Source organism: Theropithecus gelada, chromosome 16 (genome assembly GCF_003255815.1).
Source record: "Theropithecus gelada isolate Dixy chromosome 16, Tgel_1.0, whole genome shotgun sequence".
In the NCBI taxonomy this organism is placed as follows: Eukaryota; Metazoa; Chordata; class Mammalia; order Primates; family Cercopithecidae; genus Theropithecus; species Theropithecus gelada.
The window spans coordinates 40,370,180-40,441,947 of record NC_037684.1 but is presented as its reverse complement, the minus strand read 5'-3'; the positions used below and the strand labels follow the sequence as shown (position 1 = coordinate 40,441,947).

Here is a 71,768-nt window from a genome sequence, read left to right as displayed (position 1 = left end):
AGTCAGGCACTTGGGAAAGGAAGGGTGGGAGGGGCGATGGGCAGGGGGAGGTGCCCGGCTGCAGAGCAGGCCCCACTCCTAGGGTGCACTGGAGGCAGACCAGCCCTTCAGAGTTATCCTGAGTCACCTGAGATCACCAGGCCTTTGTTCCCAGCCCACTGGTCCCTAGATGTGGGCTGCCCAGGGCAGGGCATGACCAAGGGTGAGGTGGTGCTCTGCAGCTGAGGCAGCTCCCAGGGTAAGGGCTGACGGCTGAGGGTCGCCTGAGGACAGGCCTCCCAGTAGCCCAGAGTGCCACAGCCTTGACTGCAGGGACATCCGGGTGGGCTCACGGCGTCTACCACATGGTGATCACGGGAGTCATCAGGGGCAGCATCACGGCTTCTCTGCTCGCTGGACAGCTTCTTGAGGACAAAGGGGCAAGACCTGGGCTTGACTGCTGTCTCCACACCCAGCTGCAGCCCAGAGTGTGGCTCCTGGGAAGGCCCTTTATGGCTGTATCCCCAGTGATATCCCTAATGGGCACCTGTCACATGCATCCTTTGCATAACGTGTGACGTTTATAGCCTGACACAGAGGCAGGCATCATGTGGAGATGGAGGCTCAGAGAGGGGGACTGATCCGCCTGTCAAAGCGAGAAGCGGGCTGCTACCAGGACTGGCCCCGTTTGCTGCAGGACACAGGCTCCCGCAATCATGTGCGCAGCCTGGCTGGAGAGATGTTCAGATCTGTGCTTGGGGCACCCCCTTCCCAGGTCTCTCACCTCCCCCATGACCTTGTGTCCTCACGCCAACTTGCCAGGAAGCCGGCCTCTGCTGGCACATCACCCCTCCTCGATCCCCACTGTTCTGCTCTCCTGCAAGGAACCCTGGCCCAAACCTGGCCCTGGGCACTGGCCACCCTGAGCAGGGAGATACGGAGCTCCACGGAACACAGCGGCTTTCAAAAGCCATGGTGCCATGGCCAGGTACTTTGAGGTGAAGCGTCTCTAGAGAGACAGAGGAAGATACTGGGGAGAGGAACATTTGGAGCAGCAAGTCAAAGAGTAAAGGGCAAAGGTCACAGGTTGCTCAAGCCCAGGCGTTCATATCCTCAAGCCCAGTGATTGCAAGGCAAGTTACATGGCCTCTCTTGGACTCAGCTTGCTAATCTGTCTAATGGGAACAACAGCATTTCCTTCAATAGGTTGTAAATCGAGTTCCATATGGGCCTGGCACTTAGGTATTGAAGAAATCTTAGCTCCCGTGATTTTATCATTTCCCAAGGAAACAAAGAGGTTCTGGGAGCTTACTCAAGGCCTCTTTGCTCTGCAGCATCTTGGAGAGAAGGGAGGAGGAAGGACCACAGGAGCAGTGACAGCCCTGTGTTCAGGGGGTGGGGGGTGAACAAAAACACCCTGAAAGTTCCAGATTGAGCTACTGTATGGGAATAATTATGGCTGCTATTTTTGTGCATTTGTTTAATAACGTTAATTTGCCGACAGCCTGATATTATAACATCCTCTCCCACACAGAGGTGGCTTGGGTTCTCTATTCACCAGAATCCATTTGCATTTCTTCTCTGGGGTTTGGGGCTCAGGGGCTGGTGACTCACAGCTGGCGGGGGCCTCCAGGAAAGGCCCCTTTCCACATGGGAGCAGAAGTGGGGGTGTTAGCTCCCAGCAACATCACCCTGTGCCAGGGCAAACTTGAGACCCTCCCAGCTTCCCTGGGAATGGCCTCCAGGCTTGCCCTGGGCCTCTCCAAAACCTAGCAAAGAAGTGGCCATTCTTGAGACATTGAATCAGGGCAGACTTCTTAGGGGAGACATCTCGACGTGGTTGTTTCATGGCCTTGAAGCAGAAGAAAAACACAGGAGCCAGAAAGGATAAGGACACAAACATTCACAACTCAGAGATTTGTGAAAAATGAAGATGAGAGTGGCTTCTGGGGGTGGGAGGGCAGGCAGAATGTTACAGGTGGACGTTGTTGCTGGAAACCATCCCCATGTCCATGCACTGGGGCCTGGGTGCATCTGTAGGGCAGTTGTGTGCAGCCACAGAGTGGCATGAGGACCGAGACACAGAAACTCAAGAGCGGTTGAAGGGAGGTTTCTCTGAACAGCAGTACTCCAGCTCGTAATGAAGAAAGAAGGGTGTTAGAACATCACCTCTGTGCAGCCACTAACAGTAATGAACCTAGGCCGTGACTATCAATGACTGCTAACTTCCCGGAAGAAAGACAGCCATGGTGGAGCGTGGTGGCCTATAATCTCAGCACATTGGGAGACTGAGGCAGGAGGATCATTTGAGGTCAGGAGTTTGAGACCAGCCTGTCCAACATGGTGAAACCCTGTCTCTACTAAAAATACAAAAATTAGCTGGGTGTTGTGGTGGGCATCTGTAATCCCAGCTACTTAGGAGGCTGAGGCAGGAGAATCGCTTGAACCCTGGAGGCGGAGGTTGCAGTGAGCCGAGATGGCGCCACTGCACTCCAGCCTGGGTGACAGACCAAGATTCTGTCTAAAAAAAAAAAAAAAAATACAGCCAGATGGCCAGGTGTCACATGCCTCCTGAAGGAGTTTCATTGTCAACAGGTCAGACCTGTATCCAATCAAGCTTCTAGATCCGTCTACCAAATCACAGGAAATGCAATGGAAAGAAACATTCACCAAGCCCAGGATGATACAGTCAGAACATTCTGGGCTATGTGATACTGTATGGGCCAACTGATCATCGGTAAGGAGGAGAAACTCATGGATGAAATGTAAGAGACCTGAAAACAATTGCAAGGCCAGGGTATTATATGGGTCTTGATAAACAGTAAAGCACCGACACATATGCATGTTTTAGATAATAAGGAAAATTGGCTGGGCGCAGTGGTTCACACCCATAATCCTAGCACTTTGGGAGGCCGAGGTGGGTGGATCATGAAGTCAGGAGTTCAAGACCAGCCTGGCCAATATGGTGAAACCTCGTCTCTACTAAAAATACAAAAATTAGCCGGGTATAGTGGCAGGTGCCTGTAGTCCCAGCTACTTGGGAGGCTGAGGCAGGAGAATGGCTTGAACCCAGGAGGTGGAAGTTGCAGTGAGCCAAGATCATGCCACTGCACTCCAGCCTGGGCAACAGAGTGAGACTCCATCTCAAAAATTAAAAAATGGGAAAATCGGCCGGGCGCGGTGGCTCAAGCCTGTAATCCCAGCACTTTGGGAGGCCGAGACGGGCGGATCACGAGGTCAGGAGATCGAGACCATCCTGGCTGACACGGTGAAACCCCGTCTCTACTAAAAAATACAGAAAACTAGCCGGGCGAGGTGGCGGGCGCCTGTAGTCCCAGCTACTCGGGAGGCTGAGGCAGGAGAATGGCGTGAACCCGGGAGGCGGAGCTTGCAGTGAGCTGAGATCCGGCCACTGCACTCCAGCCTGGGTGGCAGAGCGAGACTCCGTCTCAAAAAAAAAAAAAAAAAGGAAAATCTGAACACTGAACTGGACATTTGATGACATCAAGGAATTATTAATGTTTTAAGTGTATTGTTGGCACTGTGATTTTAAAAGAATCCTGATTTTTTGCTGATACAGCAGGAAATCATTGCAGAAGTGATCCAATGTTTGGGATTTGCCTCTAAAGAATCTGGGGTCAGACATGAGTTGGTCCTCATGGAATCTGAGTGATGGGTATCAGGGAGTTCAGCGTACCATCTTCTCCTGGCCGGGTAATAACCAGGCCTGACCCTGCCTCACTTCTGAGATCAGGTGTTTTGAGGGTAGTTTGGCTGTAGGATTGCTGGGAATGTAGGGGGGAACCCACTAGACTGGCAAAAAGGCGAAAGCTAGGGAAGCCTAAGTAGCTCACAGCTGGAGACAGTTTTCCACTCAGGGGACATCTGGAGATTTTGGTTGCCACAAGCAGAGGATACAGATACTACTGGCATCCTGTGTGTAGGGGCTAGAGATGCTGCTGAACTTCCTGCAGTGCAAGGATCAGCACCCACAACAAAGAATGTTCTGGCTGAAAATGTCAATAGTGTTGAGATTGAGGAATGCTGGGCTGTTTTAGCGGGGATAGGGGACATGGGGTGTATGAACTGGAGCATCTGTGCTGGAGAACAATGAGAACGTGTTGATTAAATTAAGTGCACACATAGCCTGTGATGCGTTACATCCACCCCTCGGTATAGCCCCAAGAAATGGTTGCCAGGCCTGTAAGAGGAGACAGCTGTATTTTCAGCAGTGCTGTTTGGTGCGTGTGTTGTGGGGGAGTTGGAAGCAACATTACCCAAGAGAAGTGCTGGGGGAATTGGTGTCAGATCCTAAACATGAGTCATGTCAGACTCTGGCCTCCAAATCCCACTTTCCTGGTGTTAATTACTGGGATTTTCACTGGGGTTTAGGTAAAAAGCAAAGGCTGTGGAATACTTGGGGCAGCAGTTAGAAGCAATGAACTATATGTTCATGGAGGAAAGCAGAATGTTGTAAAAGCAGTGCTGGATGAAAAAGAGATGCATATATAATGCAGTACCCTTTATTTAAATTAAAATACACATGCCAGAAAACAATATGCACTTAAGGAGCACACAGAAACAAAAATGTATATATTAACCACATCTGAATGGTTGCTCATGGGGTAGAGGGGCAAGGAAAAAAAAGAATGAATGAATAAAAAATCAAGAGCCAGGCCTTGTGTGAACCAATAATGGCTGTACATCATGAACTGGAGAGGGTAACTAACTCAGATTCTGCACTAGGATTCAAAGCAAATAAAGAAAATGAAATCGCACTGGATAAACAGCCCAGGACAGAAGCTGTTATGTAATAGGTGCTAAAGAAATAGTAGCAATAACCAAAATAATAGTACCAATTTGTTAGTAATAGGATCACAGGGTAAATTATTATGAGTCCTTCATTTTCCCCATCTCTTTTTCTTCCCCCAATCCAGGCAAAAAAAGCCCACCATTGAGTTTCTAAGGACCCACTGAGGAAGGATGTGCAGGACCCTCCCAAGGGGGTGGCAGATTGGAAGGAGTCCTTGGAGGAGGTCGGGGAGAGCAGTCAACCCGTGGGGACAGTTCCCACACTTGGAAGGAAATGAGTGAGGAGGTGCAATTGATGGGTTCCTAGAGCAGCAGAGACCAGAGTCCTTGGCAGGGTCTGAGAGGGGTGGCAGGATGGTGTTTGCGAGGACACGGGATACCAGGTGTCAAGAACCCTGGCACCTACACCACTGGACTTTGGATTTCCAGCCTGGCAGCCACTGCCATCCCCTCCCCATTGGATTCCCATGCAACCCTGGGGAATACTGAATTTCTCACCACCCAGGTGAACAGGGGCTCAGACAGATTTGATTTAGCACAACAAGGTGATACTTCTTGCATCTAAGTAAAATTCATTCTCACTACGCTTTTTTTTTTCTTTGCACCTCACACAGCCATCAACCCAGGAGCTCACACTTCCGGTGCTTCAGGAAACATCCTGAACAAACGAAAACACCTCTTCCTCCTCTCCAGCTGATGGGTTTCTGAATGCTGGGGGGGGGGTCTCACCTACCTTGGCACACCCACTGGCCATTTGCTCCATGGTGCCCTGGGAGTCAGCCAGGAAAATGGATTCTGGAGGCCAGAGTCTGACATGAGCTCATCTCCAGGATCTGAGCCCAGTTCCTCCAGCACTTTCCTTGGGGTTACGTTGGTAGGATGCACCAGATGACCCCTAACCACACACTCCAAACGTGTGCCATGGCCAAACCTGTGTCATGAGTCCTTCTCCAGTTGCTCCAGTTTCTCCAGAACAAGAGTGTGGTGAGGTTCCACCACTGGCTGACCACAGTTAGGAAAATCCAGAGTTTTTCTGGAGCCATTTCCATTACTCATGATGCCATTGGTTGGCATCATGAGTAGAGATGGGAGTGAAGAAATCAGGATTTATGTGTAGAGGCTTTCAGGAAATGATACATCACTGTTGTTTGCATTTAGACCTTTCCTTCTCCCATTTATCTTTGGATGGGAACCTGGATTATTTCTCTGATTATAGAAGAGGATACATTTACCATGCTGAACATTTAGGGCTGTAGGTGCCAGGCTCTTGGGGGTGCACTTGAAACAGGACTTGTAGGGCAGAGCAGTGCAAATATTACCAGCTGTGTGGTCATGAGCAAGTCCCTAAACTTTTTTAGGTCTCAGTATTCTACGTACTGGATGGAAAGGTTTACGTGAGATAATGCTTGCAAAATACCTATTATGTGCCAAGGACTCTGATAAAGACTTTAGATGCATGTTGGTGGTGAGGATGTTGGTGATGACCTGCTGGGTTCGAAGCTAAAGTCATAGTATCTAAATCAACAGTCGCAAGAGACTGTGTCTGGGTTGAAGATGGTGAATCCATTCTTGGGTGAATCCCAAGCCTGTGAACTGACCTTGTAGGATGCTCTCCAGAATTGATCATTTAGGACACTGAGAATTGCTACGACTTGAATAGCTGCTACTCACCTTATGCGGTTTATTTAATTTAGTCTCTTCACCATTTTGTTAACGAAAATAACTTAATCCAAGGAGGACTTTACAGTTTACATGGTGTTTTCACACACATTGTTGTATCTGAAATAGGGTGGGAGGTGTATGAGTGTAGGTGGATTTAAAGTAAAAATTGACCCAAGTTAGTCAGCTGGGAACGCTGTGATACGTGGTTCTTTTATTGCCTAATCAGAAACCTCTAAAGCCTTCGAGCCTTGTTCTTTTTTACAACTGCTGAGCACAAAATGAATTATTCAAAGACCAGTGATGAAGATTGACCTGAACTTGATAGTCAGAGCCCGAGACCAAGAGATCATTTCTGAGGATTTATCATCCCTGCTTACAGCCCGAAGTCCATCCTTGGCCCTGACAGTGGGCTGGAGGGCATGTTGGCTCCAGAATGCTGACCTCTACTATCCTCTTTCCAGGGGCAGGCTCTAGCTGCATACCAGTGAATACCAGCTCCTTGAGGAAAGGGCTCAGGAGCAGAGAGGCTGGGCATGAGCCTATGAAGTTGGCATCTTGCCCCAGGCACAGCCTTGTCGAAGGAGGTGGGGCCTGTGCAGGCTGAGACAGAGCAAGGGGGGTCCCTGGGGCTTCCACCTCCTCAGGGGTCCACCCAGCACCATTCTCCCTTCTTTTCCTGCATTTTGTTTGGGATGCTACTCCCCAGCCAGACTCAGGAGAAGGTGGCCTTATCCCCAGCTACAGTGATAAATCCCAGTAGATCTAAGCCAGTGGTTCTCAACCCTGGTTTCATATTAGAACCATCTGGAGAGCTTTAAAAAAATTCAGAGATCTGGAACTAAACCCCGAGAGCCTAGAGCCTATCATGGCCTTGACATCGCCTGGAAGCTTGTTAGAGAAACAGACCCTCAGGGCCCACCCCACAGTAACTTCAGAATCTCTAGGCTGGGAGAATAACTCACTGGTCAAAGCCAATCATGGTGCTTGAGATTGTATTTCTCAAAGATGGTTGCTACCATAGATCCCATCTCTCATGCGCTCCTCACAATGGAACTCTGACACTCCTTACATCTGAGATGGTGGGATCTATGTTCTCTTCTCTATAAATCTGGGTAGTCTGGGGATTATGATGGAAATGACATGAGGTAATTTCAAAGGCTGCTTCCAGAAAGGCAATGAAGCTTCTTCCTGTCTCTTGGGACCCTTACTCTTAAAACCAAGCTGTCACCCTCTGAGGAGGACCAGGCCTTAAGAAGAGACTGTGCATAGGTGTTCTAGTGACAACCTTAGCTGAAGTCCCAGTGGACACCAATTGCCAGACCAATGTGCAGGGAAGCCTTTGAAATGACAGCCACTGTCTGACTCCAACTGCCTTGCTGAGCCCAGCCAACCCCTAAAGCTGTCAGAAATAATCATGATATGGGCTGGGCGCAGTGGCTCATGCCTGTAATCCCAGCACTTTGGGAGGCCGAGGAGGGTCGATCATGAGGTCAGGAGATCGAGACCATCCTGGCTAACACAGTGAAACCCCGTCTCTACTAAAAATACCAAAAAAAAACAAAAAAACAAAAAAACAAAACCAAACAAATGAGCTGGGCATGATGGCTGGCACCTGTAGTCCCAGCTACTCGGAAGGCTGAGGCAGGAGAATGGCATGAACTCGGGAGGCAGAGGTTGCAGTGAGCCGAGGTCACATCACTGCACTCCAGCCTGGGCAACAGAGCGAGACTCTGTCTCAAAAAAAAAAAAAAAAAAAAAATGATTGTTGCTGTCTTAACCTAGTAAGTTTTGGGGCAATTACTTGTATATTAATAAATAATTGGAGCACATGGCCACCCTGTTCCCCTTGCCAGATGGTGGTTTAGGAATGGGCACGTGACTTGGTTTTGGCCAACAAGACATGACATGAAGTCTGCTGGGGTTGCTTCTGGGAAAGTTGTCTTTGTTCCTTGGAAAAACGTAGAGAAAAAGACCACCCTTCTCTTCCTTCTGATGCTGTTGCATCTTGATGGGATGTTTGGAATCACTGTTGCCATCTTGCTACCAACTCATGAATAAAGGCAGCAGAATTCTGCCTTCCTCCCTCTCAACTGTCTCCCCACTGCTACTGCCTGCCATGTGCACTCTGTTATGCATAAATCTTATTCTTCCTTGTGGTGCCGCGAGTATCTGATCTCTTAGCTAAATTCCACATTCTTTGGGGTGTTGTCATCTGGGTGCCTCCATCAGGAGGCAGGCGCTGGGAGGAGTCTACTACTTGAGCTTGGTTGCATTTTGCTTGTAAAACTTACGGCCTCTAGAGTTGGGGATAGAGTCTGAGGACAGAGCCTGATGAGGTGATTTTACCTATACCCCACCATTATAGGAATGAAAAGACAGAAGTCTGGAGGGCTGCTGGTAACACACAGAGGGCTCAGCAGCACCCGATAGAACTCAGGCCTCTGAACCAGCAGGACAGGGAGCCCGTGCATGCAAACCTTCAAGGACAGGGCCACCCAGGCAGAAAATCTTAGCCTTACAGTGAGCACACACGGAGTCCTGGCTTCACACACCAGAAAGTGGAGGCAGGCCCAGAAGGTTGTAACATGTCCAGGGTCACAGAGTAGAGGCCCAGGATCCTGGTTCAGGGATGTGAGACTCCAGAGACCTCAGCTCTGCCAGTACTAAGGACATGAGGCCCCAGCGCCTGTCCTGGGAGACGTGGATGCTAGAGGGGCACCTGCTCAGTTGCTATTCACTCATCTGCATGCCTGGAACCCAAAGAGCAAAAGCAGCCCTGGTGGGGGCTCTGGCTGGCTCCAGTGTACCACCCTCCACCCCTTGTAGTGGTGACCACTGAGCCTCATCTCTTCTATGGCACATGGAGCAGCCACTGCTGCCATGGATGAACCCACACTCACAGTGCTAGCCAGGCCCCAGGCACAGGTGCATTAGGCAGAATCCACTCATCCATCCACTTATGCACCCCCTCCCTAGGCAGAGTGCTGTGTTCCAAAGGCAAGTTAACTTCCAAGTGTCACACAAGCCTATGAGAGTGGTTCACTGAGTGTGGGGAGAAAGTCAAGACTTGCAGAGCTGCCAGTGGGCCTTTGTACCCAAAATCCAGGCAGGTGGTGAAGGAACAGAGCCCAGGCACCAATTTGCTCAGGCCTTGGTGGAATGTGGCTCCCCTGGCCTCCACTGTCCTTTCTCCACTTACAATGGTTAGTTTTATGTGTCAATGCGGCTGGGCCACCATGCTGCCCAAATATTTGGCCAAACATTTTTCTAACTGTCCTGTGAAGGTGTGTTTTGGATGACACTAACATTTAAATCAGTGGACACCGAGTAAAGCAATTACCTTTGCTAACGTCGGTGGGCCTCAACCATTTCACTGAAAGCCTGAATAGAACAAAGGCTGACTAACCCTGAGCAGCCAGGATTTCTGCCAGGAGACTGCAAGTTTAGACTCGAACTGCAAGTCCTCATTGGGTCTCTAGCCCACCAGCCTCCGCTATCGTATTTTGGTTGTACTCACCAAGCCTCCACAACTTCTTGAGCTAAGTTCTTAAAATAAATCTTTCTTTCTATATATTCATCCTATTGATTCTGTTTCTCTAGAGAACCCTAATAGACCCCCTGTATCTAGGGAGAAGGGAGAGTTACTCAAACATTAAGGAGCGGTGCCCCCCACATGTGGTTCTCTAGGGACACCACTGATAAGCCTGTGGCACCTGTGGATTTCCCCCACACCCCCACCCCAGCTCTGCATGCAGCCCTGGTAACATGGAATTCTTCTGAAGGTCACTGGTGGGGCTGGGAGGACATCACTGACTCACCCATGGGACAAGAAAGAAGGTAGGGGATGGGCACAGTAGCTCATGCCTGTAATCCCAGAATTCTGGGAGGCCAAGGCAGGCGGATTACTTGAGGTCAGGAGTTCAAGACCAACCTGACCAATATGGGGAAACCCCATCTCTACTAAAAATACAAAAATTAGCTGGGCATGGTGGTACATGCCTGCTATCCCAGCTACTTGGGAGGTTGAGGCAGGAGAATTGCTGGAGCCCAGGAGGCAGAGGTTGCAGTGAGCTGAGATCGCACCACTGCACTGACAGAGCAGGAGCTTCACCATCTTATACAAGCACTGCCATTTTAAAGTTCACCTTGATCAAAAACCACCTAAATCCAAAGGATGTCAGCCTAATGGCTAAGGTCAGCATGACCATAAACCACAAATGACATCTCTAACCAGAACTATTCTAAACCCCTCCCCGACCAGAGACATGCCAGCCCTGAGATAACCTCCCCTCCAGCCAGACAGATGTCAGCCCCAAGATAACCTCTTGCTGACCAGAGACGTTCCAACCCTGCCATAAACTTCTCCCCCACACAGAAACAGTCCAAGCTCTTTCACCAATAAATACTCTTAGTCTGTAGGAGAGAGTGCTCCTGACCGAAATCATCCAGAAGCCCCTCTCAGGTTTATTCTCCAAAATAAACCTGTCTTTGACTGTTGAGCCACTTTTTGTGGTTCTTTCCTCTTTCTTTAACTCTTACATGCACTCCAGCCTGGGTGACAGAGCAAGACATCGTCTCACACAGAAAAAAAAAAAAAAAAAAAATGGGTAGTGAGTTCCAGGTGTGGGGGAACCAATGTCAGATTGTTCCCTGTTACCCCAAGTCATTTTATTCCACAATTCATAACACTTGGGTTTATTAGTGTTATTATCCCCTCCCATTTTTTTTACAGTGCTTGAGGAAACAAAAGATCAGAATGTATATTGAAGAAGAGACCCTAATTTATGATTTCTGAGTTGAGTTTTGTACATGTTTAATGCTTGGTAAAAATCTCCTGATTGAGGAGAGGCTGCAACTAGGCCCTGATTCTGAGATGAATTTATAGACAGAAAGGAAATTGTGATGGTGGTATGATTATTGACACATTCACCCACCCCCGATGGGGAAAAAAATGGCCCAGAACCTGTTCCTAAGACGCGTGTAAACCACATCTTCCCAGGCTAAGGGCTCCTTCATTTAGCAGCTCAGCATCAGGGCCAGTAAAGACCGAACCTAGTGATGTCTGAGTCCACAATCAGCTTGTATTTAGGAGTGGATTCTATTTTTTCCAGGTGCACAAAAAACAAGCCTGGCACAGTGACAGAGAAAGTGTTCTAGAGAGAGAAAAGTGCAATTAAGAGCTAATTACATTGATAAAAATTGGAGTAGAGCTCACCTAAATGATTGTCCAGTTTGGAAACGCTATCTAACTGTCTCCAAGCACAAAAACGGATTCCTTTACTTTGTTGTGGGGAGAACATGGTTTCGGTATTACTCTGTAAACAGTAACTGAAGAATACAACAGTCATTGCAAGGGTGCCAGTGGAGAGGAAAGGGGGCCTCACAATTGCTATCAGTTTATAGGTAAGGATTGAAAAGCCACATACAAAAGCAACAGGGAGCCTCCCACAGGAGGCTGAGTCATTGGAGTTGTGGGTGGGTAGGAGGAGAGTGGGCTTGGAAACCATTTAGGCCAAGCCCCTCAGAGTGGAAGGGTGTTGCTCAAGGATTCGTGGTGAATGAGTGGCTAAATTGGGACCAGAACTGGCTTCTCTTATCTTTCTCCTCTACCATGCTGTGAGACACATGGAAGAATCCAACAACAAAATACCTGTTATGGGCTAAACTCTGTCTTTCCTAAATTCATTTGTAGAATGACTATATTTGGAGATAGAGCATTTAAAGAGGTTATTTCATGAAAATTAACCACCAATTAATTGGGGATGAACCCAAATCCAATCTGACTGGTGTCTGTATCAGGAGAGGGAATTTGGACACACTGAGGGACACCGGGGACACAGGCACACAGACCACATGAGGACACAGCAGGAAGGTAGCCGTCTGCAAGCCAAGGACAGAGGCCTCAGAAGAAACCAATCCTGCCGACACCTTGATCTTGGACTCTGGTCCCCAGAACTGTAGGAAAATTCATGTGTGTTTTTAAGCCATCCAGCCTGTGGTAATTCATTATGGCAGCGCAGCTGCCTAACACACAGCCCCTCCAAGGCTGCACACAACAGATGTGCAGCTTTCTAGACTACATGCTAGAGTCCATGTATCGCCATCATGGCTTTCTGTTCTCAGAACCTAACGGTGTCTTAAAGAGGGCAAGAGGAGAGCAGGCAGAATAGCGACACACAGCATTGTTTTGCTACTCAAAATCTCAAAACCAAAAACGTCTAAGCTGAGCGGACACTTGGAGAGCTAAGGGGTGCATGGCTTGCAGTGGCTTCTGTGGACTTACGGAAGGTGATTAAAACCCCCTTAGGTCCAGTTGCCCACCAGAAGAATGGGTGTCACACTGCCTGGTCTTCTGGAAAAATCTGATTTGCCTACATCTGTCCTACACCCAGGAAGCAGACACTCCTCTATATTAGGATTAAATTGGCAACCCCCAAATGTTCACAGGCAGCCTTCGGAGAGCAGCTGGATTATTCCAAGTCTGCCTTTGTTTGAACTCAAGACGTACCAGGTGTCACCAAATCCAGCTCCCACTCTCAGGCAGCCTCTTCAAAGGCTACCTTCCACTTAGGTGGTTTAGCTGTCTACAAGATTCCATCTTAGGGCCTTGGTCCAGAAATATTGACCTTGTAAGGGGGCAGTATCCCCAGGACCAGAAACAGGATCTGGTAATAGGAACTCAGATCAGCCCAATTCTAAAATTCTCATTGTCAGAATCAGTTATTTGGGTTAAGGCATAAAAGGCTCTTGTAAAATATGTTATCAAAGGGCCATACATATTATCATGTCTTCAGCCATTAACACCTCTTTGTGACTTCATCAGTGTGACCTCAGAGCCACCCTTAGTCCCTTAGGGCCAGGGCCCAGGGCAGCTGAGTTCTGGTGTGAGGCAAGGAGAAAAGGTTCACAGCCTGTGTCGGGGAGGGAAGAGCACAGACAGGTGTGTCACGTGGAGGGACATGGGTGACAAAAAGGGAGAAAGGGTTCAGAAGGAACACTGCCAGCTTGACGTGTCTAAGCCAGCCAGACCTCTGTATCAGAGTTACCTTTCGGCCGGAGGGTGCAGACCTTGAACGTGAATGGCCAGGCCAGTTGGCAAGTGCACAAGTCCAGCTGCATCTGTGTAGGGAGCTTGGCATCTCAGAGCTGGCCCTGACCTAGGGCCATGAAGTTGGGGGTGCAGGAAGAATATACAGAGGGAATATCGGTTTCTCCTGGGCTTGCAGGGAGCTGCTGGCTTCCTGGAGCCACTGCTGTGATTGGCACTCACATGGGCGGGGCTTCTCCCATGTTCCCAGACAATCAGCTTGCCTGCAGACTCCAGACTCCCACACCCACGCTGGGGCAGTTAGAGCCCTTCTGGAGAAGCTGGGAGAGGACTGGGGTCAAGTGACAACATCTAAGCATGGGTGGCCTGGGCCTGTCAACCACAGGCCTGGGGCTCAGGGGTCACCTGGAGAGAACAGGAAGGGTTGTTTGGCCACCCACAGTCCAGGGATGCGGGAGGCCGAGGCTCAGCAGGGCGAAGAGGACATCTGGTCATAGTCAGGGCACTTGAGCAAGGCAGGGTAGTTGCTGTTCATCTGCAGGGAGGCCTCGCTGGAGATGTCGGAGGGGCTGCGGCCCCTGACCCAGGCGTCTGGGTGTAGGAACTGGCCTGAGTAATCGGAGCAGTTGCTCAGCCGAGGGCGGTAGAAGCCAGGGTGGGGCCTGTACATGTCCTCCGCGGTGTACCGCTTCATGAACAGGTACACAGACATCACCCCGGCACTCTACAGGGAGAAGACAGCAGAGGACAGCTCGCTGCTGGGGCCTGCCTCATCTCCCCTGTCTGGGGTTTGCACAGGACACAGCTCGAGTAGGGTGGGAAGTGAACGTGGGGACAGGAACAGGGCCCTGGGGACATCCTGGTTGGAGGAGACCCAGGAAGGTAAGACTGACACATTCTGGGATGAGGAAGGGAAGTAGGGTGGGTGGTCCAGGGTCCAAAATGCTTGTGGAATGTCCCCTCTCCCCACTCTCCCTGGCTCAGTGGGGCGACACCCAGCCCCAGCCTATCCCTACTTAGGGTGACGGGCTTTACCTCCGTTAAAAGGAAGGAGATGGCGGCGAAGGCAAACGACCACCCATACTTGTAGTTGAAGTAGGTCTCTGCGTCTTTGGTCCTGTTGAGCATCTCGTCGTTAATGCTGGAGATGTAGAGCACCAGGCCCACCACGAGAGAGAGGCCTGGTTGGGCAGCAGGGAAGAGGGGAAGTTTGCTGAGGTGGCACCCACCTCCCTTTGCAATTCAGGAGCAAAGCCGCCGGCCTTGGGGTAACAATGCTCTCAGTGGAGTTCAAAGGAGAGCAGAAACTTTCCTCCCGAGCACCCTGTTTAGACCAGCACCTTCTAGACAGCAGATAGTTTCAGGGAAGAAGCTCCTATATAGCTGCCCTCCTAAGCCATGGGCTAAGCCCAGTCATTCTCACCCTGCTGTGCGTATCTGCCACACAGGCCTGAGCCCCAGCTCTGGACGTTCTTATACACCTGGTCTGGGATGAGGACCTGGCACTGTATTTTCTTTTTTTGAGGTGGATTTTCACTCTTGTCGTCCAGGCTGGAGGGCAATGGCGTGATCTCGGCTCACTGTAACCTCTGCCTCCTGGGTTCAAGTGAGTCTCCTGCCTCAGCCCCCCGAGGCTGGGATTACAGGTGCCTGCCACCATGCCCGGCTGATTTTGTGTTTTTAGTAGAGACGACGTTTCTCCATGTTGGCCAGGTTGGTCTCGAAATCCTAACCTCAAGTGATCGCCCGCCTCGGCCTCCCAAAGTGCTGGGATTACAGGCGTGAGCCACTGTGCCTGGCACTGCATTTTCTTAAGAGGGCTGTGAACCACTGAGCTAGAAAGTGGCTTTTACAGAACTGAAGGGTAAAATAGGCCACCTGGGCAGAGAGAGCCAAGATGGTAGGTGGCACCTATCATTGTGGAGTGCCCCCATGTGGTCCATGGTCTATGTAACCCATTTGACCACAAGGTGTGGCCTGTCTGAGATCTTTAGGTAGGGGAGGTAAAGGGAGTTTGTCCAGATTTTGGCAAGCTTTAAATCGGGAGGCCAGGGGGGACCAACCTCCTACTGCCATCATGCAAATGACTGCCTCAGGCATCAGTTCTATCAATTAGTAGCTGTAATTGAATCAAGACATAATTAATTACTCTGTTTTGAGCTGTTCAGGTTTAATTCCACTCGCATTATTTTATGAAACTAGGGCATCTGGAAGGATGAATGCTAAAGGAAAATTGGTGTGACTGAAATCTTCCTAGTACTTATGTTTGAATCATTGGTGCCCTAAATGAACCCTCTCTATTGTTATCATTGAAATGACTTCATGTGGCCCATCTCAATCCTAGATTTCTGATCCTGTAGCCCACTGCTGAAAAACCTCATGTATGTCAAAGCTACTGTTTATAGCTTTGGCTATCATGAAGTTCACAGAAGGAAAAAGAAAAAGCTTAACCCTAGGTCTGTACCTCTTGGACTATGTGGAAATTTCACCATGGAAAGGCTGGTCTGATGACATTGCTGGTGCTCAATAAATATGTGTTGGGTTGATGCATGGAAGGGTGGAAGGATGGATTGATAGATGGAAGAATGAATGGATGATGGGTTGGTGGGTAGATTGAAAAATGGATGGACAGATGGATGGAAAGAAGTGTGGGTAGGTGTGTGGGTGGATGGATGGATGGGTGGGTGGGTGGATGGATGAATGGAAGGAGAAAGAAAGAGTGGCTCTTGGGCATCAGACTTTCTGACTGCCATCTGACTCCCAAGCTATGTTGACAAGAAAATATTGGGAAAAGGATCCTAAAATTACTTAGGAGTCAGGTGGTAATCAGAATGCTTGGTATCCAATAGCTGTTTTTCCTTTCTTTCCATCCATCCATCCATCCATCAATTATTCAAGCTATTCACTCATCCATTTTCCATCCAAACATCTTCTCCCCAGGATCCCTAACCAGTCAGTCCGGGGCACCTAAATTACATGCCCCAAGAGCCACTTCTTTGGCCCGAGTCATTATCTCCAAAAGAAAAGGTCTCCACAGGTCATCTTGAAAAGGAGAAAGAGTCCACCTTTATTTACTGTTTTCTTTCCCCTTCTCACTCTACACACCAGCTATGAGTAATCTCATCCATGTCCATGGATTCCTTTCCCACTCCCTAGGCTGATAGCTCTCCAATCTCTGTCTTTGGTCCAAGCCACTCCCATGAGCCCCAGACACTGACCTCTGGCAGCCTTCCAGACACCTCTTCCCAGATGTCAGAAGGATACCTCAAACTCAGCATTTCCCACACTAAACTCATGATCTGCCCAAATCTGCTCCTTCTCTCTGTGATCCCTGAATCAATGATGTGATATGCCATCTACCCAGTGCCCAAGCAAGAAATTGGCACTCACCTTGACTCTTGCCTGGAAGCCTCATCCTAGTTCTGTTGAGTTTACCTCTCGAATGTCACTCGAACCCTCTCATTTCTTTCTTCTCCACCATCAACCCCCTGTTTGGGCCATCACCTCTACTATTGGAATAGCCTCTTGCCTAGTCTCCCTGCCTCCTGTCTTGCTTCCCTCCCTGCCTCCATTCCCCAGCATGGTCATTCTAAAATCCAAACCCAATCGTGTCATCCCTTGGCTCAAAATCCATCTAAGGCTTCTCCTAAAGTCCGAAATCCATAAGATGACCTCAGATGCCTTCCCCAGTCTCTCTTCTCACTACAGTTTTCCTTGCACCTGCCATGATGAGCTATGATTACACTCAGTTCCCCCAATGCTTCATCCTCCCTCTTCCCTCCAGGCTACTTTTCCACCCCCACCCCCAACCTCACTTCTTTGCCTAATGCTTACTCATCCTTTAGCTTGCCTCCTCCTGGTAGTCTTCCATGACCAATCTTTGCCCTGAGTTTCAGCCACTGGTCTTGACCCCCATTGCAGTCCTTGCTGGCCACCATTCATAGTCCTATTCACACTGGGTTCCTATCTCCTGTCTACTGTTTGTATCTCCCATTACACTGCCCTTTTTGTAGGCAGTGATGCCAGCAGCCAGAATAAGTCCTGGTAGATACCATGAATGAATAAAAAGAAAACTGAAGTACAACCTGGCATCAGTCCAGGAAGACAAGTCCATGTTGAAGGGGTCTAGGAGGGTTTATGGTGTGGTGTGTGACTGGAGAGGGAAGGAGACAGCAGGAGTCTCGGGAGGACAGCTGGGGGATGGGGGGGAGGGGGTGAAGGATCCATTATTCCAAAGGCAGATTGTGTTTAATATTCATGCACAAATATGAAGACATAGCCCCTCCAAAAACAGGAATACTCAAGATAGTGGGAATTAAAAAGTCCTTGGGGGTAGTGATGTGTGGAGTGAGGAAGGAACCCTGGGTTCCAATCCCAGATTTGCCTGAGGGGAGCCTGTGCAGTCACCCCTCCTGTGGAGCCTCTGTTGCTCTTCTGGAAGATAATAATGGGCCCAGGGTCCTCAGATGTTTCCTCCAGCTCTGACTCAATTCTGTTTGGATGACTGACTCAGCCTGTCCTGATTCCAGGAGTTCCCAATGCAGAGTCATTTGGGAGTTAAACAGCAAAAGTCCAGGGTTGCCGGGCATGGTGGCTCATGCCTATAATCCCAGAACTTTGGGAGGCCAGGGCAGTTGGATCGCTTGAGCTTAGGAGTTTGAGATCAACCTGGCCAACAGGGAAAAACCCTACCTTTACCAAAAATACAAAAATTAGCCAGGTATGATGGCAGGCACCTGTAATCTCAGCTACTTGGGAGGCTGAGGAAGGAGAATTGCTTGAATTCAGGAGGTGGAGGTTGCAGTGAGCTGAGATCATGCCACTGCACTCCAGCATGGGTGCCAAAGCAAGACTCTCTCCAAAAAAAAAAAAAAAAATTCAGGGTGCAAGGAAAGAAAACAACACAACTTACCTGAGAGGATAAAGAAGATGCCAGAGACAAAGGCCAGTATTGTCCGGTGGGGACGGATGTGTCCAATGTTGCTCAGGATAAACCCAATGAACATGAAGAAGAGGCTGACCAGAGGGAATGGTGTGGCTGAGCGGATCATCTCTAATTAACAGGACAAAAGGGCAGCCTGTTAGTCTCCAGGCCTGACTCATTCCTCATCATTTCGAGTTGAGTGTTCCTGGCAGTGTCTACCAACAGGTCCTCAAATCCCCACCCCTGCAGGGGTTCCCCAGACTCTACCCCTATCAGGTGGCCTGGGGATCTCCCATTATTGGCAAGACTTTTGTCCCTGAGGTGGGCCTGGAAGGTCTGACTTCAAGTGTCAGCATCTTCAGGGCCTCTGTCATTTCCCCCAGGCATAAGCTGCTACCCTCCTGGGGGTCTACATTGTCTGCCAATATGGAGTCCATACTGCCGGCAAATACGGCAGTTGTGGAAGGGCCAGGTCATTCCATCTTGCTTCCTCTTCCAGGCAGATTCACCATTTCCTTGGGCAAGGGGTTGCTCTGAATGGTGCAGGGGACAGTTACAGCCTCTGTTTTCTTCAACTTGTAATTAGTTGGGTAGCAGTTCTGTTGGGGCTAGTCTTTGTCCCTGGTTCCTGAGAGATAACCTCTAAATTCTTGGAATTTTCCAAGGATGGGAGTGTCTCCATTATTCACAGTAGGTCTCTCAACCACACCTGAGTTTTTGCTTACCAGGTGACTCAGGATGGGGGCCAGAAACACCAACCATGGGATTAGAAGATTGGGGTTTTGAGCCAGGTGATATCAGTCTGGCCTCTAGGGAAGGTAAGGGGCTGGAGGGTGAGTTCAGTTACATGATCAATAATGTACTCAATCATGCCTATGTACTGAAACCCAATAAAAACTCTGGACACCAAAGCTCAGTTGAGCTTCCTGGCTGATGAACGCATCAATGTGTGAAGATGGTGACACAACCTGATTCCGTGGGGAGAAGACTCTGAAGCCCCACATTCAGGACCCACTCCCAGACCTTGCCCTATGTGTCTCTTCATCTGGCTGGTCCTGATTTGTGTCCTTTGTAATAAAATTGGAATGGTAAGTATAGCACTTTCCTGAGTTCTGTGAGTCATTTTTGCAAATTATTGAACCTGACGGAGTTATGGGAGCTCCCATATTTGGAACTAGTTGGTCAGAAGTGCAGGAGGCCAGGGACCTCTGAACTTGCAGCTGGCATCTGAAATAAGGGTAGTCATGCTAGGGGCTGAGACCTTAAACCTGTGGAGTCTCTGTTAACTCCAGGCGATTAGTATCAGAATAGCATTGCAATATTGCAAGTTCATACTGGGGGCAGAACTGACTCTGTTGAGGTCAAGGCCATAAAGTCAGGCTCCCTGGGATCCAGAGAGCTCAGTTCCCTGATTGATGCCTGGGTCAGTAGACTAGGAGACTCCAGCAACCTGTTTTCACTACTGGAAAATTAAGCTGTAGTGAACTCAGGTCAGCATACCCAGTGGAGTCTAAGGGCATTCCTCTTGAGAAATATGCTGGCACCCTGACTCTTCCCTCTGCCCTGCTCCTCTCTGTCCAGCCAGTGGCCCAGGTTGCCAGACTCAAGGCACTTACTCAGAACATTGACTGTGGACTCGGATGTCAGCTGGGTGTTCATGGGCATCACATATTCTATGGTGAAGCAACGCCCCCGCTCCTCACCTGTGGAGACAAGAATCACATTTCCAGGTCCTTCTTGAACATGGATTTGAAGTTAGTTCATTCAAATGGTATTTCCAAGTGTTTTTAGCATCTCTGACCTGCTGTGTCTTTGCACCTGAGCTGGATCCAAACCCTGTGGGGGTCCTGTCCCTGGCTCATAGCCCACAGCAGGGGTGGAGGCATGTCCTGACATGACAACCTTCCTGGAGAAGCACCTGTGTGAGGATGGACCCAAGCACCAAGAGTCACATGAAAAGAGGTTGGTATTGCAAACTCTCCATGCTGAGTGAACAACTGGTGCCATCTCACTGCGTTTGGCCAGATGGGGCTGACAATGGTGCATAGCTGACTTAGATTGTCCAGTGTGGGTGTCATGGAGCAGAACTCCAAAAGCCTTGTCAACTACCCTGGAAACCAGATCCTAGTGACTTCAAACTCCAGATTTAAGCACAGACCAATGCCATGCAGTCTGGGGCAGAAGAAGTCAGAGCTGGATGCTATTCCCATGGTAGACTCAACACCTTGAGATATCTTCCCTGCTAAATACTGGTGGGAACCAATACCCACTCCAACCCCCAAAGCTGTACTATAAAGCTGGGAGGAAAAAGGCTGGGAGAGCCAAACTGTGTGTCTTCCCAATGCACACATAAGTTACAGGTCCCTACCAAGAAAAGCCCAGTTGCCACACTGTGGCAATCCAGGCCAGCCCAGGCTTGCAGCTAGTCTTGTATGACTTGGATATGCTTTTCTTGTGCAGGGTAGTCTTGGGCCATGATAAAGGGATAAAGGATAGAATTCTTGGAGTGGTAACTTGAAGGGTTACAGAGAAGCCCTAGTGAGTAAAAAGGCAGGTCCAGATAAGTGCGGTCAAAACCTCTACCATGCAGCAGAAGCTGGAGGGACCTGCTCATGCATTTCCTCTGTGCCATTTTATGGAGGAACAGAGAAACTACCAAGTATCTTCTATTCTATAAACTAGTGGATGCAAGGAAGCTGAGTGAAGGAGACTTAACCTCTTTGAATCTTCATTTCTGTATTTGCAAAGTGGAAATAACAAGTACTGTCTTGCAGTATTGTTGGGAGGATTATATGGGATCAATACTTCAGTGAGCTAAGGCATGCATGAACATTTGAGATCTGTGCAGTGTCATTCGCATCCAGTCCTGGGAGCAGAGTGTGGGGAAGGCATAGTTACATTCATCTTTCAGGAAGGAAGACCTGGGAGGTGAAAAGACTGGCTCAAATGGACATTGAGAATCAGGACTTGAGTTTGGAACAGGGTCCCAGTCACTGCAGGAAGCACCACATATAGGGATGGTGCCCATATATAGGGATCATCCGTGGTGAACAGTCTCCTTCCAGCATCTCTTGGCCATCTCTTCCCAGGGAGGGACCTCTTGGGGCAGGTGATGTCAGGGGGCAGGGCTGTCCCCAACCCTGTGCACCTTTACCTGCAAGGAAGCAGACCCGCCAGAGGCCTGAGTGCAGGGACATCTTGATCTCGGTGCTCTGGTTCTGGGGTACAATCACACCCTCCTCCAGGTATAGCCAGTAGTCGGTGCTGACCGCGATACCCAGGAGGCCCAGGCCACAGACAGCAAAGACGCTGCTCAGCAGGGTCAGGGCCTTCCTCCCGCAGGCACTCATCTTCCTGGACCGTTGCTGGGCGGCCAGTTGTCACACTCCCACCAGCACGGACTGTGCTCTGGGGCCAGGGAGAGTGGGTGAGCAGGTGGCAGTGCTCACGGCTCTGAGAAGACAAAGATGAGGAGCCGGTAACTAAAGTCAACCCCCAACCTGGCTCAATGGATGGGTAAAGACCACCAGGCCACCCCCAGGACACCAAGTCACCGAAACAGAGGTGCCACCCTCTCCCCAACCCCGCAGCAATTCAGAGCATTCTTGGCATGCCACTGCAAGGACCCCCTTGTCCTCTCTGGGAGTCCCCTTGCTGGGTACTGCCATTCATTCATTCATTCATTCATTTCATTCATTCATTCAGCAACCCATTGTGCCAGACATGGGAGATACAAAAATGAACATGACACTATCCTTGTCATTGAAGGGCTTCCCATCTGGAAGAAAATATGCACCCCCAAAGCAATTAAATGCAGCCCTTTGAGGGCTGTGGTAGAGACCTGTCCAGGAAGTAGAGAGGAAGAATGGAGGAGAGCACTCTGCTGGGTGAGCTTCTCTGTGTTGAAAAGGATTCTGAGGCTCAAATACACTCTGTGAGAGATGCTGGCTCCAGACAGGACACTGGCAGCAGCCTTGGGAAGGAGTAGAGGGGCAGGGAAGACTTCTTGGAGGAAGGTATCCTCCTCATGTGACACTAATCAGATGCAGGACTGGGTCAACACAAGTAAAGAAGCCACACCACAGTCCAAGTGCAACAGCCTCCTAAATCCACCTAATCAGAAATGGGCTGACTCTTGCCTGCTCAGCACACTATGTTGGCAGGGGCCAGCTCTGAATGAGAAAAATAGAAGCTAAGTGTCTATGCAAGGTCAACCACAAGCCCCACCTGCTGATACCTGCCAGGGTCAGGCACTGGACTTGGAGCTAGAAAACAGTGGAGAGCGAGGCAGATGGATGCCAGCCCCCATGGAGCCCATAGCCAGTCTCAGGGCTCCTGTGCTCTGGCTGTAATCTAGAATCACCTAGGAAGTGTCTAAAAATCCCTGATACCCTGGCGCTGCTCCAAGAGATTCTGATACAACTGGGCTCAAGTGGGGCCTGGGCAATGGTATTTTTTAAATGTTGCCAAGTGATTCTAATGTGTAGCCAAAGTTCAGAACAATTGGTCTTTGCTACTCCAATATGATCCATGGACCAGTCACACGGGTATCACCAGGCAGCTGGTTAGAAAAATAGATTCTCTGGCCTTTCCAACATCCTAAATTGAAATCTGCATTTTAACAGGATCCAGGTGAGTTGTCTGCCTACTAAAATCTGAGAAGTGCTGTGCCAATCAAACAGGTGATGGCATTGTAATGTAGCAACTGCTATGATGGGGGAAAACCCAGGATATGACAAGAGCCCAGAAGGGGTCATTCAGTGGGGCTGGAGGGGGCAGGCAGAGCCATCTCTAGAAGAGGGTGAGGCCTGGGGCAACTCAGAAAGGTTGTGTCACCCAAGCCAGCCGTGGCTGCAAGTTTGCTATACACTGTCAGCATCTTTCACTGGCTCCTTGCAATATTGCAAAGTCAGAACTTTTGAAACGGGATGTTAGTGATGTTTAGGAAAGAGGTGCAGCAGCGCTTTGGTGCAGTCCACCAATATCAGGGCTCCAGTGGTGTCCTAGGGCCCTACCCCAGGGATGGTATCATGTCCCAGTTGAGATCCGAGGCACGGGTGGGTATTGAGACAGCTGAAAAGGGATAGAAGCCAGATTTGTCTGCAGAGTCTGAGTTGACCGTAGGAGGAGAGTGGGAGAGATTAGAGCCTCTTTGTGAGAAGGGGTTGGGCGGTGCACGCTGGCCCTGATTCCACAGCGCCCGCCCTGCCCTAGCAGTTGATCATGGGAAAGTTGATCTACAGAGTGAGCCACACATTGGCTTCCTGGAGACATGCGTGAGTCTATGTCCATGTTTGCAAGGCTGAAGAGCACAGAGTTTTAAGCCACAATGATCCTCCCTGTGTTGGCTTTGACAAAAGAGGGAGAAATGAAATGCCAAACAGTCAGCCCTCTCCATGCAGCCAAGTCATTGTCCCTGCAACAGGGTGGGCAGAGGGGAGCGGGACAGCTTGTATCTAGCACAGGTATCTAGTAAAGCGCCTATAAGCCCTGTGCTTGCAGCTGCGGAAGAGGCGACAAAATCAGAGGTGTTGCTGCTTGCAGAGTTTGCGAGCTGGAAAAATGGGAAACCACAGCATCCCGTTCTGACTGAAGGTGGGGTAGCATCATAACAGGCAGAACCCAGGTCCTGAGGAAGAGAAGCCGACTCCTAGGGGAGGCCCAGGGCAAGGCTGCTGCCAATTGGTGGGAAGCAGTCGTGACATTGTAATGATAGTATTTTTATATTAGTAGTTAGCCAAATACTGTCATTTACACTTGAAGCTCACAAAGTCCCAACATCTGCCAAAGGAAATGGAATTGAAACCCCAAAGATGGTTAGCAGGGGTAAGCGGATCAGTGGAGAACAAAGGGATATGGCTCCCATAGGCGAACAGAGCCTTGAACTTACTACACTCAACCATGCTACTAAACATCCATGTAAGGTTGGGAAATTAACCCCTCTTCTTTGGTTTGGATAAGGTGGTTTGTTTGTCCCCACCAAAGCTCATGTTGAAATTTGATCCTCAATGTGGCAGTGTTGGGAGGTGGGCCTAGGAAGGTGTCCAGGGTCACGGGATCCCTCAGGAATGGCTTGGTGCTGTTATCATGGTGGTGAGTTCTCTGCTGTGTTGTGATGCCATATGAAAGCCCTCATCACAGGCCAGGGATATGGCCTTGAATGTTTCAGCCTGCAGAACCAAGAGCTAAATAAACCTCTTTTCTTTTAAATTATCCAGTCTCAGGTATTCTCTTATAGCAACACAGAACAAATTAAGACACTCTCTGAAGCCTAATTTTCTCCTGGATAACATGGAGGAAGAGACTAATAATAAAAGCTAAAATATATTGAATGTTTATCATTGTTAGGCATCCTGTTAAGTACTTTACTCCCTATTCTAATCCTGGCTATTCTATTACCATCCCCATTTTACAAGTGAGCAAACTGAGATCAGAGAGGTTAAGAAGCTTACACAAGAGCACTCAGCTGGCAAATGGTGGTACCTGCAATTTGAACCTTACCTTGCCCCACTCCCAAGCCCTTTTACAAGGCTTGCATTCTCAAACTCCCACCCCCATGAGTTTATCCAAAGTGGGTTCTATGGAGCAATAATTCCATGGAATATTCTAGAAAAAGTGGTTAAAAGGAAGAAAGAAAAAAAAACCCAGCTTGTGAGAAGCACTGCACCTAGCTCTTGAAGAACTGCATTGCACATTATGGTAAAGACTTTGAAAAGCTTGATTAGCTTTGCTTATTTCAGTATTTTCCAAACTTAATTGAGAGAAAAAAAAAAAAAGACATCATGTTCTGTGAAACCCACTTTGGGAACCACACTACCTGCCACGAAGAATAGGAAGACCTGCCTTGCTCACTCCACAAAATTGCTGGTGTGATTAAACGTGACAGCAGATACGACTACGCTTTGAAAAAAATCTAAAGCATGATCCTGGCATAAGGTATTGTTATTAAGCAACAGTGGACTAAGCCCCTGCGTCTTGCAGAGAGAATGGATCAGAACTTCCGAAGCATGACTGCTGTTACCTGGTTGAAGCTGAGCAGCCAATCTTAATGTTAAGCTTGGCAGGGAGATGAAAAAGATTCATGTCTTGGAGATTTGAAAAGATGAAAGTGGAGAGGAGATTGGATCTTAATCTACAAAAGCAAGAAATGAAAGAAGAGGCTGAAAGTGACCTTGCCTGCCAGACTCGACAACAGCAGATCCTAAAGCCTGGAACAGACCTAGGAAAACCAAAAAGTTTCATCTATTTCCAGAGTATGTAATACATTTATGGAATGCTACCTGGGGTGAAAAACAGCAATCTTATTCATTACAAAATTATATCTATGCTTTTATTACGTAATCCTATTTATTTATAAATAAATAATGTTATTGACTGAGTATTGGTTAGCCCCCAGGCACTGTGCAAAGCCCTTCATGTACAGGGTTTCATCAGGACCTCACGATAACCCCATGAGTAGGTGGGATTAGTCCCACTTTGTGGATGGAGAAACTCAGGGTTACAGATGTGGAGTAGCCTACAGGAAATCATAGGTGAGTGGTAGGCTGGTTTTAAACCCTGGTCTAACTCCAAAGTCTATGCTTGGACTACATCATCTCCCTGCTGAAGAAATATGGGTTCAAAGAGTGTTGGGAAGAAGGAAAATCATCCAAAGTAGGTCACTCAGGCAATCTAGAAATGTATGAGACACAGTATTCGGAAATGTTTCTTTAGAAGTGGCCAAGTGTCACATAAAGGCTTCTCGTTTGATACTATAGGGCATATTGTTGGGAGTCATCCAGCCATATCTTCTGGTAGCTTCTTGGAGGTGCACTATGACCCAGGATTTCTACTTCTGAAACCCACCTTGTGGGGTGGCAGGACTAATATTTCCCTCAAACTACACACAGGAAACCAAAATCCAGAGGGGAGAAGTACCTGGGATTACCCAGCCAGTTACTTGGAAAGATAAAAGTGTGCACTAGAAATATTTTAGATCCTGACCCAGTACTTTTTTTTCTGTATTGCATAGAAAATTATATAACACAGAAAATGAAAATTACCTGTGCTTTCCCACTCTGAGAACACCATCATTATTAATATCTTAGTTCATTGCCTTTTAGTCGTTTTTCCTACGTAGTTGTGCATGTGTTAAATATTCTCCCACCCAGTGTCTTCAGTAGGGACAGGAGTGACCTTGAATGCACCCTAGTCTGGACTGCATTCCTAGGCCCTTGTTCGAGCTTCTGCTTTTACACGGTTCCTTCTCTATCCCACGAATCTCACGTTCATTTGATTTTTCTTATAGGAGAGGAGCCATTTTTTATAAGTTGCTACCACAAGAGAAAATGTTTACACTATAATAGTAAATGAATGAAGTTGAATGCAACATCACACTTTTAACCTAAACTCAACTGTAAACAAAATTCACAGACTGGAAAGAAATAACCCAAAATGTTGATGGTGGCTGCTTCCAGGTAATTAGGTTGTGCATTTTTTTTTTAAATACTTCTCTGTGCTCAACAAAGTTTCTCAAAGAACATGTATTGTTTCCAGAATCAGAGAAGAAAACTAAATCAAAGATTAGAGTGATCTATTCTCCAATCACTGCCCTTGTATACAAAAGTACAGGGCTCCAGCTAAACTCCTGGGGTAGAGATGCCAACATATAGTGTCATCTTTTGAGGACTGGCTTCCAGAAGCAGGCAGCCTTCTTGAGCTTTTATTATTTTTATTTATTTATTTATTTATTTATTTTTTGAGACAGAGTCTCGCTCTGTAGCCCCAGGCTGGAGTGCAGCCGCGCAATCTTGGCTCACTGCAAGCTCCGCCTCCCGGGTTCACGCCATTCTCCTGCCTCAACCTCCCAAGTAGCTGGGACTACAGGGGCCCGCCACCGTGCCCGGCTAATTTTTTTTGCATTTTTAGTAGAGACGGGAGCTTTTTAAGATGATTACCAAGGCACGATTACCTCTAAGTATCAGCTTGTTAATTATCAGGAATTAACAGTTGCTAATTATCATCCATGACTAGCAACTAGGGAGAAATGTCTTGTGGAGATTAAATCATTAATGGCACATTCCCCTGCTCAAGCCAACAATAAAAGGACTTGCAATGAAGTGCTTAGGTGCCCAGAGGTAGATAGAGGTTACAGGAGCAAGTGAGAGCCCAGTTATCAACTGCTGGGAAGGATGGATAGGGTTTAATTGGAGAGAAGGAGGAAGAAAGTGGAAAAAGAGTCAAATACAGACACCCTGATCTCAGTTTCCTACTGGTCCAGAGAAAACTCAGAGTGCTTTGATAAAGGGTTCATGGTGTAGGGGTTCTTGACAAGGCTTTGGAGTCAGTGACAAGAGCTGCTCCTGGGAGCTTGTCCAGTGACTCAGTGTCAGCGTGACCAGTGTCCAGCAGGATGGGCTGGTGACCAGAGGAAAACCCCCAGTGCTTCTCTGGCCCTGCCTGCTTCCCACTATGCTGATCCCCATTATCTTCCTTGGTTGTGAAAAAATGACCACAAAATCTTTGACACTCCACTAAGAGGCGGGGGCCCTGTCTCCTGTCCATGAGTCTAGGCAGCGTTGTGACTGCTTTGACAAAGTACACAGAAGTGATGCTATGTGACTTTTTTTTTTTTTTTTTTTTTTTTGAGATGGAGTTTCACCCTGTCGTCCAGGCTGGAGGTGCAATGGCGTGATCTCCCTCACTGCAAACTCCGCCTCCCAGGTTCAAGAAATTCTCCTGCCTCAGCCTCTCGAGTAGCTGGGATTGCAGGTGCCCACACTACGCCCAGCTAATTTTTATATTTTTAAGCAGAGATGTGGTTTCACCATGTCAGCCAGGCTGGTCTTGAACTCCTGACCTCAAGTGATTTCACCTGCCTCGGCCTCTCAAAGTGCTGGGATTACAGGTGTGAGCCACCACACCTCACACTATGTGACTTCCGAGGCTGGGTCATAAGAGGAGATGTAGCTTCCACCAGGTTCTCTCTGGAGTTCACTCAGGGGAAGCCAGCCTCATGTAAGAAACCTGACACCCTGGGACCACCATGCTTTAGAACAGGGTTTCTCCACCTTAACCCTATGGACATTTGTGGCTGAATATTTCTTTGTTTCTGGGGATTGTCATGTGCGTTGCAGGATGGCGTCCTTAGCCTCTATCCACCAGATGTTAGTAGCACTCTAGTTGTGATAGACAAAAGTGTCCCTTTGATGGGAAAACCACCTCTGGTTGAGAACCACTTGTTTAGAGAGTATGTGCAGGTGCTCTGCTTGACAGCCCAACTAAGCTTCCAACCAGTGGCCAGCACTAGCTGCCGGCCATGGGATTGGGCCATCTTAGATGGACGTCCAGCCCAGTTGAGCCTTCGGATAACTGCAGCCCCAGCCAACATCTGACTGCATCTGCATGAGAAAACTCCATGTAAAAACTGCCTAGTTGAGCACTTCCCAAATTCCACACCTACAAAATCATGAGCACAATAAAACAGTTGCTGTTTTATACCATTATGTTTCAAGATAATTTGATACACAATGGAAGTTACCCAAATAACTTCTTTACTCACTAACTTAGCTCCTTCTTACTACCTTGATGTGATATAAATTCTAGGCATGGCCTTGTCCAGAATGTGACAGTGACGGAGGGCCTGGGGATCATAGTTTAGTCCCCAGAGGTGTTACAGCCACATGGGGGAGTGAATGGCACATGGAAATAGGCAAATCTGGGATGTAATGCTGGCTCTCCCATGTACCATCCTGGGCCAGTCACATGACCATGCTGAACCTCAGTTTCTTCATCTGTAAAACAGGGATAAGTTCATAAGAATGATTGTGAAGACTTATGAAAGACTTGTCAAGTAATTCTGGGTTACCTCATGCCATCTCAGTACAATGCTGCAATCAAAAAGTAGCACAACCTGGCCAGGCGAGGTGGCTCACACCTGTAATCCCAGCACTTTGAGAGGCCGAGTCAGGGAAATCACTTGAGGTCAGGAGTTTGAGACCAGCCTGGCCAACTTGGTGAAACCCCGTTTCTACGAAAAATACAAAAATTAGCCAGGCATGATGGCACACACCTGTAATCCCAGCTACTCAGGAGGCTGAGGCAGGAGAATCGCTTGAACCTGGGAGGTAGAGGTTGCAGTGAGCCAAGATTGCGCCATCGCACTCCAACCTGGATGACAGAGTGAGACTCCATCTCAAAAAGATTTAAAAAAAGGAAGAAGAAGAAAGAAAGAAGCACAACCTGATACCCAGAAAGCGATAACAAGGCAGATTTAATAAGGTAAATTTGCCCCTGAAAAGGGCAAAATGGCTCAGACTTTCTCATCTTTGTCCAACTCTCCAAATTCCATGGCAGTTGCTCCCTGCAGAATTTTATTTTCCATCCCTGACAAATTTCAGCCCTCCTGTCTCCTCTCTCACCTCCATATCAACGAATTGGAGAGATTTTAGTTTTTTCTGATGTGAGGAGATAAAAATGCTCTGTTTAATGATGTAAAAGTTGTCTTCACGGTGGACAGAGTGGCATCTCGGTAGACAAAGGATAAATATAATATTAGCAAACATGGGTCAGGTGTGTACTAAGGACATGTCAAGCACAGCAGGGACTCAGCATCAGAAGGGGGTGTGTCACCTGGAGACTGGAGACCTCTAGGTGTCATTACAGTCCTGCTCTTTCAACCTGGGATCCTCTTAGTTAGAGACACTGGCCCCTAACAAGTGGTCATGAAGCTGCCAGCTAATGGGGGAGGGAGGGCCTAATGAATGGCCCCTTTTCCCTGCTGGCCCCGCCAAACTCTCTCTGCCACATTGTTGAGGCACTTTGGAGAGTGAGCATTGCTGGGCAGGGATTCCTGTCCTTTGACAAAAACAAAACCCCAGGATTATGCTTTTGGAGTGTGAGGCTCTCTCTGCCCCGAGACTAAGAGCAAAGCCACAGCTAGCCTGTCTGCCAGGAGTCCAGGCTACAGAGCTGAGGATACCAAGCTCTGGCATACCCCTGCCACACTGCATTCCAAAACTTCCTGGAGTGGAGATCAGTGTCTAATACAACTCCTCTCATCCTTGGTTTGGCAGGAGGTAACTGATGGTCCAGTTTCCATAGGGACCAAGGGGCATGATGGGCACCCACCAAAGGTCACTGCTCTTAACAAAAGAAGAAGTCCAGCTGGAGAGAGAGCTGACAATGCCTTTACTGAAAGTCCAACAAAATGTCTCATAAATATCACAATATTTCCCCAAAGACATGGACATAAACACCAAGTAGGAGGGTCATCTAGCCAGGTAGCACTAACCGAGTAGTGATAATAGTAATTCTATCATTGTTGTCTTTGCAGAAATTTTCTATGCATTTGAAATAGAAGGCCAATCCTAAGAAAAACAACAAAGCCTAAGGCATCATGCTACATTACTACAAACTATACTACAAGGCTACAGTAATCAAAACAGCATGGCACTGGTACCCAGACACAGAGATCGATGTAACAGAATAGATATCTCAGAAATGAGATCACACATCTACAACCATCTGATCTTCAACAAACCTGACAAAAATAAGCAATGGGGAAAGGATTCCTTATTTAATAAACGGTGCTTGGAAAACTGGCTAGCCATATGCAGAAAACTGAAACTGGACCCCTTCCTTACACCTTATACAAAAATTAACTCAGGATGGATTAAAGGCTTAAATGTAAAATCCCAAACCATAAAAACCCTAGAAGAAAATATAGCCAATACTATTCAGGACACAGGCATGGGCAAAGATTTTATGATGAAATCACCAAAAGCAATTGCAACAAAAGCAAAAATTGACAAATGGGATCTAATCAAACTAAAGAGGTTCTGTACAGCAAAAGAAACTGTCATCAAAGTGAACAGACAGATGACGGAATGGGAGAAAGTTTTTGCAATCTACCCATCTGACAAAGGTCTAATATCCAGAATTTACAAGGAACTTAAACAAATTTACAAGAAAAAAAAGCCAACCCCATAAAAAGGTAGACAAAGGACATGAACAGACACTTCTCAAAAGCAGACATTTATGTGGCCAACAAACATATGAAAAAAAGCTCAACATCACTGATCACTAGAGAAATACAAATCAAAACCACAATGAGATACCATCTTGTCAGTCAGAATGGTGATTATTAAAAAGTCAAGAAAAAATAGATGCTGGCAAGGCTGTGTATGGAAAATAGACAAATAGCTAATGCTATTAGGTTATGGGTTGATAAATGTGGCAAACCACCATGACACACGTTTACCTAGGTCCCTATGGAAACTGGACCATCAGTTACCTCCTGCCAAACCAAGGATGAGAGGAGTTGTATTAGACACTGATCTCCACTCCAGGAAGTTTTGGAATGCAGTGTGGCAGGGGTATGCCAGAGCTTGGTATCCTCAGCTCTGTAGCCCGGACTCCTGGCAGACAGGCTAGCTGTGGCTTTTTACACTATTGGTGGGAATGTAGATTAGTTCAACCATTGTGGAAGACAGTATGGATATTCCTCAAGGATCTAGAACCAGAAATACAATTTGACCCAGCAATGCCATTACTGGGTATATACCCAAAGGAATATAAATCATTCCATTATAAATATACAGGCACACGTATGTTTATTGCAGCACTATTCACAAGAGCAAAGACATGGAATCAACCAAATGCCCATCAGTGATAGACTGGATAAAGAAAATGTGGTACATATACACCAGGGAATACTATGCAGCCATAAAAAGGAATGAGATATGTCCTTTGCAGGGACATGGATGAAGTTGGAAGCCATCATCCTCAGCAAACTAACACAGAAACAGAAAACCAAATATTGCCATGTCCTTACTCATAAGTGGGAACTGAACAATGAGAACACATGGGTACAGGGAGGAGAAAAACACACACCAGGGCCTGTCAGTGCCAGTAGGGGGTAGAGGGAGGGAGAACATCAGGACAAATAGCTAATGCTATTAGGTTATGGGTTGATAAATGTGGCAAACCACCATGACACACGTTTACCTAGGTAACCTATAAACCTTGCACTTGTATACTGGAACTTCAAATAAAATAAAATGTAAAAATAAAATAAAATGGAAGGTAAAGTGTGGTGCAGTGCTATAATCCCAGTGCTTTGGGAGGCTGAAGTGAGAAGATCACTTGAGCCCGGGAATTCAAGGTTATGCTATGATCGCACCACTGCACTCCAGCCTGGGCGACAGAGCAAAACCCTGTCAAAAAAATAATTTTAAAAAGGGACCATACTGCACATATCATCCATAGTGGGGACTAGTTTTATTTTACTTAATAGCATCAATATTTTCTGCACTGTTTTTAGTAGCTGCAGAATATATATAGTTGCTGATTTGCATATACCAAAACTGATGTAGCCATTTCTCTACTCTAGAACATCTAGGTTGTTTCCAAAATTTCCTCTATTGTAATCAACAATAAATAACCATACTTACAGCTAAATATCTGTGGGCATCTACAAGAATTTTCTCAGGATAAATTCTGCAAGTGAAATTAAGTGGAATTTCTAGCTTAAACAACACAATTCTTTTTAGCATTCTTAGAAATTTTGTCAGACTTGGCCGGGCACGGTGGCTCACACCTGTAATCCCAGCACTCTGTGAGGCCGAGGCGGGTGGATCATGAGGTCAGGAGATCAAGACTATCCTGGCTAACACAGTGAAACTCAGTCTCTACCAAAAATACAAAATAATAATAATAATTAGCCGGGTGTGGTGGCGGGGGCCTGTAGTCCCAGCTACTCAGGAGGCTAAGGAAGGAGAATGGCACGAACCCAGGAGGTGGAGTTTGCAGTGAGCTGAGATCGCGCCACTGTACTCCAGCCTGGGAGACAGAGTGAGACTCCATCTCAATCAATCAATCAATCAATCAATCAATAAGTCAGACTTGATCTGAAAGATTTTAAAGGTATTTTTACCCCTGATGCCTGGGGTACAACAAATGTCCTACTATATAGACACAGAGAATTTGAAACAGCCCCGCAACAGAAGAGTCCCTATTTCTACTGAGAATTTGGAACCTTGGCTCTGCTCAGCTCTGTTTGCTGTATCTACATGATTTGCTAGATTGAAACTTCTATACTATTGATGATACTCCAGAAAATTCCAGGACCTCCTGCGTAAAGCAGAATGTCTTACATCAGTGATTTGAAACTTCTTGGGGTACATCATCACCACCTGTGCAACACTGTAAACATATGGATGCCCAAATCAAAACCAGCTGAAAAAAAGACAAGCAATAATACAAGTGTTGAGATAAATGGCTGTACACAAAAATAACATTAAAAAATAAACAGCTCCACACTAATAGTAGCCAGTCGGAAAATGTAATGCATTAGAAAATAATAGCTATCTAGTAACAAAATGATAAACTATTGGAAATAAACGTAATAAGTTATATACCAGTGCTACATAAAGAAAACCTTAAAACTACTGTTGAATGACCAAGACACAGTGGCTCATGCCTGTAATCTCAACACTTGGGAGGCTGAGGCAGGAGGATGGCTTGAGCTCAGGAATTCAAGACTAGCCTGGGCAACATAGTGAGACCTCACCTTAAAAATATATATTGATGAACATAAAACAAGACTGATAAATGAAATACCATATTTTAAAATAGGAATACAATGTCATAAAAATATCAACTCATCTTTAAATTAACCTATGAATTCAATGCAATGAGTTTGGTTTAGAAGATGACGCATGGTTCTGGGGTTAGTCTAAAGGATGCATTTTAGAATAACCAGGACATTTCTTTTAAAGATGAATGTAAATGAGTGGGAACTACCAGCTATTCATGCTTATTATGCAGCTACAAACATTTAAACAGTTTGATGCTGATGAAAAAATAAATCAATCAATGGAAATAAAAACAGAGTTCAGACTTCCATTTCTGGCTATAATGAACTAGCTTATATAGCATTGGACCAATCTTCTTGCTGAAAATAATGGAAACAGTTGGATTAAATCTATTGGAAGACATTGGAGAGCAATCAAGGAAACCAATATTTTAGAGGTCAATAACTGAAGATGAAGGAAACGTGTTGAGATAAGCCTTACATTTTGTACAATTCTGCACTTGAAGTGTGTGCCAGTTCACACAGAATGTGAGTCTGAGAGGCAGAACAAAAGGTTGTCCAGATGTTACAGCAATCTTATGATGCTATGGACTCAACATTGGAGTTTAGAGCTTGCCAAGGAGGACAGGTCTAGTAAATAGCTCAATCTTTCAAATGGGGGTCTGGGAAGGCTCCTACTCTAGGTGAGCAAGTAATAGATCCGCCTTCACAAAGACTGAAACCCATCTTCACATCAGCTCAATTTGTGACTGGATATAGGCAACCTTCTCCTACCTAACAGATTGCCAAAAGCAAAAGTGAATCCTACTTTGGGGAAGATGACAATGCCAAAAACTTCTATTGTGTTCCACACAGATGTCTAGCATTCAATCAAAAGTTACTGGACATATCAAGAGGCATGAAACATCAGACACAGGAATGATGAATGCCAGAACAAAACATGAAAACACCTTTAATATGCTTAAAGAAAGTAATCATCCACTTAGAATTTCCTATCCAGTAAAAATATCCCTCAACATTGAAGGCAACATAGAAATATTTTCAGGCCAACAAAAATGGAAGAAAGTTGTCATCAGCTGACTTGAATAAAAAGAAAATACTAAACAGATTCTTCAGGCAGAATGATTGGCACTGAGGCATAGAAATGCAGAAGAGAAGAGGAACAATAAAAAGAGTGATTATGTGTATAAATCTCAATCAACAGTGAGTGTAGGCTGGGGGTAGTGGCTCATGCCTGTAATCCCAGCACTTTGGAGCACAAGGCAGGCAGATCACCTGAGGTCAGGAGCTCAAGACCAGCCTGGTCAACATGGTGAAACCTTGTCTCTACTAAAAATACAAAAATCAGCTGGGCGTGGTGGTGCATGCTTGTATTCCCAGCTACTTGGGAGGCTGAGGCAGGAGAACTGCTTGAACCCAGGAGGCGAAGGTTGCAGTGAGCTGAGATGGCGCCACTGCACTCCAGCCTGATTGGCAGAGTGAGACTCCATCTCAAAACAACAACAACAACAACAACAGTGAGTATAAAAAGGAAAAAAGGAATAATAATACTATCTTGTGGGTTTAAACTATATGTAGAATTAATCTGAAGTTAATGTACCTTTTGTTCTCTGACTAAATTTAAGATGTTCTCTTTGTCTGTTGAACTGAATAATGATAGACACAAAACTTATTAAAACTTGTTGGGTAAAGCAAACTTAGCTTAGGAGGAAAATTATAACCTTAAGGGCATATATTAGAAAAAAAAGTGGGCTACAAGTAAACCATCTAACTACCTAGCCCAAGAAAGTGGAAAAAGAATGTAAATAAACCCCATAAAAGGAGAAAGGAAATAATAAGACAGCAGAAATTAACAAATAAAAAAATACAATATCCACCAGTAGAATTGGTAAACCCCTTCTGAGACACACACATACACATACACAGAGAGAGAGAGAGAGAGAGAGAGAGAGAGAGAGAATATGCTGGCAGACAAGGTTGTAAGACACAGCACTCTCATATACTCTTGGTAGGAGTGAGTGTACAGATCTATTTGGTGGAATCCTCCAAAATTAAACATGTAATTATTCCATGACCTAGTAATTCGATAGCTGGGAATGTACTCTGTGGCTATTCTGGGAAAACTATGCTAAGATGCATGTGGAAGCGTATCTCTACTGCTTCAATGACCAATGCTGGGGAGGGGGGCAGGCGCTGCTGGTTAAATAAATTAGGATTCAACCATATAATAGAATATTCTATAACTATTATATATGAGGAAGTTCCGTATGCTCAGTGTGGAAAGTGTGATATTCTTGAGTAAAAAAAGTAATCATATATACTACATAAGCATTTTGTATATTATATATGTTGTGTGTGCACTTTCGCATACACACGTGTGCATGTGTGTGCACACACACACAGATATATAGAGAAAGCTCTCTAAGGCAGTTTGTACGTGACAGTTTGGATTCATAGCTGGGTATGTGTAGCCCCCAAGCGCAGACTCTATTCACATCTCCCTAACACCTACACCTATGAAGAGATGGAGACCAGCTTTCTCTTCCATTTAATCCATACATTTAAAAAATTCTGCCTTTTTCCAACAACATAGAGATGAAGTCTTGAGCAAGTATTTCTGCTTCTCGGAGCTTTCTGCTCCTCCGACTAATGACTCAAATCACTCCCAGACCCACCATCAGCCATGCCCTGCAGACACAACCCAACTCTTTGCCATGCCAAGTCACATAACTCAGCCAGAGGGCGCACCAGGGACCCCAGCAGCAAGAGACACACACCAGCCCAAAGACCAGCCCCAAGGTGAAGGGAGCCACCACCTAACTCCCACCACACCAGACATTGATTTTTATTTTTCAGCATTTGCAGAAAGCAAAACACCCTTTAGAAAAGGCAGGATTGCCTGCTTTCTTCTTCCTTTAGATTCTGCTTAAACATAGTGGCAATGGGGGTTGCAAACCTCATAATTCAATGACATGAAGTCTTAACTGTTGGCAATTAGGAGCCTGCTCGGGCCACTGCCTCTGGCAGCTCCAGCTGAACACCCAGTGCTCACAGCCCCCGCGGCTAACGGGTGCAATAAGAACCAGCAAGAAATGGAAAACAATTTGGTACCCTGTGTGTTAATATGTGTAGACAGAAACAATGTTCAGACTTGATCTAATTCTAGTGACACTGGTCATCTATCAGGCCCAGGCTTCAGAAGCCTGCAAGGAAGCCACACTAGGGCTTTTTCACCCTTCCTCAGCCTCCCTCACCCATGTACGTCTGCACCCCTATTCCAGCAGGATGACATTTATTGGACCAGGACCACGTGCCAGACACTGTTCTAGGAATTTACACACGTTAATTCACACAATCTCTCAACAACGCTTTGCAGTAGGCGCTATGATTAAACCAGGGATAACAACGGCATCTTCTTTAAAGGGTTACGAGGTAACACATGTAACAAGCTTAAAATAGAGACTCTAGCCTGGCACACGGTAAGTGCACACAGGTATTCTTTTAAAAAATATTTATTACATTAACCTTTTAATTAATTATTCTGGTTCTCTTCATTTCTTCCGGTGTATATGAGTTACCACTTGATGTCATTTCCTTACTTCAGTACAGCCTGGCTCCCCCTTCCCCCGCCTCCTTTGTGCTGTTATTGTCAAATATTACAATTCCATATGTGATAAGCCCAACAATTCAATTTTGTACATATTTTTATACAATGGCTTTTTATATCTGTCGAGAAGAAATATGCAGTTATACTTCTTTTGTGTGTGTGTGTGCATGTGCACAAGATAATACGTAAAATGCTTATGTAGCATATATGATTACTTTTTTACCCAATTATCTACATCAGGGTTGTCTGATCTTCTGGCTTCCCTGTGCCACATTGGAAGAATTGTCTTGGGCCACACATAAAATACACTAACATTAACGATAGCTGATGAGCTAAAAAAAAAAAAAAAAAAAAGAAGAAAATCAAAAAAAGTCTTATAATGTTTTAAGAAAGTTTACGAATTTGTGTTGGGCTGCATTCAAAGCTGTCCTGGGCCATGTGCCACCTGTGGGCCGTGGGTTGGACAAGCTTGGTCTATGTAATTATCTTTACTGGTCCTCTTTTTTTTTTTTTTTTTTGAGATGGAGTCTGGCTTTGTCGCCCAAGCAGTGGCACGATCTCGGCTCACTGCAAGCTCCGCCCCCCAGGTTCACGCCATTCTCCTGCCTCAGCCTCCCGAGTAGCTGGGACTACAGGCACCCGCCACCAGGCCCGGCTAATTTTTTGTATTTTTTGGTAGAGACGGAGTTTCACTGTGTTAGCCAGGATGGTCTCGATCTCCTGACCTTGTGATCTGCCTGCCTCGGCCTCCCAAAGTGCTGGGATTACAGGCATGAGCCACTGCACCTGGTCCCTCTTTGTTTCTTATGGGAATTCAAATTAATGTCTGATGTCACCCACTTTCAGTCTGAAGAAATTCTTTTAACATTTTTTTTTTTTTTTGGTCAAATGGCTTTTCCAGCAACACATTCTCTCAGTTTTTGTTTATCTGGGCTATTTTCATTCCATCTACATTTTTGGAGGATCGTTTTATTGCTATAAGATTCTTGGCTGACGCTATTTTTTTTTCTTCCAGCACTTTAAATAGACGGACCCACTGCCTTCTTGACTCCAGTGTGTTTGATGAGAAGTCAGCTCTTACTCTTATGGGGGAGTTCCCTTGTGTGCGATGAATCACATTTCTCTCTGTGCTTTCAGAATTTCATCTTTGTTTTTTGACATTTTGACTAGGATGTGTCCGGGTATGGCATAGTTCATCTTCATCAAGCTTATTGTCCCCACTTTACAGATAAGGGGGTGGGGACACAGAATGGTAAAGCTATTTGCCCAAGGTCACCCAGCTAGAAAGTAGGGGAGCTGGGATTTGAACCCAGCATTCTAGCCCAATTATCTGCTATACTAAACTGTCTCTCATTCATCTCTCAGCCTGGTTCTCGTGAGGCTGCATAGGTAAGCTTGGACAGAATGCTTAGCTCACCACTTTGAAAACTCTCACTTCTGAAAAACAGAGATTCCTGAATAGCAAATGGAAACTCTGACCTGGTTTTTCTCAACAGTATCAGCTTCTTGCCTAAGATAAGCGAGCTAAAGATTCAAGCCCTTTTCTCCTGGGCCTTTGCATCATGCGGGTGAATGGACGAACCCAGTATTTTCCTTACAAAATAGTGATTATGGAGGAGGTGGATGAGAAAGAAGAGGGGAGGAGGGAGAGGGTGGAGAGGAAGAGAAGAGGGGAAGGGGGACGAGGAGGAGGAGGGAGAGGGGAGAAAGAAACCAAGTGTTTCTTGCTGGACACTGAGTTATTCTTGATCATGCCCAGCCCCCTCCAGGATTAGAGCCAGTATTTCTGTTTTAAGAGAAAATTTATTTTTCTGCTGATTCTTCCTTTTGAGGTGAAGGGAGGAAGGAGGGATTGGAGAAGCCTGGGGAGGGAAAGCAATCTGGCTTTAGAAAAGCTCCCTGGAACGCACTTGGAGCCAGCCTCAGCGCCATGCAGAAGACACGCCCCTCAAGAGAAACACGGTGCTGCCCAGGGAGGATTCTCGCAAGATAACCAAATATGGCCCTGCCAGGTTACAAAGCTCTGTGTGCGCTTCTATAAATACCTCCTCCCAGCATCGTTTTCCTGCCTCCAGCACATTTTACTGTAAACCAGGATTCTAATGATATGTAGGACACACACCCAAACCTCCCCTTCCCTCCACCACACTCTATCCCTCCCCTTCTCCCCCAAAGCCAACTCAAAGAGAGGAACTAGACAGGTGGTCGAGGGTGCAGATGCAACACCCATAAGCCCTGAGTTCTAGACCCCGAAACGAGTACGAAAAGAGAAATGATGTACCAGCCACTTCAGGGTGAGGCTCTTGAAGTAGATGCAGAAGGAGAGAAAAAAGCTTTACAATAGATGATGTATTTCTCAGAGGTGTCAGTTCTCAACGTGGTGTTTTCTCCTCCCCATCTCTGCCCCCCTGACTTCAGATGAAATGGTGTCTGAACACACCTGAGCGCCCCGCTGCCTGGGTTGGAGCGTGTCCCTACAAGTGAGGATGCCCAAGGCCATATAGGAGCCACAGCAAAAGCCATTGCTTCTCATGGCCCAGGAAGGTGGCTCTCGGAGGGTGCAGTTGCTGTCACCACAAGGCTGTGCCTTGGCAGATGACTGGTGACTCTTGAGAGATGAATTCAAAGTATTCCCACCTTAACCACCTCTCTTTAAAGAACATTGTGAGTATCTTGAATTTATCTCTCAAGAGTCACATTAAAGAACAGGTGCTATCTCCTGGCTGGATGGCAGAATAAGAGGCCTGGGGAGGGACCCCACAGCCAGGATGGAGGGGAAGATTTCACTCTTCATGGGGCCCCGGGAGACAGTCGGTGAGAAGATGTGGGGAGGGAGGGGGCTGCAGCTTGACCTGTTCCTCAGCCAGCAACATGCTGCTGGGCATCGGAGAGCACTGGTCTGGAAAAAGAAGCGCAAGGCAGGACAAGCGTTAACCTCAGCCTGGCTCATGCCACACCTCCTGCTTGCCGCTCAGCTGGAGATCCCGTCGGGCAGATGCAGAGGTGCTGAGGGGAGCGTAAGGGGTGGGAAAGCCCCAGGCCTGGGACTCTTAGTCATGCCAGTTGAGGAGCTGGGGCCATCAGAGAACTCAGCCACTCAGAGCCTCATCAATAATACGGGAATGGCTGTCCCTCTGCAGAGGGGCTATGAGGATGTAGGCCTTGGGCTGTCATCAAATGGCCATCTTTACTCCCGGATCCAGAAAGGAGGCAGGTTGACCACCAGGCTGCCTGAGCCCAGGGTGGAAAATACTGGGCCTCAGAAGATGGCGCTCATGGGTTGGGAGCAATGGGTGGGGAGGCTTGTGTGCACCTCAGTCTAAAACCAGCCTTGTTCACTGCCTCTAGGTGAAGGAGGCAGAGATTTGGGGTGGGCCGGGGAGGTGCAAGGCCAGAAAGCCCAGAACCTCCCAGAAGCTGCTAGACAGGAAAGTGTCTGCTTTCCAAGAAGTCAGGTAAGGAATTGAGAGGAGAAAAGGCATGGTGTACCCATGACCTCTCCCAGGAGCCCATGCCCAGACGGGATTGGATAGAACCCAACCCCAGACCCATATATCAATGGTCCTTAATCCCCGCTGCCCATAAGTGTCACCTGGGGGGGATTTAAAATAATCCCAATACTGAGTTGCTTTGAGATCAACTATATGTGACCTTCTGGGGGTTGGGGGGGCGGGGCATGAGCTGGGACCGGATATTAGTGTTTTTAAAAACTCTCAGTTGATTCTAATGTGCGGCCAAGGTCAAGAGCCTCTAGCCAACGTGAGGGCCCCCACAGGCCTAAAGATATGAACACCACGCTCTCATGATCTGATTTTGGTTTACTCTGGCCTAGAGCTGAGCTGCCCAATATGGTGGCCATTAGCCAGCCACAGGTGGTTCTTGGGCACTGGAAACACGGTAAGTCCAAAGGGAGACATGCGGTAAGTCTGAACATATACCCCAGATTTCTAAAATGTAGTATGAATAAAGAATGTAAACTATCTCAGTGATTTAAAAAAATACTGATTACATGTTGAAATGGCATATTGAGCTAGATAAAATATATGATTAAAATTAATTTAACCTGTGTCTTTATACTTTTTTTAGAGTGGCTATAAAAAACTTTCAGTTACATCATGTGGCTTGCATTACATTCCTATTGGACAGTGCTGGTGTACGGACCAGCCAGTTTAAAGACGTGTTCTCAGGCCAGGCAAGGTGGCTGATGCCTATAATTCCAGCATTTTGGGAGGCCAAGGTGGGAGGATCGCTTGAGATCAGGAGTTCAAGACCAGCCTTGGTAATATAATGAAACGTCATCTCTACAAAATACTTAAAAATTAGCCCATGTATTTGTAGTCCCAGCTACTTGAGAGGCTAGGTAGGAGGATCCCTTGAGCCCACAGGGAGGAGGAGGCTGTAGCGTCCCTGCACTCCAGCCAGGGTGACACAGTGAGACCTTATCTCAAAAAAAAAAAAAAAAAAAGAAAAAAAACCTTAAAAATTGAAATAAAACAAAAATGTGTTTTCTGTATTTCTTCTATGGATAAGTTTATTTGTTTTTGATGATAATTTTCTTTAAAACTTCACTTCATGATTCCACTTACATAACATTCTTACAATGACAAAAATAAATAAATGGAGAACAGATTAGTGACTGTTAGGGTCAGGGACAGAGAGGGGAGAGGTGAAGAGGCCAGTGTGCAGTGTGGCTACAAAAAGACAACACGACGCTGGGTGCGGTGGCTCACACCTGTAATCCCAGCACTTTCAGAGGCTGAGGCAGGTGCATCACCTGAGGTCAGGAGTTTGAGACCAGCCTGGCCAACATGGTGAAACCCCGTCTCTACTGAAAATACAAAAAGGTAACCAGGCATGGTGGCACGTGCCTGTAATCCCAGCTGCTCGGGAGGCTGAGACAGGAGAATTGCTTGAACCTAGGCGGCGGAGGTTGCAGTGAGCTGAGATAGCGCTATTGCACTCCAGCCCGGGTGACAGAGTGAGACTCCATCTCAAAAAAAAAAAAAAAAAAAAAGAGAGGGGGGCAACACAAGGGATCCTCATTATGATGGAAATTTTCTATATCCTTGACTATGTCAATGTCAGCATCCTGGTTACCAGGATATCCTATACAGTATCCTCTTGTACTATAATTTTGCAAGATGTTGCCGTTGGGTGAAACTAGGTAAAAAACTACATTGAGTCTCTCAGTATATTTCCTATGACTGCATGTGAATCTACAATATCTCAAAATCAAAAGTTTAATTATTTAAAAAATTTCACCTCTGGGCCGGGCGCGGTGGCTCACGCCTGTAATCCCAGCACTTTGGGAGGCCGAGGCGGGCGGATCACAAGGTCAGGAGATCGAGACCATGGTGAAACCCCGTCTCTACTAAAAATACAAAAAATTAGCCGGGCGCGGTGGCAGGTGCCTGTAGTCCCAGCTACTTGGGAGGCTGAGGCAGGAGAATGGCAGGAACCTGGGAGGCGGAGCTTGCAGTGAGCCGAGATCGCGCCACTGCACTCCAGCCAGGGGGACAGAGCAAGACTCCGTCTCAAAAAAAAAAAAAAAAAAAAATTTCACCTCTGAAACAATAACTTCCATTCTCTGCTGGCGGGAGCATAAAAGTAGTTAACTCTTTTGGAAAGCAATCTGGTCGAGCGTTAAGCATTTTCATTCCTCTTGGTTCCAGTGATTCTACCTCTGGGAATTGCTACTAAAAAATATAAACACAAGTACAAAATACACAAAAATGTTGATTCACTGTTGATAATATAGCACAATGCTCAAAGCCACCAGCATGCCTCTCTGCAAAGAAGAGTTATAGGAACTATGGTTTATCCACTCAAGGGACTATTATGTAGTCATTGATGGAAAATATGGTAAGGTGATGTTAAACGACAACAGCAACAAAATGTTGGGATACAAAGCATCAATGGTTTGTTTGCTAATTCCTAAAAAAGAATCTTTTAAAATGTGGGATGATGAGTATACAAATATTAATAATAGTTGCTTTGATAATAGGATTATGGATGAATGTGTTTATTCTTTCTACTTTAGTTTCTTTTCCTCGATTTTGTTTAATACATACGCACGGCTGGGTGCGGTGGCTCACGCCTGTAATCCCAGCACTTTGGGAGGCCGAGGCGGGCAGATCACCTGAGGCCAGGAGTTCAAGACCAGCCTGACCAACATGGTGAAACCTCGTCTCTACTAAAAGTACAAAAATTAGCCAGCCGTGGTGGCACATGCCTGTAGTCACAGCTACTCGGGAGCCTGAGGCAGGAGAATCACTTGAGCTCTGGAGGCAGAGGTTGCAGTGAACCGAGATCACACCACTGCACTCCAGCCTGGGTAACAGGGCGAGACTCTGTCTAAAAAAAAAATATGTATGCACAACTTTTTAATTTAATGACATAATGATCATGCCTCTTTTTAAAATTAAGGAGTTTCCTGGAACTGTCTTCCTGGAGCTAAGGGGCAATGCCGGTCCAGGGAAGAGGGTGGGTAGCTCACTCGCCCCCTGCCGGCTGAACATGGTGGTGCAGCCCAGGGTCCTGAAGAGCCTGAAGGCACAGCCAGGACAGAGCTCCCTGGCTTGGGGCCAATTAAGGGCAGATTTAGGGTTCCCATTCCTAACGCAAAGCCACTCAAAGAATCGCTGCCTGATAAGACAGCAGAAAAAAAAAAGAATCAGGAACATTGTAGCTTATGTGAACTCTGACAAGACTCTTGAGCTTCCTGAGTCTCATTCAGTAAAGATGTTAAATGGTGGCAATAACATGATCTCTGTATTGCAGGACGTCTGAGGGGTGAAATGGGCTTTATTTTGCTAGGCAATGACAATTGTTTTTCAATGTAGTTCTACTACCTACAGTATGTAAGAATTCTCATCCCTTCATATCCTCATCAACATTTGCTATTGTCACATTTCTTAATTTTTATCAATCACAGTGAGAATCAAATGATATCCCATTGTCAACTGGCATTTCTATGATTGCCGGTGATACGGAGTATCTTTTTATGCTTGGCCATTTTTCTCTTCCCTTTTCTGTGAAACACCTGTTCATGTCTTTTTCTCACTTTTTTTTTCTACTGGATTCTTCATCTTCTTTCTTATTCATTTATAGGAGTTCTTGAGGTGTTCTGGATACGAATATTTTGCCATACGTATGTGCTGAAACATTCTGCACAGTCTGTAGTTTCTCTTTTCTTTTTTCTTTATTTTTCTTTTTATTTATTTGGTGGTGGTTGTTGTTGAGATGGAGTCTCGCTCTTGTTGCCCAGGCTGGAGTGCAATGGCGTGATCTTGGCTCACTGCAACCGCCGCCTCCCAGGTTCAAGCAATTCTGCTGCCTCAGCCTCCCGAGTAGCTGGAATTACAGGCACCTGCCACCACACCTGGCTAATTTTTTTTGTATTTTTAGTAGAGATGGGGTTTCACCATGTTGGCTGGGCTGATCTCGAACTCCTGACCTCAGGTGATCCACCCGCCTCGGCCTCCCAATCTTCTCACTTTTTTTTTTTTTTTTTTTGAGACGGAGTCTTGCTCTGTTGCACAGGCTGGAGTGCAGTGGTGCGATCTTGGCTCACTGCAAACTCCGCCTCCCAGGTTCACGCCATTCTCCTGCCTCAGCCTCCCAAGTAGGTGGGACTACAGGCACCCGCCACCACGCCTGGCTAATTTTTTTGTATTTTTAGTAGAGATGGGGTTTCACCGTGTTAGCCAGGATGATCTCGATCTCCTGACCTCATGATCCACCCACCTTGGCCTCCCAAAGTGCTAGGATTACAGGCATGAGCCACAGTGACCAGCCTAGTTTTTCTTTTCTTTTTTACTTCCTTCCTTCCTTCCTTCCTTCCTTCCTTCCTTCCTTCCTTCCTTCCTTCCTTCCCTCCTTTCCTTCCTTCCTTCCTTCCTCCCTTCCTCCTTTCTTCCCTTCCTCCCTTCCTCCTTTCCTCCCTTCCTCCCTTTCTCCCTTTCTCTCTCTCTCTCTCTCTTTCTCTCTTTCTCTCTTTCTTTCTTTTTTTTTGATGGAGTCTCACTCTTGTTGCCCAGGCTGGAGTGCAATGGCATGATCTTGGCTCACTGCAACCTCCGCCTCCCGGGTTCAAGCGATTCTCCTGCCTCAGTCTCCCGAGTAGCTGGGATTACAGGCGCCCACCACATGCCCAGCTAATTTTTTGTATTGTTAGTAGAGATGGGGTTTCACCAGGTTGGCCAGGCCAGGTCTCGAACTCCTGACCTCAGGTGATCCACCTGCCTCAGCCTCCCAATCTTTTCACTTTTTTAATGCTAACTTTTGAGACATTCTTAAATTTAAATTAAATGTATTGTACTATTATTGATTTACATACATTGGTCTTGTATCTAGCGACTTTGCTGCATAACGTTCCTTTGGATTTTCTATGAGGATGAGCATATCGTCTGTGAACATTGACAGTTTTGTAGTTTTTCATTCTAATTCTGACACCTCATTTTTTTTTCTTGTCTTGGTGCACTGTCTAGGGACTTGATGACATAGAAGTGATGATAGTGATATTCTCATCTAATTTGAAAGCGAATGATTCTAACATTTTATCGTTACATATGCTATTTGTTGGAAATACAGCTTATCAGGGTAAGGAAGTTCTCTGTTAGTTTGCAAAGTGGTTTTGTTTTTGTTTTTGTTTGTTTTATAATTATAATGATTTTTACCATATTTTTTCTGCATTTATTGAAATAATGTGTTTATTTCCCACTTTTATCAATGAAGTAAATTATACTTATAGATTTTGTAATGTTAAACCACCCTTGCATTACTGGGATATAGCTTGCTTTTGTTGTCTTACATATATATTCTTAATCTGTTTAGTTTCATCATCAAAGTTATAGTTGAACCACAATGAGATACCATCACACAGATACTAGAATGGCTAAAATTAAAAAGATTGGCAATACTAAATATTGGAGAAGGTTTGGAGAAACTGCAGCTCTCATATGTTGCTGGTAGAAATGCAAAATCGTACAACTGCTTTGGAAAGCAGTTTTGCAGCTTTTTATAAAGTCAAACATGCTCTTGCCACACAACCAGAAATTCCACTCGTAGGTGGGATTCCTAGAAAAATGAAAACTTGTGGTTGCATAAAGACTTACACCCGAGTACAGCTTGATTCATATAGTCCCAAACTAGAAACAACCCCAATGTCCAAAACTGATGAATTGATAAACAAACTGTGGTATATAGAATACTACTCCACAATAAAAAGGAATAAACTACTCATGTATACAACTACATGGGTGATATCTTAAAAGCATTATGCCAAATGAAAGAGTCCAGACACAGCTGGGCATGGTTGCTCACATCTGTAATCCCAGCACTTTGGGAAGCCAAGGTGAAAGGATTGCTTCAGCCCAGGAGTTTGACACCAGCCTAGGCAAGATGGTGAGATGTGAAGCAGAGGGTAGGGGAGGGGAAGGGAGGGGAAGGGAGGGGAGAGAGGGGGAGGGAAGGGAGGGGAAGGGAGGGGAAGAGAAGGAAAGGGAGGGGAGGGGAGGGGGCAAGGGAAAGGAAGGGAAGGGAGGGGAAGGGGAGGGAGGGGAAGGAAGGGGAGGGGAAGGAAGGGGATGGGAGGGGAAAGGGAAGGGTGGGGAGGGGAGGGGAGGGGGCAAAGGAAAGGAAGGAAGNGGGGGAAGGAAGGGGATGGGAGGGGAAAGGGAAGGGAAGGGGAAGGGAGGGGAGGGGGGAAGGGAAAAGAAGGGAGGGGAAGAGAAAGAGAAAGAGAGAAAGGAATGAAAGGAAAGGAATGGAGGGAACAGGGAAGGGAAGGAACAAGGAAGGGAAGGGAAGAAGGCAGGCAGGCAGGTAAGAGTTCAGACACAAAAGACTACATATTGTATGATTTCCTTTATATGAACTTATAGAAAAGCAAAAACTATAGGAAGAGAAAGCAGATCAGTAGAGGGCAGGGCATTGACTGCAAAGAGGCATAAGATAATGTTTTGAAGTGATTGAAATGTTCTATATTATCATGATTACACATTTTATCAAACTCTATACCTAGAAGTGGTAAATATCATTATATATGAATTGTACCTTTTTAAAAGTGATACTTTCTAAATAAGTTTGCATAAAACAGCAATTTTCAGTTTCTTAAAGGTTTAGTAAATCTTGCCAAGTAAAACCATGTGGGCCTGTTTCTTTTGGGGGGCATGTTTTAATTCTGCTTCAATTTTGTATTAGGGTTCTCCAGAGAGACAGAAATGGGGATGATATATACATATATGAGAGGGGATTGATTATGGGAATTGGCTCACATGATTATGGAGACTGAGAAGTCCCATAACAGGGCCGCCTGCACGCTGTGGACTCAGGTATACCAACGCTGTGTCTCAGCCGGATTCTGAAAGCCTCGGAACCAGGGAAGACCACTCTCATCCCGAGGCCAAAGGCCTGAAAACCTGGGAGGCTGCTGGTGCATGTCTCAGAGTCCAAAGACCAGAAAGCCTGAAGCTCTGATGTCCAAGGGCAGAAGAAAGGTGGTGTCTCACCTCCAGGGGAAAGAGAAAGCAAATTTGCCTGTCCCCTGCCTTTTTGTTCTATCCAGGCCCCAGTCAATTAGATGATGCCCATCCACACTGAGAGTGGATCTTCCCCACTTAATCCAACTCACATGCCAATCTCCTGCCAATACGCCCTCATGGCACACCCGGAAACAATGCTTTATCAGCCATCCAGGTGTCCCTGAATCCACCTGGATCAAGACCTAAAATTAACCATTATCGATTGTGTTAATGGCTACAGTCTATTTAGGTTTTCTGTTTTTTTGAGTGACTTCCCAGAAAGTCACCCATATTTGCATAAACTCTTTGATGATATTCTCTTAGGTGTTAAATAATGATCCTCCCACATATCATTTTGGTCTTTTTCTAATTCCCACTATTGTTTGTGTTTTCTCTCTCTTTTTCCCTTTCTGATATTTCCTCAGTTTGGGCAATTTTATTCAGCTCTTATAAACAACCAGCTCTAGATTTTGCTGTTCATCTTTATTTCATTGCTGCTGATGAGAAATCTGCTGTTATTTTAATATGGTTTCTACTCCTTTTACCTCCTTGTTGTTTTAAACACATTGGATTTATTTTATGGACTTTTCCACACTGTTCTACAACCCAGCTTTTGAAGTGCTAATTTCCCCATTTGCTGTCTGTACTAAGTTGCCTCAAGGTTAAACCATGCCTTCATGTGGTCTGTAATTTTTCTTGTGAGCTCATCTTCAGCAAGGCTTCCCCCCAGCCATCCCTATGGGAATCCTATATACCCTGGCTCCTGGAAGAATCTCTGGAAAGTGGTTTTGGATTTGATTCAGCTGGGTGAGCTAGAAGTTCATCGGTCCAGGATCTGATTTTACATTAAATTCTTAGCTCAGGATTTCTCCCCCTTGGGGATGTTAGAAACTTAGATTCTGTACCTGTGGGCAGCTCATTCTTCGGTCTTTGTTTTTTTTGGAGGAGACCCTCCTCCACCTTCCTAGACAATCTGGGCAGAGCTAAATGTCCTGGCAATTTTTGGGGCTGGTAGTTGGCAAATTTTAGCCTCCCCTTCGTGGAGGGGGAGTCTCAGTGCCAACTTCTGGCCTTGCCAGGGCCCAAGACCGCATTTTACAGTCCATGGGTGGGCATTAAAATTCCAGACTTGAGCTATGATGGCACATATCTGGATCCAGTACCCCCTGGTTCTCCTTAGTATTAGTTCACAAGCTCAAGGCTTTGAGTTTCAGTTCCCTGGGGATTTCCTTCTCCCTTATAAGTCAATGATGTATTTTAAAACCTTCTGAAGTGCTGACAGTTGGTACTCTGTTGCCAAAACTAGAAGTCTCAAATTCAGTACATATTTTTCATCCCCCTCCCTTTCCTAGGGGTGGTATTGGAAAGCTTTAACACCCCCGCCCCACATTATGGATGGAGGAGAGGAGGGAAAGCTGCCTCTTTCTATTCTTCTGCATTTCCCAGTATGCTGCAATGAGCACAAATTATTTTTCCAACTGCATTGTGTGTGTGTGTGTATATATATGTATTTGTATATGTATATATATGTGAACTTTAATTTTAAAAATCAACAAAAGATAACCTATATATCAAGAAAAAATATACTTTAGACCAGAGCACTTCATGGAAGAGGGAGGCCAACAGTGAATTTCCTCCCCTCTCCCTGGGATGGCTTTCTTTGCTTCTTCCTGGGGCACAAGCCAGCCTGCCCCAGGCTTTTGCAATGTTCTATTTTTGTTTCATTATTTAACTGTGTCCCATATACACTGCTAAGTGGAGTGCTCAGTTCCATCGTTTAATGGATAACTGACCTCTGTCTGCAAATGCCCAAGTCACATGGAGCTCAGCAGGCCATTAATGGGGTCCTCAGACCCCCTCCCCCGGTCCATTTCAGTCTGAGGCCAAAAGAGCAGGGATGTGGACAAGTCTTTCAATGGAAGACACAGAAGGGTTACAGAATGGAGGGCAGGAAGACAGGCTGGGGTGGAGTCCACTTACAGCCTGCTTTTGGGAGCTGAGGGGCTGCCTGGCTGCAGGGGCTTTCTCACCTCTCCTGACCCCTTTATGATCTACTAAACTCAGCTCCAGGCTGGATTGACTTGGAGCTGTACTGGGACCCACCTCCTGGAGGACTAGGGGATTTTAATTCTTCTTCCTCTTCTTTCATTATTTAATTTCTAGACCTTCGCAGTGATCTAAACTGTATCTTTTGACCACTTGACCCCAAAAAGATCACACACCCAGGAGCTTGGAAAGACAACGGCAGAATCATCAGGCAAGAGGGAGAAAGGGTACGTCACAGAGGTGTGTGCGCCTCCATTGCCTGACCTTGACCCTGGGATTCACAGTGTTTTACCCAATGCTGTCCTATGGGGTTGTGACCTCCGTGGCTCCTTCGATCAAGCCCAGGAAGATGACATTATGGGTGGCATGACCCATCTCACCTGTGAGAACACAGAAGCTGAGAGGGGTGTCCTGCCCAGGGAGGCTAGGGCAGGACCCGAACTTCGTGCCTTCTGGGGTGTGGTCCCCCACCTGTGTTCAGCCATTCAGCCCGCAGAGGTAGGGTGCATTCCCCAGGCAGATCCCAGAGCACAGCCCAAGGCCACTCAGCCAGGAAGTGTAATCCCAAGATTCAGGGTTGGGCACCCTGAATGAGGGGCTCCCGGCCACCACCCCACTGCTAGATCTGCCCTCCTGGGGTGGGAACATGGCTGCCTTCTGTGTTCCTGCCCTGCCTTCCTGGGCTGGCTCCATCTGGCCTGCTGGCCTCTTCCTCCTCTGCCCCTCCCGTCCCAGTGCAGCTAAACCCACCCCTGCCCAAAACCCCGGCGCCTCAGAGGATGAGTGTTCCTCACCCTCCCCACAACAATCCATCCATCAGGATGGAGACGGCCGTTCCCATCCGGAGGGAAGAGGGGGCAGAGGAAATCGATCACCGGGAATGATATCTCTGTATTCTGCCTCCCCTGGTTTATTTCCCTCTGCAGAGGCAGGCGGGGAAAATGTTGGCTGCAGTTTTGACATGAATTGATCCTGAAGCTGGGTGAACCCAGCGGTACTCCCGTAATGGGCAGCCATGGCCTGCCAGCTCTAGGGCTGACAACAAGCACTCAATCAATGCACACGGCGGCAGCCCATTCATCTGATCGCACCCCAGAAGGCACAAAGTTCAGGTCCTGCCCTGGCCTTCCTGGGGAGGACACCGCTCTCAGCATCTGTGTCACCCATCATGTCATCTTCCTAAGCTTAATCGAAGGAGCCAAGGAGGTCACAGCCCCCTAGGAAAACACTGGGTAAACACCGTTAATTGCAAGGTCAAGGTCAGACCTCCTGACTTCTCCTTGCATCCAGCACTGGGGCCTGCTCAGCAGGGTCTGAACGTGGGTCACCAGCTGGCGTAGGGCTGGGGTAGAAGGTCAAAGGAGGGGAGCAGGGCCACTACCAGGACCTCAAATTCATCTCCCCTGCCAAGGTAAAAGCTCCTACCCAACTCGGACTCAAATGCCTTCAAAACTGGGCAGAAATTCCAGTGGCGCGCATGGTCCTATCAGCCAGTAACATTTTAGTCTGAATCTGTAGGGGCTTGTCCCAGTGAGGATGGTCCCAGTGTTGTTTCAGGGATGTGGTAGGGTATATGAGGTGACCGTGTGCAGGGCCCAGCCCACACCTGGGACTGTCTCCCCTGCCGATTAAGCCAGGTTCTGGCCTTGGCCCTGCAGCCCCCATCTGATGGTGTGACATTCGATGGTGTGCTCTCCCTGAAGCCTCAGTCACCGACGGAGCCCTCCGTCTTCTCACCTGGGACTGCTTCCTTGGTATTCCCAGGTGAGACAACACTGGGAGATCACACTTCCTTGCAGAAGGGCTAAGACCATGAAACATGGCAGTGTATGTGGAGGTGGGCCCAGTGCCTGGCACATGGCCGCTGCTCTCCCGTCAAGCTTCTGGAAGTTTCCCTCAATCCTTGGAATAAGGGGAGAACACAGGGACACCCAGAAATGGAGCAACGCCCCTTAGGAAGGATTCAGAGTGGGCAGCAACCAGTCACAGAGGGCTGGGCTGTCGGGTTCAGATTCAGGAAAAAAGATCAAGAACCCCTGCTACCGGCAGTCTCAGGTAGAGCCGGAGTTGAAGGTGGGTGGGAGCAACCAGGTTGTCTCAACATGAAGGGTGAGAAAAAAAGACATTTTCCATGCCCACCCTTCTCCAGGAAACAACACTCCTTCCGGGAAGCCGGTGGGGGCCCACCTGACCCCATCACTCACAGCCCACCCCGGCCAGCAGTCTGGGCTCCATCAGAGAGACATGCCCTGTGCCCTGGAAGGAGGGAGCTGGCCTTGGTGCTGTGCATCTGCCGGCCCCAGAGCACCTGGCATGCCCTTTCTGCAGAGCAAGGGTGAGGTTGGCCCAGACATCTTCACCTCTGGGATGAAGAGGTGCAAGGGAGGGCTGCCCACCAGGGAACAGATACCTATTTTGAGACCAAGTAAGATTTACATAGGAAGTCCCCTGTCTCCTAGGGCCCTGGCTGGGGGAAAGTGGGTGAGGGGGTGTCTGGATATATCACCCTAGGGGGAAGGTGATATGGTTTGGCTGTGTCCCCACCCAAATCTCATCTTGAATTGTAGCTCCCATAATCCCTATGTGTCATGGGAGGGACCCGGGGGGAGGTAATTGCATCATGGGGGTGGGTTTTTCCCCTTGCTGTTCTCGTGATAGTAAGTCTTACGAGATCTGATGGTTTTAGAAAGGGCAGTTCCCCTGCACACACTCCCTTGCCTGCTGCCACGTAAGATGTGCCTTTGCTCCCCCTTCCCCTTCCACCACGATTTTGAGGGCTCCCCAGCCATGTGGAACTCTGGGTCCATTAAACCTCTTTTTCTTTATAAATTATCCAGTCTCAGGTATTTCTTCATAGCAGTATGAAAAGGGACTAATACAGAAGCTATTGCTTTCTGGCACATCAACACTTACTGCCCATGAGTGGGGCCTCTGGAGGGCAAGTTGTGTCCAGGTACAGAAGTCCAAGGGACACTCTGGGAGACAGAGGGTGCCAGGTACACAGACAGGAGCCGGGAACAGAATGGAGCTCCTTCAAGCCTCAAGCCTCTGACTTTTCAGCCTCACATGAGCCATGAAGTGAACAGGTTGGTAGCTAAGTGTGCACAGTCCCTGAACGCAAACTCTGGCTCTGCCACCAAGCAGGTGTGTGGCTTTTGACAAGTTTGCTTCACTGCTTAGTGCCTCCACATGTGTATCTGTAAAACATGGGTAACCACACTTCCAAAGGTTTTCAGGAAAATCGTAAGTTTTGGCGAGGATGTGGAGAAATTGGAACCCTCATACTTTGCAGGCTGGAGCGTAAAATGATGCAACCACTGTGGAAAACAGTTTGGTGGTGCCTTGGGAAGTTGCACACAGTTACCAGACAATCCAGCAACCCCATTCCTAGGGATATACCCAAGAGCATTGAAAACAAGTGTTCAGACAAATATTTGTACATGAATGTTCATCATGCATTATTCGTAAGTCCAAAGGTAGAAATAACCCAAATTTCCATTCGTGTGGTAGCATGCCTGACTAGTACTTTGTTCCATTTTATGGCTAGATAATATTCCATTTCATAAATGGACACACTGTGGTACATCCATAAAATGGAATATTATCCAGCCATAAAATGGAAGGAAGCACAGATGCATGCTGCAACACGAATGAACCTTGAAAACATTATGTGCAGTGAAAGAAGCCAGGCACAGGGGCCATATGTTGTATGATTATAATTCCATTTATGTAATGTGTCCATAAAAGGCAAATCTAGAGGGACAGAAAGCAGATTAGAGGTTGCCAGGGACTTGGGAAAAGAGGGAATGGGAGTGACTTCTTCACGGGTGATGAAAATATTCTGAAACTAGAGAGTGCTGAGAGTTGCACAATATTTGAATGTATTAAATGCCACTGAATCACACACTTTAAAATGGTTAAAATGGTAGATTTTATGTTATGTGTATTGTGCCACAATAAAAACCCCTAAATATTGCATCTATTTATATCAAAGAATATGATTCACCATGATTTAAAAAACGCATACCCAAAGTGTATGCATATAAGCAATTATGAGGGGCAGGGAGGTTGCTGAGGGAGGATATTAAAGGAGACTGGAAGCAAAGTGCTTGGCATAGAGTGAACCATGAAGTAACAGCTCAGTAAACACCAGCATCCCTCAGCTACCCCTCGTGTTAGAGAACATGCCTCTATTGGCCACGCCCTTTCACACATCACCTGGTCTTGGAGCCCCGAGAGGCACGAGGTCAGGTCCTTAATGTCTTGCAACTGCACATTGTGGGCCACGTGACCCTGCCTCCCAGAGTGGATGGAGACGAGACCCCAGGGATGGGACTTGCCTTGAAGGTCTTAATAACTCACCTCCATGGAGGTCTGTGATTAGCACTGGGGGACACAAGCTTCTCGGGCCAAGGCAGATCTCCAAAGGGCAAAGGAGACACTGGGCATTGATTTCAGTGACCGCGGCATGAATGCTATTCAACAAGCAGCTAGTAAATATCCCTTTGGTGAGTCCCTGGTCTAGTGGGGTAGCTGGGAAGGCACCGATGTTGGTAGTGCAGGGGCAAGTTGACTGATGGAGGTGTGCTGGGGATGCCACAGGAGCACAGACAAGGACCCCTAACTGGGGAACATCTGGGAAAGCTTCTGGGAGAAGCTGATCTTTGAGCTAGTCCATTCCATCACCTGGTTCTTGTATGGAGAATAGCTTTTTGTTTTTTTAAAAAAATTTTACTTTAAGTTCTAGAATACACGTGCAGAACGTGCAGGTTTGTTACATAGGTATACATGTGCCATGGTGGTTTGCTGCACCTATCAAGCCATTATCTAGGTTTTAAGCCCTATATGCATTAGGTATTTGTCCTAATGTTCTCCTTCCCCTTGTCCCCAACCCCCCGCCCCCCGACAGATCCTGGTGTGTGATGTTCTCCTCCCTATGTCCATGTGTTCTCATTGTTCAACTCCTACTTATGAGTGAGAACATGCAGTGTTTGGTTTTCTGTTCCTGTGTTAGTTTGCTGAGAATGATGGTTTCCAGCTTCATCCACGTTCCTGCAAAGGACATGAACTCATTCTTTTTATGGCTGCATAGTATTCCATGGTGTATATGTGCCACAGTTTCTTTATCCAGTCTATCATTGATGGGCATTTGGGTTGGTTCCAAGTCTTTGCTATTGTAAATAGTGCTGCAATCGACATACATGTGCCTGTGTCTTTAGGGGAATAGTTTTTGTTTTAAATGAAGAGAAGAGAATTTTGGAAGAGTCAGACCCTGTGCTAGATATTTTGGTTACCTTTGCCTTTCACAAATTCCAAAGGTTCAGAAAGAACATGGGGCTCCTGAGGTTCAAATCCTGGACCTATGAGCTTGGTGACTTTGGATGAATTACTTAACCTCTCTGTGCCTCAGTTTCTTCACCTATAATATGTGTTTCATGACAGTGACCTCATAGACATTCAGTAGAGCACTCAGTATGGGAAATCCAAAGTAGGAACTTGTCATCATCATAGCCATTCCCTTGCACACAATGGCTTTGGGGCCGAGATCACTGACACCACGATCACTGACACCATTGTCTATAAGGACCCGTTAACTTCACTCTTCCCAGCCACAAACTTCAGCTGAGCCTCGTTCAGACAATATAGAGAGGATATGATGAACTCTGTGTCCTCAGCACCAGGAAGACACAGTGAATGGCTGTCAATATATCAAGGACCTCTTGCATGACATCTGTCTTCTCCTTTATAATTTTATCATCATGTCTATCTTATACAGTAGCTGCTCTCCTTCTCATTTTAGAATTAAGGAAACTGAGGCTCAAAGAGGTAAAATGACTCGCCTAAGGCCACATGGAGCAGTTGAGCTCCAAATCCCATATTCCCTCTGTCCACTGCACAGTGCATATGGCAGGGGCCCAGGACTAGTGATTAATAGCCCAGGTTTGAATTCCCAAGCTAATGCCTACAGCAGAGCTGGATGCCTGATCTGAAAACACGCATGATGATAAGGTGTACCTCATAAGAATGAGACAACAGGATGCTTACAAAGACTTTGACAGTGATAAGAACCCAATGAGTATTAGCTTCTAGAATTACTCTATCATCCTGCTACCTCCTATCAGAGAACTACTGGTGACCCATGCTCCTGCAAGCATCTGGCTCTGGAAGGGACAGCACAGATCTGCTCTCTGATTCATCACTCCAGACCCCAGAGAGTATGGACAACTCCCCAGCCCAGGCTCTCTCCCCCGGAGTCAAGGTCTTCTTTCTTCCCAGCTGTGTCCCCCATGCCAAACTGCACAGACATAAATTCCAGGAGCAGCTCGTACTCTTTCGCTTGAGATCACCCAGTGTGAGAGCAATTCCAACACTGGCTTATTCCAGTGGTTCCTGCCTCCCCCCACCCAGGACCAGGCTGACAGCTGGCTTCCTTCCAGATAGGAGCAGCACCCTCCACCTGACCTGCACCACTATGCCAGCTGCCTTTGAGTTGGGAGCAGGCTGTTTCCACCCACGAAGGGCTCATGGAAGTCCCAACTCCTGGATCAGGACCACCCCCGCTGCAGCATCCTTGCTCCACAGTGATCCAGGCAGCCTGGGTTTAAACACAGGGGAAGATGGGAAACTCCCCGTCAGCCAACGCCACGTGAGCAGAAGTCTTCCCACGACTGCACCATGTCTACCTCCTGGTAAGGTCTTTTCCTGCCAATTCAGATTTACTCTCTGGGATTATGGAGATAGGTCACATTTCCCAAACACTCTGCCAGAAACAGAAATTACTTCAACAACCAGAAAATAAAAACCAAAAGGAACAAGGGTCACTGAAGCACGAGCAACTTCCGTCCAACCTGTAGCTCTTGAAATGTCCTGTCCCCCTATGCCTTCCAAGCTTTTCCTCTCCCTCGTTTGGTGCCTTTACTTCTTTAGGTGCTGGACTTCAGAGTGGCGCAGTGAAAGCCTGCCCCCATTAGCATCAGAAGGGCCTAGGTTCAAATCCTGGCTTTGCCGTTTATCAGCCATGGGATTGTAGGCAAGCTACTGAGCCTTGGTTTCCTCATCCGTAAAATGGGAATCATAATACTCTCAACCAAGATTATGGTAGAGGATTCCATTAAATAGTGCAATACATGTCAAGTACAAGCTAGATGCTCCCAAAGTGGGAGTTTTTATCGGCCACCATCTTTTGGAAATGTCCTAACACATCAGCCTCTTTCCAGTTGCTGGCATGCGGGACTGAAGACAGTGCTTTAGAAAATTACTCAGCCAACTCATAGGCCATTTGTCCCACTTGCCCACTGGCCTGTTTGCCCCCAACAGTACCTGCTCTTTCTTCAAGAACTGACCCCTCTACCCTAGGAGTGGTCCTTATAGGCACATCGCCTGGTCCCAGCTGCTTGGCCAAAGGTGAACACCTGATGTAGCCAACTCCATCAGACGCTTCCTCTCAGGAAGGGCCTGGCTCTTTTTAAGGTCCAACAGATTGCCTGGGGCTCTTATGGCCTGAGGTCTGCAGAGGAAACTAGGTCTGCTGGCCCTGGCGTCAGAGACGCTGCAAGAGCTGTGGGTCCTGCCTCTCTTTAACTCCGGATTCCGGGTTCTCATGAAATCGGACTGTGAGGCCCATCCTTGAGTTCCAGGACACACCTGAGGCCTCTCATCAACTCTGCCTTTTTGCTTGAGCTACACTGAACAGAAGGAGCCTACAGGCTTGACTTCCGAGAGACCCGGGTTCAAATCTCAGCACTGCCACTTATTAAGTGGGTAACTGTGGGCAGTGGCTCAACCTCTCTGAGCCTTGGGCTTCTCATCTGTAAAGTTCCTTTATCTGCAACAACCACAAACCCTCCCGACAGTGCTCTTATTATCTGTCTTACCCATGCAGAAGACTGAGCAAGAGTCAGCAAGGAACTTGGTTAAGGTCCTGGGGTAGTGGGTGGTACAGGTCAGATATAAACTCTCCCAGGCCAGGATGCGACCCTCTCACCACCTTGCCTTGCCTGGTAGAGGCTGATAAGCTACTCCCCAACCCTGGAATCACTTTTATATTTCACAGGCCTCCTCGCAGACCACCAGCCCGGCCCATTTGGCAGTGAAGGTGAGGGCATGGCGGGCAGTGGGGCCGGGGAGAGCAAGGAGTTGAAGCCCCCCTAAACCACACTGGGAAAGCGGTACCCTCTTCTGGCCTTTACTTTTTGTGTGATGGAAGATACTCTGATTTCTCGCTTGGCTCCACAGCTCCATCTGCTCCGTGGTGCCCGTGTCCAGCTTGATTTTCAAATAATCACAGTCCCTTGAGCTCTGGAGCTGCAGGACCTGCAGAGGTTCTGGACTGGAAAACCTCTAAGGGAGGGACAGTTTAATTCCAGAAAACATGCCTGACCCTTGACTCAGAGCAGATGCTCCAGAAATAGATTGTGGAGAAGATGAATCCTCTCCCATCCCGTCCTTTTACAGATGGGAAGCAGAGGCCCAGAGGAGTGTGGGGACTTGTCTAAGCTCATGCACAGTGAGAATCACTGGGCCTCAAACCCCTGTTGCCCCTCCTGAAGCCAGGGCTCCTCCTGTGGCAGCCCCCCTGAGAAGATTCCTGGGCAGGAGGCCTCCCTGCTGTCCTGCCTGGCTCTCCTTGCGTAGGGCAGCGGGAGACAGCTCGGAGGATGCTCCTTTGGGCAGGTACAGAAAGGGCTGCCACCTGCTGGGCGTTACCTTCAGGTGAGTGGAAGGAGCCAATTCCGGCAGTGGGCATTTGGGGATGTTTTCCTGGATGGGCTGGGAAAGGAAAATAAATCTTGGAGCCCCCAAATCACTAAGCTAAAGGGAAACTCAAGCTGGGAACTGCTTAAGGCAAACTTGCCTCCCATTCTACTCAATGTCATCCCTCTGCTCAGAGATAGATGCATATCTGACTGCCTCTTTTGGAACGGCTAATCAGAAACTCAAACAAATGCAACCATTTTTCTCTCATTCACTCATATTCACTGCAGCTCAGTGAATAGAAGCCCTCTCTGTGCTCTGCGTTGTCCTGCCTTTCTGGACAGAACCAATGTACATCTTACATATATTGATTGATGTCTCATGTCTCCCTGAAATGTATAAAACCAAGCTGTGCCCCAACCACCTTGGGCACACGTCGTCAGGACCTCCCGAGGCTGTGTCACCGGCACATGTCCTCATCCTTGGCAAAATCAACTTCCTAAATTAACGGAGACCTGTCTCAGATATCTGAGGTTCACAGGCCTGCCCAGCAAAGTCACGTGGCTGTAACATCCCAACGTCATCAGAAGCCACAGGCTCTGGAAGACACACCACCTCTGACAGCCACTTACTCAGGGATCAAACAGGGCAAATGCACAAAGACACACTGGCAGACACACACACCTCCTGAGAGGGATCTCACACATCTGGAGCACACAGAGACACACCAGTGTGCCCGACAGTCCCAGGAAACTTCCTTCCTGGGGTCTCGCTGTCACTGCGGCGCATCCCCAAGGAAGACATTCCCACGCAGGAGGAGCAGGGGGGTTCAACCATGAGAGTTATCAGGGAGGTGTCTGCGGATACCAGCAGCTGCTCCTCTTTTTTCAACTCTAGGGTATTTTTAAAACCCACATCTCCAGTGATGAGCCTGCCTCTGACATGTGCCTCTGGAATAATGTGAACCTGCCAGATGGGTTCATTGATGCTCCCTAGATTTAAGTCTTAGGGGTTCTGAGGCTGCAGAATCTTGCTAATGGAGCCTGTGCTGGCTGCCCCTGCTCAACCCCATGATCCTTCACTTGGGTTCAGGCTTAGCTTCCTTGGGAAGCCGGGGCAGCATCATCAGAGGGAACCCAGCAGGCTGGCCCTGAAGACCCTGGGAGATGCTGACTCTGAAAGGGCCGGACCTCCTCCTTAGCTCCGGAAGAGGGAGCGCTTGACTTCCCCTGACCTTCTGGGATACTGGCTTTGACCTCAGCAGATGGCATTGCTGCAGCTCAGTGAATAGATACACAAGTCCAGAGCACGCGCCCGTGGCTGGGCGGATTGGGAGGGGGCCACCTGCCCTCTGGCTTCTCGCTGGCACGCGTGCACAGAGAGGGGGCACTGAGGACAGCACTCCCAACAAAAGCCCTGCAAAGTGGGGATCACCAGTTCCCAGAGGAAACCGAGGGTGAGGGAGATTCTGTGGCTCGTCTAAGGCCACCCGGCTAGTAAGAGACTGTGCTAGGATTTGAACTCAGTTCTGTGCGGCCCTGAAGTCCACATTTTAGTGTGGACAGTAGACAGTGGGCTGCCCATGCTCATTCCCCAACAGCGCTGCCCGAATTCCTTAACGCTTCTGGGCCTTGCTTTTCTCAACTGAGCAATCAAGTAAAGGCATAACACCCGATAGCACTTCAGTACACATGCGCGGAATAGCCCTGGAGTGGCGTTTGTGCCTAGTAGGTAGTGAGCATTCACTGACCTCCCCTTTTTACTCACAGAGAAAGCTCACAGCCCTTGGTGATGGGGGACCCATCAGAGCCCAACCAGCTGCTCCCACATTGCCCACTCCCCAGACTCACTGCTCCTCCGTGTTCCTCCAGTTTCTCTTGCTGCAGCTGCTTTGGAAGCTCTTTCCCAGACCTCTCACTCTCTCCCCACCTTCCCATCTCTGATAAATGTCACCTGCGCAGTGAGGCCCTTCCTGGCGCTCCTTCTGAAAATGGCAACCCTGCCTCACCTGTGCTCTCTACACCCTGACCCTGCTTGGTCTTTCTAGCATCTTCACCACACAGCCTCCTCCGTTTTCCACTCCTACACCACATGTGTTGTTCATTTCTCTCTGTGGACTGCTTGCTCCTAAGAAACAGGATTGATTTTGGTCTTTCTTTCTAGCTGTATCCCCAGTGGTTCTCAACAGCAGACTACTTTGCCTCCCAGGGGATTTTTGGCAAGCTCTGGAGACATTTTTGGTTGTCAGAATGGGTGGGGGTGGCCTGGCATAGTGGTTTACGCCTGTAATCCCAGCACTTTGGGAAGCCGAGGCAGGTGGATCATGAGATCAGGAGATCGAGACCACCCTGGCCAACATGGGAAAACCCCATCTCTACTAAAAATATAAAAATTAGCCGGGCGTGGTGGCACATGCCTGTAATCCCAGCTACTTGGGAGGCTGAGGCAGGAGGTTTGCTTGAACCTAGGAGATGGAGGTTGCAGTGAGCTGGGATCGCGCTACTGCACTCCAGCCTGGGTGAGAGAGTGAGACTCTGTGTCAAAAAAAAAAAAAAAGAATGGGTGGGGGCCTGGGGTGCTACTGGTATCTCATGGATAGAGACTAGCACTGTTACAGAGCATCCTACACCGCCCAGGACAGCCTCCCCTGCACCAAAGAGAAGAACAAGGCAGCCCCGAATGCCAATAATACTCCAGTCATATCCCTGTTACTTAGAACAGCAGCCAGCACATGCATAGCAGGTACTCAGTATATGCTCATTATGGAAGAATGAGGAGCTGCTATCATCATTGTTGTCATCGTTACTATTATTTAAGAACAGATGTGGTCTAGAATCATCCTTAAGGATGGTCCCTTGGGTGCTCATGGCCAATAGGTCACACTGGTGACTTAAAACATCTTTCTTTTGGTCTAGGCTCTGCCCCCTGGAGCATCCAGAAAAGGCAGCAAACTGCTCATTGCTGGGGCTTCACCAGCCAGGACCAGTCCACATCATGAAGCCTCCCGGGCGCCCAGGTGATACCAGCCTTCTCCTCCCCACAAGGAGCCTGGCCATGGGCTGCCGTGAGCAGGGACCCTCAGTCCTCACCCCTATCCCCCCTTCCGCTTGTCTCCACACTGGAAAACTCAGGACCTTGTGCCCAGCTGAGCAAGGAATCACCTCCACAGGCCTTTTCAGGGTGATCCCAGCCGAACTCTGCTCCCCCCCAGGCCACTCTCAGCCTAGGAGACTCGTGGGACTGAGTGAATTATGACATTTTTGCTTCTTTCAAGAAAGGGCAAGAGGAGTGACAGGGGAATTTTCAGGGAGGCACAGCCAGGCAGGGGATACTCTGTCATTTTGCTGACCTAACAAATTATCACTGACGATTTTAAACAGCCAGCGTGACCAGGCCAGCCTCTCCTAATGCAGAGGGCACCACCCATAGAACACATGAAACCCCACGTGGCGTGTTCTGAGCGGCGGGTAGAGCAGCATGAAAAGAAAGGATGCTTTTGCATCAAGGACTATTTCACCTCTCCAACAGGCTGCCAGAGCCCATCCCAGCCACAGGCCTGCCACCCACCCTGTATTCACACGGAGAATTCCTGCTTGAGATTCACAACTTTCCCTGCCTGAGGCCTGCCCCTTCCCCTCACCCCAAGCCTCTCCTTCTCCCTGGGGCCTTCTTGAGCTTAGCAGCTGGGCCTGTCTCTGCAGAACTGTGAGGCCGGCAAAGTACAATCTTCTCTCTGCTATACTCCCCAAGCTTCTCTTTCCCTCCTCTCTGTTCTGCCTTCTCTTTCTCTCCTCTCCAAGGTCCTGAAAGATTCTAAACAAGTCATTGATGCTAAGGTTTAGTAACTGACATAAGACTATGAACCACAGGAATAAGTCTCTAATGGTGGGATATTAAGCATCAGATGACTAGGTCTGGGGAAACAGGATGATATTTGGTGGGCAGGGGTTGTCCTGGTGCCCCTGAAGTCTCAAGTGGCTAGTCCCAATTCTGCCAGGGAGTAGGACTGGCCCAAAACTCAGAAAAGATGACAGAGCAGGCATGTGCCAAGTGTCAATGAACCAGGAGACTGTGTGGGGTGGGCCCAGGACACCAATGGCTGGGGGCAGAAGCTGGGGACAGAAGTGCCAGCTCCCCGCAGAGGCAGGGCTTGCTGGAGACTGGGTTGCATCCTCCATCCTCACTTTTTGGGAATCCAAGCTCAATCTGTGAACTACCCTGCTACTAAAATTCACACCACTTCCCCCACCTCTAAGGATGGCATGAGGGATCCTAGCTACACAGCCACTTCCCTCAAGTCCAATGTCAGAGAGTCAGGCTGGGGGCTAGAGAAAGCAGAGGCCACAACACCAGCCCTGAACCTTTCTGACCTTACTTGATTCTCAAAACACCCTGCCAGACCCATCTTACAGATGAGGAAGCTGAGCCTCTAAGCCTTCTGTAAGTTGGACAATGTCACACAGTCAGGGACCTAGCAGGGTTTGGAGCCCATGTTTTCCACAACAGCCTAAGGCCAGTCTCTTCCGAACAAGCATGAACAATTCAGCCAATCTCTCCATGCACCAACTTACAGAGCCCCAGCTTACAAGCCTGAGAACGGCTGAGTTCCCACAAGCCTGCTGTTTGCTTGTGGGGCCTTGGATGCAGCCAGCCAGGATGCTGGGGTTCTCACATCACCAACAGCCCCAGCCACAGCAGGTCCACATCCCTATCTTCCGTCGAACTGGACTACCCAGCCCCTCAGCACATCCACTGCCTTTCACATGACAAGAGGGAGGAGGTTTGGGGGTAGGGAGGTCTCAGGCACAAGCACAGATTTCACCCTGTTAGGCACACTGGCCCTGAGATGGGGTGTCCCCAAGCTACCTCTAAGGGCTGTGTTAGCAGAGAAGTGACGCAGAGCTAGGGCTTCTCAGGCAGCCAGGAGACTTTGGCATGAGGGGCTGGCTACAGGGTCTGGAAAGGGGTGCCACTAACCTGCCACTGAGATGCCTGTGGTCCTGAGATACTCTGAAACCAGGACATCAGAGTCAATCCAGATCCCATACCCACACCCAGGCAATCCAGGCTGTTAACTGATCAAGACCTGGGGTTTGTGGAGATGAGGGGAATGGGTGTGAGGTGGCCAGGAGGGGAAGCCTCATCTTGTGTTCCCCAGGATGGATGTGGAGCAGAAGCCAACCTTGGTGACAGCTTGTATGTGACATCTGTCAAACTGAGACAGCTCCCACTTGGGGATCCTGTCCTGGGTCCTGCTCTAACCCAGTCACTGATAATCCATTGCAAAGTAGGTGAATCCCTTCCTTTCTGGGAACAAGGGCTTCCTCAATCACCAGTATACCTGGCAGGTACTGGGGGCAGCCCCGGGGCAGCCTTGGAGAGAAGCTAGTCAGAATATGAGCTTCTTTCCTCCCCAGCCAGGCTCCCGGAATTATTTCTCAAATCATTTTCAGTCCTAGGAAGTGATAATTTGATTTCACTTTAACATTTTTAACAAGCTGCATCTTCATCAACTGCCAAATTAGGCTGAGAGCAAAGAGATCGGGTAATCACAATGAGGGGCTTTGGAGTGATTGGGGAAATCAAATTGGGGGTGTGCCTGGGGGGTTGACACTTCACACTCAGCACCTGCTGCGGGGTCCTCATCGCACCACCCTGATCACCCCTGTGAGTCCATCTCTGCTCAGTGGCTCCTGGCAGGGACACCTCCTCCTATCAACCCTCCCCACAGGCAGGAGAAGGAAACCCCAGGTCCCACAAGCTGGAGAAATGAGGCCAGCCTGCAGGCTGTGATAAGCGGGGAGTCGGACCCGCGTAGGCCGACAGCCCAGCTCAACAGGTGGTGGTGGGCTCATTCCTTCCTGCATTCTCCGGATAATTCTGCCAGCCCCATTCAAGTCCGACGTGGAAAAGTCTGCCCTCAGCTTTGGCGTGGGTAAACTGCCTGGAAGCGACGGCAAAGAGGGGGCGTCATCATCTCCCCCGACACATCCTTGGGACAGACAGATGGACAGACACACACGCACACGCGCACACACACGACCGCGCTCCCCATCACCCTGCCCCTTCCAAGGTGTGCGATCGCGGGGGCTCTCCGGCCCCTGCCCCTGGCTGGGCGGTCATGGGGGCACAGCCCGGCGCCGCGGCCCAGCACCGGTGGGAGACCGTCCCCCAGGGACCCCCAGGATGGAAGAGCTGGTCTCTCCCGGTCTTCCCGGCTCTTACCTCGCTGGAGCGGCCGCGACCCCCGACCCGGGTCCAGTGTCCCTCGCCGGCTGGGCGAGCGGGGCGGGAGGTACCGCGCTAATCTGCCCGGGACGCCCGCCCCGTCCAGTCAGCCCGAACCGCTCCGCGCCAGTGACCGTGGCCGCCGCCGCCGCAGCTCGCGCCCTGGACCCCGAGAGGGAGGGGCGGGCAGGGGGCGGGGCCGAGGGCGGGGCCTCCCCACCCCTGCGCTACCAGCTGCGGGCGGGGTTTGGGACCGATCGGATGCGGTCTCCCAGCCCGGGAGGTGAGCACCTCTGGGGTAAGCACCCTCGTGGGGGTGGCAGGTGAAGAGTTGGGGGCTGGCGTGGGAGAGGAGAGGCTTTCAGAGTCCGCATCGGGCTGGGAGGCCCTGCCTGGAGTCGGACTCACCTTCAAATTCCAGCAGCTGGGGCTGCTGCCTCTGCTGTTGCTGCTGCTTTTAAATAAGGATGATGATGATGATGATGATAACGATAACAGAACAACAATGCCAGCTAGTATTTATTGAGCACGTACTAGTGTAAGCGTTCAATGAGCATCACACGTATTAAGTCATTTAATTCTCACACAAATCCCATTTTACAGATGAGAAGACTGAGGCACAGGGTGCTTAAGCAAGGAGTCTGAGGACACACAGCTGGAAAATGGCAGAGCCAGGATTGCAGCTCAGGCCTGTCTAGGTGCAGAATCTGAGCCTTTAAAGCCCCACTATGCTTTTGTGCTGGGTGGTCTTAAGCTAAGTGTTTGTCCCTCTTAACTGTAAAATGGAAATATGTGTCCAATAAGTGGTCGTAACTAACACTTAAATATTTCTTCCTTTCTTAGGTTCTATGTCTCCTTTAGTCTCTGGGTCCTGGACACCGAATAGGTGCTCAGTAGATGTTTGTTAATCTGTGACTAATTTGAAAGTGGCAGCTGGAGCCAGTGTGGTCAGCCAGGTTGGAAGGCGCACCCAGGGGCTAACTCTTCCTGGCTTGCATAGCCGCACATCTTTATTGCTTTGACGTGGCAGCCTGGCCGATGTCTTTGTCCGGCACACTTGTGCAGATGCTCACAGACCAGCAGCTTCCCCTCAAAGGCCTGTAAAATCTCTGCAGACCATGAGGGGGTCGAAGATGTGGCATGTGGAAATATGTGGGAGCCAAGTTGGTTGCTAAATAATGAGACATCAGCAGTGAACATATTTGTTTAAAACTGTAGGGTAGAAACCCTTATAGAAGCGTTTCTGTTGCTGAGGTCTCCTGACATGGGAGGACTTTGTCACACGTGAATGGGGCCAGGTGGAGTTGGGACAACTGAAGGTTTTTGGAAAGGATACACTAAGTGTCTATTCACAGCATTTTAGGCTTATGCAGTTTTTCGCCTTTTCTCCCTTTTCCCACCTATCCCACGAGTGTTCTTCTCTACCCCCCAGAATACCCTGATGGGAAATCTTCATCCGTTATGATGGGTGACCACATCTCCCACTGGATTGAGTGCCCCCATATCTCGAATTCTCAATGCCCATTATCCTCAAACTCTTCCAAGTGTGATAGTTCCTTCTGCGTGGATTGCCCTCTACCCTACTTGGAAAACTCCTATACATCCTTCAAGACCTTATTCAGTTTACTCCCTTTGACCCAAGAATGGATTTCTTCTTCGTCTCTGGGCCCAGGAGCCTCTTGCACAGCTCTCACTGGTATGGCAAGGATGAATTTATTGTCAATCTTGCTAACTATGCTGGGAGCCCCTTAAAAGGAGAAGGTCTGATGCATAGTAGGCACATAGTATTTGCTCAATGAATGACTGGAAGTTGGACACATCTCCCCAAGACTAAAGCTGTCAAGGAGAAAACCACCAAACAAAACTTCAGAGGGAGCTGGATCAATGAAATGAAAAGATGAAAACGGGCAAAGCACCCAGGAGATGTGCCTTTTGCAAAGTCTGCAGTTCATATTCCCAGCAAAGGCCAGAGAGGCTGGCCTGGGATCCATGCCCTGTGGGTCACCTCTGTGGGCTGTCACCATGTCCTCCAGCCACTGAAGAGTATGTGTATGGAGTGGGGGTGAGCAGACTGCCTGGTGTTGGGTGTCAGGAAAGGGGTGGGTGGGAGAGGGGATGTCCCCCCTTGTGGGCTAATTGAATCCCAGAATGTCCACTTGCCCCCTAGATAGGCCCCCTTTTTGATCTGTGTGATCCTATTCTCTGGATCATCTTGCAATGCTTATGGAGAAATAACAGATCAATTGACTGCAGAAGACACCCTTGAAAAGGGAAGCTAGTGGCCGGGCGCAGTGGTTCACGCCTGTGATCCCAGCACTTTGGGAGGCTGAGGCAGGCAGATCACGAGGTCAGGAGATCGAGACCACCCTGGCTAACAGGATGAAACCCCATCACTACTAAAAAATACAAACAAAAAAAATTAGCTGGGCATGGTGATGGGAGCCTGTAGTCCCAACTACTCGGGAGGCTGAGGCAGGAGAATGGCATGAACCCTGGAGGCAGAGCTTGCTGTGAGCTGAGATTGCACCACTGCACTCCAGCCTGAGTGACAGAGCAAGGATCCATCTCAAAAAAATAAATAAATAAATAAGAAAAAAAAGAAGAAGAAGAAGAAGAAAGGAAGCTAGTGTCCGGGGGTGCTCACAGCCTCCTCCCCAGTCATTCCGCTCAAGGCAAGTGGGGAAGTCCCCACAACATGGGTGGTAGAAAAACAGCAATTTGAATCTGATGGCATGAGGTCTTCAATCTGGCTCTGCTCCTAACTAGCTGTGTGACCTTGGACAAGTTACTTAACCTCTCTGAACTTTCATTCACTTCTCTATAACCAAAGCTGGCTTCAGGGTTCTCAAAGCCTTGCTCTTAGGAGGGCTCTGTGCCTGGTTTGATGATCTGATTTTGTCATCTCAAAATCCTTAATCAGTTTTCAACAAGGAGCTACATCTTAATTGTTGCACTGGACCCCACAAAATTATGTCTCTGGTGCTGGTGATACCGCCAACCTCACTGGGTTGCAACAGTGAGATCGTGTTTGCACAAAGGTCTGACATGTCGGGGGCTCTCAGCAGAAGTTAGTTTCCCTTCCCGTGATCTGGCCGTAAATGATAAATAGAAATTCACCAGGTAGACAGAGGGCTGGGAAGGGAGTTTCAGGCAAAGGGGTCATCCTGGGCGAAGGCATGAGAATGTCAAATTACATTCAGGGAAAGGCAAATGGTCTGAGGTAGGGCGGGCATGGGAAATGGAGGGAGACAAAACTGAAGAGACAATTGGGGCCAGAGTGGGAGAGGCCTCCCAGTTCTTTTAAGGAGCTTGGCCCTCCAGCCCTCAGGTCTGTGATCAGGGAGCCTGGGAAGTGAAGGGGTGAGCAACACCAACAACATCTGTGCCCCACAGTTGGGCTGTGGACTGGTTCAGATAATGAGACAAGCAGTGGGTGACGTGGGCAGGAGCCCTGCTCGGAGGCTGCCAATACAGCGCGTTTGAAGTGCTCACTGTAGACATAATGGGAAAATGCTGTAGGTGTAAAAGCCAACAGCTGTGCTTGGGGATTTGGATACTCCAGGCCTGATGAGTAATGGAGCAGCCCTTCCTCCCTGGGTCTCTTTTTCTATCCTTTTAATAATTCATGGATTCCCCGTTGGTTGGGGAGTTTCATAAAACCTCAGCTCTCTCTCTCTGAATCCTGGGCCAGTCTGAACAAATCTGATGGCTTCACTCATTAGGTCTTAATGAGAAACACACATCCATATGCACATTCTTTGCAGAATGAGCCTGCGTAGATGACAAGGAAGAGGCCCAGTTATGTCTGGGAGGAGGAAATGTCTTCCAACCAGGCAGCCTCCTTCTGGTCCCTTGGGGGTGGAGGTGGTGACATGTGTCACTTCCAGGTGGAAGCTTTCAGAGTCGCTGAGTGCTTTGCCATGCTCGTCTCTCTGCCTTTGGGATTGTGGAGACAGGTGTCAAGATGGTACTCTGTCACTCTGAACTCCCACGTGATGACGAGGAGTAGAGATTCCTTACTGACCTCTGGCAGCCACATAGCATGAGCTGTGTGTACCATCTAGTACACACGGACTGGTTTATTTAAGCAAACAGATGTTGCTCCTAGTGTAAAGCAGAGATGGAATCCCAAACTCAGATCTAAGTGGTCATCAACACTGATGTGGGTCAGTCAATACCAGACCGATCAATACCAGACCAATGAAGGCACCTTCAATCGTGTTGGGGATGGAGGAGACCAGAGCTTTTCAGCGGATCCAGGTCGAGTTTGAAGTGAGCAGTATCTGAAAATGTGCAGAGTGTGCATATGTACGCATGTCAGGACGTTGGGGGAGAGGGAAGAGGGCCCCGTGAAGTTGGGAGGGGGTGTAGGCAAAAAAACCTGGTCAAGGCCAGAGCAAGAAGAACTGAGCTCACTGTGGAGCTGCCCCTGTAAAGGGTTGGCTAATAATAATAATATTAATCCCCACTACAGCTAATATCAATTACATGCCACACACTCTGCTAAGTGTTTACCATGTGTTAAGGCATTTAGTTTTCACAGCAGCCCTCTGAGCTAGGACAAATGCTAGCCCCTATTTCCAGATAAGGCTATGGAGGATTAAAGAGGTAATTTGCCCTACACATGGCCAAATTCTAGTGCTCAAAGGAGAATGGCACATTGAGGCTCCATCCACATCAGCATCACCCATGCCGTGAGTAGGCACAACAGCTGGAATCTTTAGGCCAGCTGTCAGGGCTTAAGCATGCAAAAGTTGGTCTAAGCAGGGGACTCAGGGAGCTGTATCAGAGCCATGTAGCCTGGATGATTGGGCAAACAGGGAAGACAGAGGTGACAGTCACTGGCAAGGAGGCCCAAGGAATACTGTGCTTCAGAAAGCAAGAGGCTGATGGTCCATTCTGCTTTATGCAGGAGGCTGGGTCACCAAATGGCACTTCCTATCTGAGCTGGCTGGTGAGGACCTAGAAGGTGGGGCTGTGCTTTTGGGAGTGCTAAGCCTCCAGATGAGATTGTTCACTTACCGGCTCCTCCTTGCTCATGGACTCAGTCCTGTGTTTCCCTCTTTTTCTCCTGGACTTGACTTTGTGTGTGGGGGTGGGGGTGGAGTCTGCAGGGACTTTGGCCCTACCTCTCCTTTCCCCCTCGCTTAGCCCTCGTCACATCCCTCCTTTTTCCACCACCTCTCAGTTCAGTCTGAGCTGTTCCCCACAGCTCCTCCCAGCTAGCGTCCCTCTCCTCTCCACAGCCCGCTAAGGGCCTTATCAGGACTCAAATGTGGCTCCTAAGAACCACATCTCTTCCTCATTGAGAGTGTGCGGTCTCCTGTTCCGGATGCATCCGAGTGTGAAGCCTGGGAGAGTTCACACAGCCATCCGCGTCCCTGCCGGATCACCGAGCAGCCGCTCGGATGCCCACTGGCTGTTCTCCCAGCTGCCCTGCCGGCTCCCCTAAGACCAGCTGTTCATCCTCTGCTCTCATCATTTGTCCCCTTAGTAACTGGATGATTGCTTATAAAACAGTTCCAAGGGCAGGACACCCATCAGCAGAATGAAGACTTTTCTCCATTTTGACTGCTGAGAAAGTTACAGGGTGGTAAAGGAAATGGCACCCAATAAAAGCCCCAGATGGAGCAGAATACATCAGGAACAGGGAGGAAAGAAACCTTGGCGGGGAAGGTCTGAAGGCGGCCCAGGCAACTGCGCTTAAATGGGTCAGCACCTGGACAGCTCCCTGCAGGGCGAAGGCACCAGGTGGTTGCGGGAGAATCTTTGTAAGAGGCGATTACAGCCTTTATAAGACCCGGACTTTTCCTTGCTCTTTACTGGACCCTATAAAACTCCAGCGACTCGTGCCCATGGGCCTCAGGGAGATAAAATCTCATCTGATCCGTTCATCTGTGCGGATGTCAGCACAGATTCACATGGGCTATGGTGTTACACGCGAGCAGTTCCTTAGAGAACTTCGGGACGCTCAGTCTATGAGAAGTGGCTGCTGTGGCTGCCAGCTCAGAAGGTTTCTGGATGGTTCCAAGAGAAGAGAGGTCAAATAACTGCCGCCTTCCGCAAGGCACACTGCACAGAGCAGATATCAGTGGCATGGTGTGGGGAGGGCCCCCAAAACATTGCCAAGGGCCCTGGAGGGTGGGGACGGGGATAGGAGTGAGGAGAAAGGGAAGCCAGGAAATGAGAGCATTTCCATATATTTCAGAACAAAGAAAGCAGGACCAGGCTCATGTCACCTCCCCAATTTCTTTTTTCTTTGTTTTTTTTTTTTTTTTGAGGAGGGGAATGGAGTCTCGCTCTGTCGCCCAGGCTAGAGTACAATGGCACGATCTCGGCTCACTGCAACCTCTGCCTCCCGGGTTCAAGGGATTCTCCTGCTTCAGCCTCCCGAGTAGCTGGGACTACAGGCGCCCTCCCACGCCCGTCTAATTATTTATTTTTAGTAAAGACGGGGTTTCACCATCTTGGCCAGGCTGGTCTCGAACTCCTGACCTTGTGATCCACCCGCCTCAGCCTCCCAAAGTGCTGGGATTACAGGCGTGAGCCACCGCGCCCGGCCTACCTCCCCAATTTCCTGGCTCCTGGGATGACAGAAAATAACGTCTTTTTTTTTTTGAGACTGAGTCTCTCTCTGTCGCCCAGGCTGGAGTGCAGTGGCTGGATCTCAG

General features: G+C 48.0%; 1 protein-coding gene across 1 annotated transcript; it reads right to left on the bottom strand.

The window, feature by feature from the left end:
* Positions 1-13,721: 13,721 nt before the first annotated feature.
* Positions 13,722-65,573, bottom strand: CACNG5 (calcium voltage-gated channel auxiliary subunit gamma 5). Its single transcript, XM_025363116.1, has 6 exons — positions 65,095-65,573; positions 21,580-21,878; positions 20,042-20,128; positions 18,414-18,554; positions 14,537-14,682; positions 13,722-14,225 (listed from the first exon to the last, which is right to left on the bottom strand). Exons 2-6 carry the CDS (start codon positions 21,773-21,775, stop codon positions 13,968-13,970), a joined length of 828 nt encoding a protein of 275 aa, XP_025218901.1. The 5' UTR covers positions 21,776-21,878; positions 65,095-65,573; the 3' UTR covers positions 13,722-13,967.
* Positions 65,574-71,768: the final 6,195 nt, after the last annotated feature.

Excerpts from the sequence above, each read along its gene's own strand:
- CACNG5 (XM_025363116.1), bottom strand. The coding sequence starts at position 21,775 with ATGAGTGCCTGCGGGAGGAAGGCCCTGACCCTGCTGAGCAGCGTCTTT. Across the intron at positions 18,555-20,041 it reads GTCCACAGTCAATGTTCTGA|AGATGATCCGCTCAGCCACA; the intron begins GTAAGTGCCTTG and ends CCTGTTAATTAG. Across the intron at positions 14,226-14,536 it reads TCTCCTTCCTTTTAACGGAG|AGTGCCGGGGTGATGTCTGT; the intron begins GTAAAGCCCGTC and ends TTCTCCCTGTAG.